This window comes from Lycorma delicatula, chromosome 2 (assembly GCF_047948215.1).
Source record: "Lycorma delicatula isolate Av1 chromosome 2, ASM4794821v1, whole genome shotgun sequence".
Lineage (NCBI taxonomy): Eukaryota > Metazoa > Arthropoda > Insecta > Hemiptera > Fulgoridae > Lycorma > Lycorma delicatula.
The window spans coordinates 2,247,747-2,314,368 of NC_134456.1; the positions used below are offsets into that span (position 1 = coordinate 2,247,747).

The window sequence follows — 66,622 nt, forward strand, 5'->3', positions numbered from 1 at the left end:
AAAATAATTTTTCGAAGCAATGCTTCTTAATGCAGGCTTTAGGGAGTCAACTGAGAAAAAAAACGAGTTTATGTTAAATATTACTAAAAATATATTAAATTGCTATAAAAAAATCTCTATAATCTTTTTTTTTTTATATAAAGCCTGTAGTTTTGTTATTGCTGACTTTGCAGGTATTACTCATTCAGGATATTGTAACAATAAAAATGAGTTGTTAGTTTTGAAGAACCAGTTGAACCAGAAGTAAGTAGTATTTTCAGTCAGAAATACTGTTAAGATGAAGAATCAATTCATATGAAGTAATTCGGCCAAAATATTTTTGGTTGCTTCATCATTTTTTATTTTATTTCTTTTATAAGTTATTCCTGGCCATGCTTGTTTAGCCATACATACTTGTTTTTGGCTGTGCAGACATTAGCATAAACTAATGTTTTTAGACTGGATTATGCCAAAACATTGCAACATATAAACATTTCTTTTTCATCAATTTCTCCTCTTTAATTTGGGTCCTTTATATTAAAACCCCTTAAGTAAAAATGACCACCAAAATTTTATATCAAATAATAATAAATCCTCTTTTACAGTTTAAATTCGCAATGAAGGTTGTGAAATATCGAATTGATTTTTTTTATTATATTAGCTGTCATACTCACCATAGCTAGAGTAAAAACATTGATAAGTGTTCCCTTCTTTTTTTTATAATTTTTTTAAATTCAAACTTTTAAATCTATTGAAAGTTTGAGGTTTTTTATCTCTGGTGGGGGGCTTGGGACAAAAATTTAATTTTACCACGTAATATGATGCATCTACGCAATAGCAAACTACAGTAAAAATTTCAGTATTTGATTCTGAACAGAGTTAATGAATTTTCAAAATATGCATAAATCATGTGCATTTACGCCATTATTAACCGTCAGTTATTTTACAGAGTTAAATCATAGAACACTTTATTTTGTCTACAATATATCTAATTTAACTAATAAAAATGAAAAGTTAATTAACCAAATAAAAACTAAATTTAAATACAGTTATACTTAAATTTAAGTAGTACAGTTTGAAAAAATTAAAACTATTTTTAAAAGTTTGAAAGGAATTAAGAATAAGTACAGCGAAACTACCAGTAAAATACTGGAAAATGTGGACAAGATTTTGGAAATCACCTGTGAATTATCTATTAATTTTGCAATTTGGTTTGGGGTTTACCAAGAAAAAATCTTTAACCAATAACTTGAGCGTGCATCATTCACATGACTGTGAAGTTAGCTCTCAGATACTGCCACCCAAAAGCAGCAATGTGTCAAGAGAAAATGTGCCTGTTCGTTTAATATCATTTGTTCTTTAGACAATTTTTCTTCCAGTTTTGGTTTTTTTTTAGTCAGTCAGGCTAAAGTTAAAAGTTTTACTAAAACCTAAATTAAATTATAAACTGTGTAAAATAAAATACTGTAATTAAAACGTAGGGGTTTTATTTTTAGTTACTTTATCTTAGTATTACTGGTTGTTTGGAGCTTCCAAGTTACCAGTTTGTGCGACTACAAAATACCCATTTTATGGACTGAGCGTTTTAGTTGTTTTAAATAACATGTGAAGTATTATTTGATTTTAAAGAATTTCCAAGCTATTCCACAGTTAATGTTATCGTAAATGTGGTCACTGTAAATTTAAATGAAATTAGGTCAAATGAATATTACATATTTCTTTAAATCATTTTGAGAGCCTTGCAAGAAATTTTATCTTGATATTTGGTAACAAATTATGAGCACATCAAATTGAGAATTTTTTGTTTTTCGAAAGTCTTAAAATAAGAGTATTAAAGTGTTGATATATTTTTTAATATGACAATTAGTCATTATTGTTAGTAAAAGTAGTGATTGTTGGGTTTACGAACTATAATAAATTTAAACAATGTTTTAACACTTATAATTTGATTTTGGTGAAAACTTTCAATGCCAATAATGAGAACGGATTTTGATTGTTTGTGATGTTCTGATATGTGAACGCATTCTTAATAATGTAAGTAAATGGATAAATCTCAGAGAGATGCCAGCTCTCTGAGAATGTCCTTACATTCCCTTACTCGCAGATTTTGTCCCTTCTTTTGATATTGACCTCAATACCTGTCACACTGTTCAACATATTTTCCTCTTCTTGTCTCTTTAATATATGTTGCTGTTTCATCTTGTCCAAAATACTCTAGTTTTAATTTCAGTTTAGTTCAACAAAATATTACAGTAATACCTCCAAAGACCGCATTTACATTACATGTAAATCTCCATTACATTTGCCATCCTTTCCTTACACTTGCACTCTGGTGTACAGTTTATATTCTGCTTTTGAATTCTTAAACGACTTTTGTTCTTCAAAGAGAACAAACCGATATGCTTTACTAGTGTCATCTGGTGTTGATTCAACATATGATATCCTCTGTAAATTTCTTGTCATGCTCTCTCCAATAAAAAGTAAAAAATGCTAGTTTTGAACACCATTCTTCAACATCTCATCATAAATATCATTGTTTTTCTGCTTTTCATGAACCGTGATTGATTTAATGTTTAGCCCCTTTATGGATAGTCCATCATCGATTCCACCATTTTTTCAATCGTTTAAACTTGCAGTCTTCACCATTCTGAACTAACTTATTTTTATTTGCTGGAGGGGGTAGATAGGCATTTTGAATGTCATATGTCAGTTTTATATATTATATTTTAGCTATTACGGTAGAGATAATAATTTTAGTAGCTTACGTCCTTTTTTTTTTTTTATAAAATTAATGTAATTACTACTATTAATTACATTAATCGGTTGCTATTTTAGACACTTATTATTGAATGGGCTGAAAAATTTAAAAAGGATGAAAAAAAGCATTTCTTGAGATTATTTCTTTATGTTACTGCTGGTGCAAAACTATGGAAGTTTATTAAGGATGACAAGAAATTTGCTTCACTTTTATTTGCTCTTGTAGTAAGTACTTGAGGGTTACATACCCTCAAAGGTATTATCTTACTAATTTTAATTTTTAGTTATTTAAAAACATAGAACTTAATTTTTATTTAAATGTGGATAGACCTATAAAAATAAAAACAAGTTTGTGAGAAATGCAAAAATGAGTAAACTTGCAGAGAATTATTTTTCATGTAATTATCAGAATGGATTCAGGATATTTGTTGTTACAATAATTCAGTATTAAGCAATGACAGGGACAATGTATGTAATGAACTATTTCTTTAGATTGTCATGTAGATATTTTTTTTTAACCTCCAGGACCGCTGTTAGGTATTACTTCAGAGATGAGATGAATGACAATTTTTGTAGCTAGGTATTATTAATACAGAGATGAGATGAATGACAATTTTTGTAGCGTTTGAAAATGTCATGCCCTACCAGGATTCGAACCCGGACCTCTGAATGAAGGGCCGAGGCGCTACCACTTGCGCCACAGAAGCTGGCACTTCTTAATTTATCTGAACATAACTGACAAGACCATCAGAGGAAGTTCTTTAAAATAGAATTTAGGTCAGATTGATGAGGAGTATGATGTGAACATACATATTCATATTTTTTTTTTTTACCACTTAGTATCAAAATTATAACAGCTCTTCTTTCTTTGGCTAAACTATAGCAACATATTCATATCGATTTATTAGATTTACAAATAGTAAAATATTTGTACCTACTTTGAACCTACTTGTACCAAATGAAAAGTTTATCTTTTTTAACTAATAAAAGTCTGAAATCAACAAAAAAAACTTGAATGAAGGTAATATTGCAATTAATAATATTGTTGAACGATGCACTTCGAGAAAATAATTACCTTTAAGTACTACAAAGACCTCATTCATTTTGAGAAAATCATTGCTATTCATTAAATATTATCATTGTATCAGTTATTTTTAGTACACAGTTTTTAGAATTATTAGCTAACTCGTATAGAAAAATTGTAGAAAATAATACTACGGCTATTCAAAAATTTGCTGTTCCAACATTTTTTTAAAATAGGATGGATAAATATAAACCGGTTGCCATAATTACATGTTGCATGCGTAGATTGGCCTTTAAGCATCCTTGATTATTACTCAAACCTAGTGGAAGATGCAAATTCAGAAGGTCAAGAGACTGACAGGCAGAACAGGTATAAAAGCCTTTTGATGATATTTTCACGTATAATTGAAGAAAAAAATAAAAATATGTTAAACTATGTTCGTATTTTCTATAGACTAATCCTAAGACTTTGTAGAAAAAAAAAAGTTTATTGGTCTATTATGTTTTTTATTATCCAATGTAGATATAATTTATTAATGTAAAATGCTGCACTGCTTCAGATTGAATATATATCTGAAAATTCTAAAATTACTTGTGCAATTTTTTTTATCACCGATCATTTAATACAATTTGTTACTTTTCATACGTTCTGGATATTGTTATTAAAATGTAACTTCTTAACTAAATACTTAATTTTTAGTTTATCTGTTCTTTAATGTTATCGCTTAAAATTCCTTGTACTTTTGGGTCAAACATAAATAAATGGCACCTGACATTAACGAGCTAAGAATTTCATTTTTTTTTTTGAAATATTTTCTAATTGATTCTACATTATCTACGTTATTTTAATTAATTTTAGTAGTTTTATAATAAATCTTTATTTCATTAGTTACAACATAATAAAGAAATTTATCATCTGCTTATATATCAGTTGACAAATGTTGTGGCTATTTTCATTTACCTTACTTATTTTGTCTTCTTCAGACAATAGTAGAAAAACCTATCTGGCACAAACTTTTTATTACGCAAATTCGTTGTGAAAATTTCATAAATTCTTTGAAAACTGCTGAAATTAACTACATTATTCATATATATAGAGAATCATTCAATATAGAGAATCATTTTATTCCTATGAATTTCATTGACATATTTTTTTCTCTCCGATGACAAGAAAGGGTTACTGGACATTTTTCTTTTCTGAACATCTGATTTCCCTTCATCAAAGGATGAAGGAAAAATTCTTGAATATGATCATTTGTAATCTCACCACCGTATAGTTTCATTATCTGCTTTTAAATTATTACTGGCTGAAAAGTTACCTGAATTTAAAAACTGTATAGCACTTTTAATTTCAGAATTGCATATTGCAATTATAAAACTTAGCGTGGATGAGACTACAGAGAATTAACTTATTGCATTATCGATGATGGAAGATCGACTTTGTGAGTGCTACTTGCATGTATTCTTTATTTTTCTCATGAATATATTACGTGTTAATTAATATATTATGTTAATATATCATACCATCGAAAAATTTGATCAAAGGTTTTTAAATTTTTAGAATTTCGAATCAGCATACAGTACCTTATTGGTAAAAGCTTTTATTTGTTTCATCAGTGGTATGCATTATCAATAATGGATTTATTTTTGTTTTACTCTCTGTTAAGTTTTACCTTCTACTCTTTATCAAATAATTATCTAAGTAGTAAGATAGTTTGAAATCTATTTAAAATAGTTATTTGAGAAGGTAAACTCTTTACTTTCCTTCTTTTTCTCCCTTATTTATTTATAAATTCCAGGTGCTTTAGCTAAAATGAGTCATTCTTTCTCTGTAATTTTTATTACTTTTAAATATATCAGTCAGTCTTGGCCCTTCATCTGAAGGTCCTGGGTTCGAATCCTGGGCAGGCATGGCATTTTCACGCACTACTTCATCATTCATTTCATCCATTCTTTCATTCATCTCATCCTGTAAAACAATACCTAATGGTGGTCTTGGAGGTTAAAAAAAATAAATCGGTCAATTGCTGAGCTGGTTAATTGATCAAAATAATTTGAAAAAATCTTGTTAAATTTGAAGCAGTTCAATAATAATAATGATATAGTAATAATAGTTTTTCTTTTCAATTTCTAATTTTATTATAACATCTTACAATATAACAGAAATATAAATCCATTGATTTTTATTGTAAATGGCTCAACTTTTTTAAACATCAAATTTTAAATATAACCCTGTAAGATATGGTTTAACACATTTTTTATTTGCCATCAACTTAGTGTACAGGTGTTCCAAGAAGGGTTGACAAAATTTACGGGATATCAAAGTAAACAAAAAAGTTAAAAGTAGTAGAGAAATGCCATATCTTGATTATTTTCCCTCTTCTATGCCATTTTGTTTGTTCATAAAAAATGTACATCTTAGAACAGATTAAAATATTTTAATGAAATTTGGTGCACCGTTCAAAAATTTGAATTTTAATCAAATTAAAATTCAAATGATTTTTAATCATTTAAATTTGATTTTTTAATCAAATTATGTATTAAATAAAATGTTAAGCCTTTTATTATGAACAAAATCGCATTTCATTTGTACAAATCGGTTTATAAATGACTGATGTATGGGTAAAATTGTTTAATCTATTAAATCTTGCTGTGAAATACCAAAAATATCTAAAAAAAAAACCAAAATGTCTGAAGAAAAAAATAAATAAAAGTAAATAAAATTAAGTGATAATAAGCTTTGTGCTTTATTAAAATACTTACAAGCAAACAATAATGTGGGTTAATTTTGTTGCAAACTAATCAATTTTATTGTACCACAAGGATTTATCAAATAAATATTATCAAGTGAGACAATAAAGTAATGAGACTGATGTGAAAAAAAAAAATGTTGCTTACCGTTTGTCATGTTTAGTGTTGTCTCCTTCAAAGTAGTTCCCCTCTGATTGCACACACTTATTCCAGCGCTTCTGGCATTGATAGTTACATTTCTGGAACTCATCTTCTGTAATATCCTCCAAGACCCTCGTCACAGCTTTTTGGACATCTTGTGTTAGTATAAAAAAATAGACTGTATACATGGATACTTTGATGTCACTTGTCCAGTGGTTTTGAAAATCAGGCCAAAGTTGGGAAATAAATAGCCAAATATTTGTGCCAAATTTCAACTTTTTTGGTTGGTAGGTTTTCAAGATGAGGTGAAACCTGTATAGAAATAATGTTGAATATCCTCCCACCCTTATATCCGATCGACTTAAAACTTTGAAATTTTTATTAAATAACTTAATAAGTATTCATCATACTAAAGCTTATTCTTTTTATCACTGCCATACAAAAAGTCAAAATGACAAAAACTGCCCCTCCCTTTTTAATTTTGTATGAAAGATAACACTACATCAATTACCCGCATTTATAAATTTTTAGCCAGTTTCAGAGAATTTATGTTGTACCTATTGGAAGAGACATTAAGCATAATACAACCAAACACATACATCTTCCAGAAATTTCTTTTACATGTTCTGTGGTTTTTTTGAAAACTAAGGTTATCTTAAAGATTTTCTTAAATCTCTTATACCCAAAATTAGCAGTAGAGCTATAGCTAGGAAAGTAAAAAGTACCAAAAATATCAATGAATGAGTATGCATTTGCATCCTGGTCAAAAGAAATCACTTTCAACTTGTGTAGTGAAATTAAGGGTGTATGATATGAACATTTTTTTCTAGTTTGTGCTGTACGTTGTAAAAAGAATAGTTAAAGTATACAGTAACAAAATCCAGGTTATGTTCTTTTTGAAATATTCTGCAGAATTTTATAATTAAAATTGAGATATTAAATATGTAACTTAACATAAATAATATATAAATGAGAGAGTCTGTTGATCTGTATGTTTACTAAAACATCACATGTGAATTGACTGATTGCTTTCAAATTTTCAGGATACATTTATAAATTTACATTTACATTTTTAAATTTTCAGGATACCTCAGAGAATGTTTTAAGCCAAAGATTGAGGAGGCTCTAACCCCCGTCAGGATTAAGATATTAAAAATATCTATTAAAGAAACAAAAATGAATCCTTTTACTTAATTTTTATTAGAATTAAAATTTTAGTTAAAAGGATTAATTTTTCTTTAATGAATATTTGTATAATATTTAATATTCTTACAAACATTAGGAAAACAAATGCAGTGCTTCGAGACTATACGATAGTATATATATATATATATATATAAAGAATTTAATTAGGTTAGGTTTATTTGGTAGAAGAAATAGTAGTAAAGTAAATAAAATGATTAGTAAAGAGAAATTGTAATCGGCTAGTGAAGTGTGCATCAGGAAAATTAATTATTTCTGGATTTACATAGCATTGTATGTATAATTTATATGTATGTAGCCCGAAGGTATCTTGAATAGCTGACAGTGTATCCTTATTCATATTCCTTTCTTTTAACCATAGTATATTTCTCTGGTAAAGTTTACGGTTCCCTTTTAAACTTTAGATGACATCCTTCTTTAAAATTTAACAACATTGTCAAGCTCAAGTTTTAATATTACCTTTTACCGTTGTAAGAGAAATGTACTACAAGTTTTGTATGGTACAAGAATCTATGCAAAATTCTAATTACGTACATACAGTTTGTTGATAAAGTTTGATATTACTTTCATTGTAGTTTTTTTAGAATAGCTTTTATTTAAAATTATTCAGAGATTTTACAGATACGCATTTTGTAATTATATTATGGTAAAATTTTATTTCTGTTATTATTATTGTTAATAATAATACATTTGTTTCTAGAGTGTCAAATTTAATTTGTATTCTCTTTAGACATTTACAAAATTCTGCTAGTTCATTGTAATATACAGACTTGTACAATTTAAACAAAATTTTGACTTGAATGAATGTAATGTTCACTCAGTACTCCTTTATGCATTCATATTTATTAACTTAGAATGTATAGTACAATTATTCTTCCTTTTCTAAATAATATTATTCAATCATAATCATCCAGTTTCTCAGTTATTCAACATTTAATTTTATCCTTCTTATAAAATGTAGTTATTTAAATACTGATTTTACTAACTACGACTGAATTCTGTATCTGACCATTATTAATATAGATTGAATATTAGTGTTATTTGAATCACTCAAACTGACTGATAAAAATTTAACTACACTATCAAATGAAAATGAAAATGTCAAGTAATAGTATGGTAAAAGGCAATAATATATAAGGCCAAAGTATGAATTAAGGTAACTTGATTACTAAATGTATATGATGAAACTCATGAGCATTGCCAAAATTGGTCAGAGACATTAGCTATTTAAGATTAACCAATTATATTATTAAAGATGCTTCAACAGCATCTGGCTTTGTAACTTTTACTTTATAACAACTATAAACAGTTCCTATGTAGCTCAATTTATAGCATAGCATGAGCTTAGAGATTGATCAAAATTTGGCCAATTATGGTTTTTGCAAATTGGAATGTTTCAAGATTGTCTTAATCCAAAAAAAAAACAAAAAAAATTTATAGAAATTTCTAGAATATGTGTATCAGTCTGTATTTTGACCAATATCTGCTGAATTGCCGCTCCATATATTCTTTGAAAATGGCTTAAAAATTGTCTTATATGATGAATCAATGTTAATGGCATCAAACATTGGATAAAATGAAAAAAGGGGAAAGGTAGTTTTCATAATTTTTAAATTTTTATATTGTGGTTAAAGAAAATTACACTTTATTATGATGAAAGTAATTTTTAAGTGATTAATTTAAATTCCAAACTTTTAAACTGAACAAATTTACAGATGGAAGGATATTTAAAATTATTTCTAAACAGTTTTTGCCTCATATCTTAAAATCTAATTGACCAAACAAGTTGAAATTTGGCTCAAATATTGGCTCTATACATATATAGAATATATATATATATATCCTAACTTTGGCCTTGATTTTCAACCATATTACACAAAGGGACATCATGATATTCATACTTTTTTTTTAGTAAAATTATAATTTTTAGCCTTGTTGTATAACTTTACACCAAATTGTGCTGACTTATTGAAGTACTTCCATAAATAAATGTTTAAGGCCCAAAAACAACGAAGTTGAACCAGACCAATACTTAAAATATCAATTTTGTTTTTAGCTTAATTTTCAAGTTTGAAAACCCAACTTTATCCAGTATGTACAAAATATGAGAATTTTTTTAAAAAAGGGTTTTCCATGGGACCCAACTTAAGAATAAACTTTTTTTTTATTATTTCCAATATTTTATCTTTTTTTCATATTGTGGCTGTTATTAAAAAATATTATATGAGGTAGTTGTCAAGTAAGGGGTTCAAAAGATTCAACCAAATTTTTTTTTTTTAACATTTTGAACCTTTTTGCAAATTTGAGTCAAATCTTCTTCATGTACCCAACAGCTGAACCAATAAAACACCATTTTCACTAAAATAATAATTATTATAATCATTAATAACTTATATTTAATAATAATATTCACAATTTTTATTTTCACCTATTTTATAAAATTATTAACTACATGGTACTAATAATGTTTGATTTTTTTTCATTCATAAAAGCTAAATAATAATGTTTATAATTTTCATTTAAAATTATTTTACTTAAATTAATTTTATTGTATTATTCCATTTTAAAATTTTATTGAACATAAGGGACCGTGCAAAGAACGTTTTTCAATACTTGTTCAGGTTTTTACAATAATATAAACTGACACGAACATTGCTGTTTTTATTATTTTTTTTATTTTTTTATTTTATTATAAGAAATAATTTTTATAATATTGAATAATTTTTTTCTGGAAACTTATAAGAAATTTTTTTATTACAGGCAAAGATGACAAGAAAGAAAAATCACAATCAGCAAAATCAAGTGGCTCTCAATTCTCTCTGGGAAAACACCAAGGGGTAATAAAGTTTTATGCATCTTTCATGTATATAATAATAAAAAGTTGATTTTAGTTGTTTTGAATATAAAAATGATTGTGCTTGTTCTAAATAATACTCTGAAAACATTCTCATAAGTTAAAAATAATTCAGTACTCATAGTTAACTAAACTATCTTATTAATAATAGTAGTATTAACTACTTACTATAATAATAGTTATTGTAACTTATTTAATTTTCTGTTTAATTTAATACCACCTAGAAATATTAACAGGTTCTTCAAATTCAACAACCATTATGTATTATTTTATGTAAGACATAATAATGCTTAAATTTACTATATTCTCCACTGTATATTTTTAGGTTAGATGGACTTAATTTCAAATTTATGAAAGATTGCATTTGAATTTAAAATCTAAAGATTGTTAAAATTGTTTATATTAACTTTATATAAATTTAAAATAGGATTAAAAACTTTAAATACAACAATTTTGTTATTTATTATTATTATTAATTGATTCAGCCAAATCCTAAAATCTTCAAATATCTAGTGCAGCATTCTTGATTTCAGAGCCAAAGGTCCTTATTTTTGTAACGAGTGTACTTATAGCTCATTATGTCCATGAGTCACAAGGCCAGCATATATTATGTTAATTAGAACCCAAAAACAGACTTTTTGCCAGGGCAGTATTTAGAAGATGTTAATGTAAAAATTTCTGATTTGGCTAGGTCTTAAACTATCAACCTTCCCAATGGAAAGGTGGATAATTGTAAAAATTCAGTAAAAAGAAACAGTTTATTTAGTGTTGTATTAAAACTTTAGATTACTATCTGTATACTTTAAAATTTAATAAAACCAAACTCGTTACTGCTACATATCTATTTCAAATTTTCAAATCATCTTATTATCTGTTGCTAGTATCAAAAGACAGTAAAAATAATTATTAATTTTTTTTTTAATTTTGAGAAGTATTTTTATAAAATGATAGAAAAAGAAGCTTATTAAGAATGGAAATCCTACTGCAAATAAAAATATTTTATTTTGAATTCATTATTTTTCATTTTTATAATTTTAACCTACTTGAAATTATATTTTTTTATAATTTTGAATTGCCTATCTTTATTAAACCAATTGAGAAACAGAGGGCGAAGAAGCCGTGGATGAAAAAGCCCATCCTGCTTTTAGAGGCCAGAGCCCATCCTGCTTAAACCAATGAAAAAACAATCCACCTTCTCCTGAACTCAGGCACAAAAAAGTTATCATCTCAATGTAACTCTCAGCATTAACAGTTACAGTAACACCATTTTGTTCAAAAAAATAAGGACCAATGACGAAATTCTTCCTCTACATGCACCAAATTGTAACTTTTGGGCTGTGCATTGTAGTTTTTGGTGGATTTCTCAGGGATTCTCACCAGACCATCAGTGATAATTCTGTTCATTAACTGCACCATGTAGATGAAAATGAGCTTCATCACTTATCAAGACAGTGTTTTCATTTTCCTCATAAAGTACAACATAGCGCAGCATGTCTCCAAGCAAAACAGCCTCGACTTCGTAACAATGCTGTTCTAAATTTTTTTCTACATTTTCTGGAATGTATTGTATGTGGACACCTGGTGGTTTTTCTTCTTCAATGATTGTCCTGAATGAACATTATTAACCCAGTTTACTATTGTGAGAACAGAGTCATTTCGGTGGATGTTAAATCTGCGTAGAAAATGTCATTGAACCATGGTCATAGAGTCACCACTCTTCACAAAACAGATATATACAAAAGCACAGTGTTCAAACTTCTACAGCTCCATGATGCCGACTAAAAGTGAAATGCCATGATCAAAGGAATGGAATGCCCCCACCTGCGCACTGTTTTCCCACTCCTACTGTCTGAATACTAGTCATTTCAAAACCATCCTATTTCTCTGCTCCAACTGTATATATATATTATAATAATAATAATTTTTCATTTAATTATGTTTTTGTATTTTCAGAGTTACAGACAAAAGAGTGGAAGTAAATTTTTCAGTGCAAGTACTGAAGAAACAAGTTGTAATGATACAATTGAAATTAATAAAACTGGTGGAAAAAGCCGACAGAGATGGAGTGGCCTTTTCAGCAATGCAAAAGTAAAAATAAAATATTCTTTCATTTTACATGCTTTATGCCTTGATTTTATTTTAAAATATTACCTTTATTATTTACATAATATATACGTTATAAAATGTAAAATATTTTATTACTTCATACATACTTTACATAATTTTTTTTTATTATTTGCTGAACTTTTCCACATCTTCCTGATCTCCACTAATCTGTTAGCCATAACATTCTTCTTATATCCTGCACTAACAATCTGTTTATATTAACATTTCTTTTGTTAAATGTTTCTCCTTTACACATATTTCTACAAGAAAATTCATTTACTCTGCATTCCTTAATGGATTTATTATTTTTAAATTGGATATAAATTTAATTTTTTAATTATTTGTAATTAAAATATTTACTAAATTTATACATAATATGTGACTCGGAGGATATAATGTTCTTTAATCATGTGAATTATAATTGACATTAAATAACAATGAAATTTATAATTCTTTATAAAAGAATTTTAATTATCAGCATTACATTAACTAATGGTATACTAAAGAAATATTTAATTAGAAAGAGTACATGACAAAGCAGAAAGCAAAAGATTAGCATACAATATATCTTATAGCAACAAAATTCTATCTGTAGTGGTCACCATATACTGAAAAATTTCCCTAATTTAAAGTTACATAAGATAAAGGTTGAGATCAACTAGTAGCACAATTTTTCACTGAAGGGAGCATTGCACAAAAAAATCAAAAAACATTAAATTTTGAGAACTATTCCCTGAAGGGGAACCATTTTATCTTATTCTCAAATTAAATTAAAATATAAAGTATTTTTATAAAATATGCCCTACTTTGGCAAATGTACATTGCATATCTATAAAATTAGGGATATATGCTTGAAAATGTTACACTTTTCTATTATTAAATATGTGATTCATGTGTTGTACAATAATCATATTATAATAATAATTAATATAACATAATCTTAATTTTTTATTTAGGCCAAAATAAATAGTATCTCTAAAAGAAGAGCAGTAATACCTTGTTATATATTTTAATTACAGGATACAAAAATGGAGGTTCTGGCTGAACAGCTGAACAATTATAGCAAACATGGTATTCCACATCTTCCAGATACTGTTGAAGACTTAGAAGAGGGTGATTAAATTTTAATGTTTCATTAATGAATAACTAATAGTTAGTCAACAATAGCAGAATTTGAGACAGTTGTGTATCTTTTAAAGTGTGAATGTATAAAAATACAGTTTATAAATCTAATTCTTTATATTTTATTTTATAATTCTATTTTGTAACATAATCTTTAATTTTCTGGTTATTATAATACGAATATATTTGTGTAAAAAGTTTCTATTCATTATTATTATTTAAAAATTTATATGACTATATGCTAATTAGGATTTGAAATTCACTACCAGTTTTAATTAAAACTCTTGTATTCATTGTTATACATTTTTGCTTCTCATTATTTCATTCATGTTACTCGATACTATTATGATGTTTTACTATGCATTGCTTATTGAAGTTTTGCTTTATTCAAATATTAATACTCAAACATGTGGAGGTTTATCATTTCTACAGATTAAAGCTACATTTATATATTGCAGTTATATATATATATATATATATACATATATATATATATGTATATATATATATAGCAAAAATTAAGTTTCTGATAAGTAATCATTAAATGATTATTGATTGATTACTCTTGTTAGTAGTTTATTTTAACATTTCACTATATTAATTTTCTTATTTAATTATTAAAACCAGAATTCATGTGTTTTTGTAGGAATTTTTTTATATACAGGCATTTAAATATGTTTGTAATGTTTTTGTAGACGTATTCATATTTTAAATAAAAATTAAAAGAAAGGTTTTTAAATTAAAACTCTTAAAAAGTAAAATAAATATTTAAAAAAATGGAATTGGCTTACAAATAAAATGCATGTAAAGATAAGAGCATAATTCTTTTTTAATTTTGCCTTAAATTTTTACACTTTGAAGTCAGCAAGGAGATTTAACTTTTAATTAGTTATAAATAGTTGCCTTTTAATTTGGTTCTGACTACACATCAAAATTTAAATAACAGTTGCAAAATGATTATTCTTTATCTTTCTAGTGCATTCTTTATGTCACTTTTGTTTCTGTTTTTTAAGTTTATCCTATTATTTTCTGGATTAAACATGATTTAATTCTGTAACTACAGTAATAATAAAATTTTTCTGTTGAAAATTTAGCATGCATGAGGATAAAAAATTTTTTTACTTTTATATTTATTAGAGAATTTATAAATATTGTTCTTTTAAATCTATTTATAGTGTGTCATGTTAATCTTTGAGTTATTACTGAATGAATAAGTTATTTTTTAGCAAATACAGGTAATGCATTCAAGTACCTTGTTTATCTACTGTCAGATACATAATCAATAAACGATGAAACTTGTGAAGAATTTCCAGGATCATTTTTAACCACCACAAAAATGAATAATATTTATTATCCTATGACAATTTCTTATTGCAACATTCAGAACCATGATGCCAAGGCTTTATTCTAAACACCCCTTTCACAAAAACACTGCCAGGAAGCTGAACTCTACATAGAAAAGTATTTTGTTGAAATCATAATAACAAGAGACTACGTGAAAGACAAACCATCTGGTACAGTAGAACAGACTTAGGTAGAATGAAGCGCTACCATCTAGTGGAAAAAATTGAACTAACTGTTTAATAAATTGTATTGTGACTATAAACAGTATGTTGTTTACATTAACATTTATTCTCTATGTATTTGTTTTTATAAAATTTCCAAAAACTTATGTCTACAACAGTTTTTTTTAACAAAATCTAAAAGAATAATCAGTATAATAGTAAATGTTAATGTAAACAATGTACTGTTTATAATACACAATACAGTTTATTATACAGTTGTTAATTCAATTTTTTCCACTAGATGGTAGCGCTTCATTCAAAATAAAAATATGAGAACAAACAAACCAACACACCATGCTTCTTGATATAAGTGATAACCAATTTGATTTAATATAAAATGGATTCAAAGGAACAGTAAGTAATTAAACTCATATGCTAATTTCAGAATAAGAATGACAAACTAATAACTGCTACCTTAAGAAATACATTGAAAAAGTTTCCTGCAAATTTAAAAAAGTGATCTACAGCATTACATATAGAACGTTACAAAAATAAAACAAATAAACCACTTTATAAAACAAAATCTCACATAAATTTAGATTTTCTGCTACAAGTTCTATGTAGGACCAAAAGGATGGTGCGCTTTTCACAACAATATGAAAACTCATAAAACCAATTCACTCCACTTTCGTATGTTACCTCATTGAAACAAGTCGTACAAGCACAAATATCAGTAGTAACATGAAAATCTTACATATAAACAATAAAAGATAAAAACATTTAACACATTTGAGTAACTCAAAAAATACAGGCATATAAAAATAAAATTCTAATAAAAAATATAATTTAAATCTGACATACTAAAATAAAAAAAAATAAAACCCAATTCAGACAACAGCAGCATAATTCTTTGTGATCTCAGTCACAGTATACAACAAAATCTGATAAATGTAACAAATATAATTATTACTTTAAAATGAAGTATACTTAGTCAGCTTAAAATCTATTCTATCATATCATAGATTTCAAAATTTAAACCTTACTGAAGATTAATAAAGCATGTCTTATCATATACAAAATTATTTATGAATTGAATTAATCCAGATACTTAATATCATCCTGATTATAAATGTTATTTATAACTTTTGAATATTTTTAAGGCTGTTATATATGTTAATAAAAATACTTAAAAACAAAAAAGTGAAAATTAATTTACTATTAAATTAAATTTTACAGCACTGTATAATTTAGAAGAAGACTGGAGAGATCTAATGAAAGATGCTAATTTATTACCAGAAAGGGTTCAGCAACAACAAACTGCAATTTGGGAACTGATACAGACTGAACTTGCTTATATTCGTTCACTAAAAGTAGTTAATGATGTAAGTATCTGTTATAAATTTATATATTAGTTATAAATAACTTCATTTATGAGGTGTAAATTTGCCCTTAGTTTAATAAATTTAAAATTGTAACTACTGTAAGCTTTATTACTTAATTTTATGTTGTAAATAATTGTTGTTTACGAAGTTTTGGCATAAATAAACTCCTATGTTATGGTACCATAAATACTGAATAACATAATTACTTGAGAGTTTTGATTACTCCATAACAATCATCTGCTATTTGTTTTTCACTACTTGCGTTTATTATTTATTGTTAAATATATGATTGAATGATATTAAAACTGAAAATTGATTTTTTTTTTTGTTTCAGTCTTATGACTGATTTGATGCATTCTGCTTTTCCTTTCTACTTTTTATTAATCTAAGTCTCAGTTTATCTACTACATTCTCAGTTTTTATTATCTTTTTATCTCTACAGACTAGTTTAGAGAGTAGGATAAGTCAAATCATTCAAAATAGTTTAATTACAAAATTAACTACTGATGATAAGAAAATTAAATTATTAATTTTATTAATTAAATCTAATTCTTTAATTAAGTCCAATTAAATTACTAATAAGAAAATTAAATAACAAATTACAGTTAAAACATCATAAAATAGTTAATAATCAGTGATTTGAAACAGTTCGTCAATAAATAAAATTCTTGTTTAACCAGGCAGTTTCAGCTCTTTTTTAGATTTATCCATATCAGTAACTGTATTAATCACCTGAGGAAGGTGGGAAATCAGTTCAATATTCTTATAGATTAGCTTTTCATTTATAAATAGTCCATGCAAATATTAATTTCACAAGCATATAATTGACACATTTCTTTCATGACAGCATAACCGCATTTCTTTTTTTCCATAACAAAGTCATACAATGCTTTTTCTAGGTCTGTATATTTTGGTTTTAAGCCACGAAAAGCCCTTTATTACCAGTGCCTTTCACCAGAAGTTTTTTCTTCTTACGCCAGTCTGGAATGCAGCTTTCATCTACGTCAAATTTTCTTCCTGCCTATGATTTCCAAGTTTTTCAGCCTCTTCTATAACGCGCAGTTTTTCATTTACTGTAAAAGATCGTAGACGCTGTCCTTTTGTATTCATTTTAATGCCGTAATTAAAATAAATCACCGTATTAAACTTTACAAGATAAACTAAACAGATAAAATGCACATTACCGTTCACATATACAAAAAGTACAATGACTTATGGTGAATAGACAAGATGACGATCGGTAACTGACACTGTAACTGTAGTGTCATTAGAACCGGATGCAGGTTACACAGCATGAGTCAGTTTTACTAAAATACCGTAACTTCGTTCCCATCGATAGAATGAGGAGGATGATAATAATTAAAGATGTATTCTGTATAAGCGACATCTGGTATTGATAAACGATAGCCTAACGTAACTATAATTATGTGATTGAATTTAGATATTTCTAAGAAAAAGTTTATTTTACATAAATAATCGTGGCCAAAGACTCTGTTTCAATTACGCCCTCCAGTTCCAAGAAAAAAAATGTGGGGTACTCGAATAAATACGGTAAATTGGCTAGAGACCATCGTACTGGAACTGGATGAACTGTAGCTTTAGAATTTAGATCAGCTACTGTTATCTGTTCCCCTCTTCTGAAGCTGTTTGCAACAAATGATCTTTTCTCCACAGTTTAAATATTATTTCTAGAAGAAATAATTCATTGTTCATTCTGGTTTTTTTTCATGCTTAAATATTAAACATTAGATATTAAAGTAATCGATACAGATTTTTCTTATCCATTTTTATAATACTTTAAACAGATAATTTTTTTTTTACCAAAACGTTTTATTTATGACAAATTTTACTGCAATATTTTCTGAGTTAGAATTAAATAAGCTTCTCTCTGTTATGATTATGTTTATTGTAATAATTTGCAACACGTTACAGTGGTGTGAAACTCAAAAAGGTTGTAACAGGCTTGGTTTAATGGATATTCTTGTAAAACCAATGCAACGACTAACCAAATATTCACTTCTTTTAAAAGCAATTCAAAAACATACTGAAATTGAAGAACACCGACAAAGCCTAGAATTAATGGTATGTATGTTTATATCTATATGTACTTTGTTTATATTGCAAGATATTTTTACTATCAGATACTTTAATAATTTGTTTTTTTTGTTTTGGCAAGATGAACTATTATTGAAAAAAGAAATCAGAAAATGGCTTCTCTCTCTACGTGAAATTTTGGTTCCATTATACAGAATATTATTTTTAATAACATTCATTGATCAGTATGTAGAGTGCACGTAGTCTATTAAAAAAGTGTTCTAAAACAGAGATTTTCAAAAAATGAAGTAAAAAATAAATTCACTTTATTATAGACTAGCACTCTTTTACATATATTATCAAATATATATTACAATAAATAAAAATACTTGTATAAAGTTTCACTATATAGCTATTTCAATTCCAGTGGAATCATCTTCAGTACTATAACATAAAGAAAATAAGAATTTTTAACATTAATAAACTATCAGTATTTTTGAAATACGGAAAGGAGAACATGTAGATCTTAGATCTACGCAGAAGTTACATGTGTTTTACATAAAGTAAAGTGTAAATTTCTGAAAATTTATACAAATGTTTTTATTTGTTGCAATAACTGGCAAATTAAACTCAAGAAAAAACAAATGTTATATATTACAATGTTTTGCATATTGTAGAAAGTAAAATATTTTGTATATATGTTTTTTTTTTTTTATTCTGAGATTATTACTTTTATTAAATATTATAAAAATCAAATAATTTTATAGCTAATTTCACAAACATGTTATTTTTTTGAATATCAGAGTTATTTGTGTAAATATATGATTTTATAAAGCGTTTTTGATTCCAAAATCAAATCTACTTACAAGAAATGGAAAAGTAAGAAACCATTGTGTCTTATAAGAATAGTTATGCAGAAAAACGTATTAGAAACTTTTAACGGGTGTGAGTAAAGGCAGTAATGAATGTGGGATTATATTTTATTTTTTATCATGTTTTCTACTGATTTTTTGAATTTTTGCATAGAAATACAAAGTCATCTAATAAATAATGAGGCTGTGCTTCTGTATCTCAGTGAAAACAGTGGAACTGATTGAGAGCTCTTTGGCAGAGACTAGGACGTGTCTGAACTTCATTACAAATATCAACACTTTCAGCTGTTCAGTTGATTGTTACTTGTTGTTTAGTGGTGCTATGCTTTCTGTTATATTCTGGAATAATGGCAGATTTAAAAGTGAAGCAACACTCGTTAGTTAAAATATTTTCTAAAATGAACAAAACACCAACAGAATGTTTGGAAATGATTACTTAGGCTTACAGGAAGACTACATGTTTGATGCACATATTTTTAAGCACCACAAAAGATTCAGCAAAGTACATCACAGTATCAAAGATTATAAATGTTCTGGACGATCTTTCACTTCAAGAACTGAAGAAAATATAGAAGAACTTCGCCAGATTGTTTAAGAAAATCACTAACTCAGTGACCAAATGAAAACTGAAACTGTGAAAATTGACAGAGATATTGTGTGGGAAATGTTATGTAAGGATCTCTCAACATAATAAAGATGTATGATGATTCTTACAGCAGACAAATAAGAATACAGCAAGGAAATTTTCTATATTTTTATTGCTCTGTAAATTCTTTGTAAATTTTATTTAAATTATGTTACAATAATTTGATGCTGACCCCGATACTTTTTTCCAAAAAAAAGTTGATTTAATAAAAACTCAAACACATTAATAACTGATTTTAAGTATTTTCTATTTTATACTAAATAAAGTTTTAATTTTTTACAGATTCGGCATGTCGATATGTTTGTAAATAGTGTAAATACAACATTAAAACAAAAACAAGATATGGAACGATTAAGAGGTGTCATTGCTAGGATTGAAGCTTATGATGTTGTGGTGAGTGTCCATTTATTTTAAATGAAATGAAATAGATAGAAGTAATATTAAACAACCGACTAGCATTTTCAATATGGCTTTACATGAATTTATAGGATATGTTACTTAAAATTTGCACCGGAGGTTAAAATTATATTTAATAATTTATAAAGAATGTAATATTATGATGGATGTTCAATAATTAATGAGACAAATTGGTGTACAGAAAAAACTATTTATTCAATGAAAATGTAACTTACACTCCTTTTCAACATAGTCCCCAGCAACATTTAGACACTAAATAAAAAAACCTTACCTTTGTGTGAGGGTTGCTGATTCCCGAAGCGTAGAAGTTACAATAATTTGTTCAGAACCAATTTGTTTGAACCATAACCATTAATTTGTTTGAACCATTTCTGTAGATTTTTTTGACTGCTTCATTGTTGAACTTCTTGCCGCGTAAAAAGTCTTTGAGTCGGCAAATGGAAATCAGACAGGGTGGTGAGGTCTGGGCCATAAAGAGGATGTGGCAACATCTCCCAACCCAACTTCTTGAATGTTTCTTCGGTTCTCTGGGCGATGTGGGGATGCGTGTTGTCATACAAGAGAATCAAACCTTTTGAGAGACTGCCCTGACATTTTCGCCTTATCATGGCTCTCACTTTCTGTTGAAGCATGTTAGAATAGTACTCACTGCTCGTGGTATGCTGTTCTTCTAAATAGTCACTAAAAATTGATCCTTGTGAGTCCCTTTCTTTTTTCCTGTTTAGCCTCCGATAATTTCCGTTCAGATAATACTTAAGAGGATGATATGTATGAGTGTAAATGAAGTGTAGTGTCTCGGTTCGACCATTCCTGAGATGTGTGGTTAATTGAAACTCAATCACCAAAGAATACTGGTATCCACGATCTGGTATTCAAATCCGTGTAAAAATAACTGACTTTACTAGGATTTGAACGCTGGAACTCTCGACTTCCAAATGCGAGTCCCAGAAGACCTTGTGAGTTCCAGTAACTTGTGAGTCCCAGAAAACTTTCAACATCACTTTGACACATGAGTTTGAGTTTTTTTTTTAGTGGGTGAATCCAAATGTTTCCACCAATAATTTTGCCATTTGGATTTGGGCTCGAAATGGTGTATCCATGTTTCACCATAGGTTATTATACGATCTAGAAAGAACCTTTCGCTTCAAAATGTTCTTTGAGCTCAGAACAGATGCGAATCTGGGTGTTTGTCAACTTGAGTCATCTGTCTTGGATGTTTTAATAAATCAGCTTTTTAATCGGTTGCAAAATAATGGCCATATAGTAGAAGAACATCAAATTTATGTTGTGCAGTTTGAGACCAACTGTTATTATTACCAAAACATTGTTGGTCCTCTTGATTTGCAAACTCAATAAATATATTTTCATAGATGTTTCAAGGTTTCATTGTTTCCAGCAAAATTCACATTATACCCCTCCCACCTTCAGATATTTGGTCAACATTGTTGATCTAAAGTTGAACTAAAAAAAACTTTCTTAAATTTTCTTAGGAACATTGAGAATTTATTTCAGCTAAGGAGTGATCTGTCATGTTTTTCCATGTTTTGTATTTTTTCTTTGTCATAATTCATGGTACCTGAGCACAGTCTTTCAATAGGCAAATTGATCAGAACTGTGATCAACTCTTTCTTCTAGAATCCCAACCTTATCATCAGTGCTTTTTGAGTGCTGAGATTGTCTTGTTTATTCAATTCATTGATTTAAATTTGATGTTTTGATTCTTTCATTAAAACTGATGTTCCATTACAGAATTCATTCAATATGTTCACATAAATGGTTCACATTTATAACCTTTCTTTTTTTGATGATTACTTTGTTAATGATTTTCTTGTGAGTTTTAATGCAAGTTTTTTTTTAATGGTTTAAAGTTTAATCACTGATATTATTATTTTGATAATTATTAATTGATATATGAGTCTGTAAATAAAGTAATGAGACTGGTTCAGAAAAAGTTTTATTTATAATCCAATTATACATGGACTCTGTCACCTTTGAAATAGTTCCCTTGGGAAGCCATGCAACGCTTCAGTTTTCCCACTCTTCATAACAATGTTGGAACTCAGAAACTGGAATATCCTACAGATGGTCGGTTACATTTTTTTTTTGTATGTTTTCTACTGTTCCAAAATGGTGTCCTTTGAGATGTTTTTTTTAAAGTCGAGAACAGGAAAAAGTTGCAGGGACTCAGTTCAGGTGAATAAGGTGATTGAGGAACTACAGGGATGTTTTTATTTGCCAAAAACTCATTAATTGAGAGTGGAGTGTTACAATGTGCGCTGTCATGATGCAGCATCCAGTTATCTGTGATTGCTAGTTTTATGTAGGAAACTCTTTTTTGCAGTCTTTCAAGAATTTCTTGGTAAACATACTGATCTACAGTCTGTCCTGTTGGCAGAAACTCCTTATGGACAATGCCATTACTAATAAAGTAACAGATTAATATGGTTTTGATTTGCTCAGTGATTGATTTTTTTAGGACATAGTGAGTTTGAAGTTTGCCACTCCTTAGTCTGGCGTTTTGTTTTTGGGTCATACTCAAATATCCAAGATTCATCACTGCTAATAACATTTTTTAGAAAATCAGGATCAGTTTCAATTTGCCCTAGAAAATTGCGACACACTTCTACCCTGTTGCTTTTCTTTTTAACTTTTGGGACCAATTTTGCACAAACTTTTTTCATGTCCAATTCGTTTGACCAAATTTGATGGACTGTGGTACGGTTCAAATTCAGTTGTTCTGCAGTCAATCTGACAGTTACTCGCTGGTCGTACCGTATCAAGTCTCTGATTCGCTCAACATTGTCTTCACTTTTTAACTGTCTTCCAGAGAATGGATCGTCTACAAATGATTCCTGGACATCTGAAAATGCTTTAAACCATCTAAAAACTTGGGCTCATGACAGAACGTCATCTCTATGTGCCCTTTTCAATTTTGAAAAAGTTTCAGTAGCATTCTCACTGAGTTTAACACAAAACTTGATTGTACAACGTTACTCATAATTAGTATCATTCATTTTTGTAACGCATAACAAAAACTCGTTTCACTAAAAGTTTTTTTTATGTCTCATGTGACAACAATAGACTAAAAATATTAATACCTAATATAAATCAGCTGTTCATATAACCAACCATATGTTTATTAGTAACTTTACAGTGTTGCCACTTTGGCTGCCAAAAAAAAAGTCTCATTACTTTATTTACAGACCTCGTATACTGAATAAATTAAATATCAAAATGTTTGTCTTTTTCTTATAATATACATTGCTATTATGTAATAGATTCTTTTATTCTGTTTAATACTTTTCAAAGTATAATTTTATAAATTGAAATATATGATTGATGTTTTATAGGAATCAAAGGATGAGGATTTGGAACGTCTCGTAAGAAGTTATAATGAACTTGATTTAACTTGTCCTATGCCTGGGTGTTGTAATTCTCAGCGACGTCATTTACTCCTGGAATCTGATCTCCGTTTAAAGGATAGTAATACTTCAAAGGTTTGATACTTATTTCTTCCTATAAAACTTTAATTTAATTTTTATTACATTTCTGTATTTATTATGGATATATAAAAAAAAATAATACGTTTATTTTAATTAATATTTATTATTTCAGTTAGAAATATTATGGAAAAATTTTTCTATGTTAGCAATGATCACCGTCGTTGAAAACAGTAGTAATGCCAGATGTAACATAATTAATTAATGGATTATCCTTTACTAGAAAAATGCTCAAAATTGCCTCAAAGTGCAAATTGTACCTAAAAAATCATGTTTAAAGATTATGAAAGTATTTCAGAAACATGTGTATATATATATGTATATATATATAATTTCTGTAACGTTCAAGAAATCTAGTTCTGAAGGATCTGTTTGGTTTTCCTACATAAATACCATCACAATGATTACATTTAATTTTATAAATTCCACACAGATTTTTTTTTTTTAAATATACATTTAGGTGGTTATTAGGTTTGTTTGCTGGTTTAAATATTTCTATTGTAAGTGGTAGTAATGTTTTCACTAATATTATTAGTGTATAAATATTTTATGTATATGTTTTCACTCTTTTGTGTCTTATTATGTATTGGTTGTAAGGTAGTTAATTTGTTATTGTGTCGGATAGTTGTTTTTTGAATTATTATAATTTTTTTAATAAAGATGATGTAAAATTAAACATATTAGAAAAATATCACATGTATAAATACAAACAAAATTTTAATTTGATAAACCATCAGACAGTGTTAGTGGGAGACGGTTTTATAAAAACTGTAACAGATAAACAACACTCATACAATAAATTAATACACAAAATTTTCATCATTAAGTATTTTTATTATACAATAACAGAATTATTTCAATCATGACTGATAATGCGGGATTCCACAAAAGTACTTTCATGAAAAATTAAGGTAAGACATTTCTTATCAATATTCTGTACCAGCTAGATTATTTTAATAGAATTTTAAATATAATTTAATAGTACAGAGGAGTAATATTAATCTTAAAAAAAAAAGATTAATTTCAGTAAAATAACATATATATATTTTTTTCTTTCTTTCTTTTGAATAATCAAATAATTCATTAACATATTGATCACTGTATTAATAATTATTGTGTTTCGGTGGATTTTATTTCATATAATATATTTAGAGTGTATTACGAAGTTCCTCCGGGACTTTCAACGTATTCTACTTTTAGAAATAATGGAAAAAGTTCATATAAAGATATGTCCTAAAATGCTTCGTTTGTGAGTTACAGCTAGTGAAATATTTTGCTCGGATTTCAGCTACCCTGGTGAAATGAGGTCATACTGAAATCTTTAGAACTTTAATTAAGGAGCAGAATTAGTGATTTATTATAGTTTTTGACCTGAAAAATAAAATACAATATATCTCAGAACCATATCTGCAGTATTTTTTGAGAACTGTGGGGTTAAAGCCAATAGATTGGAGTAAAAACCTTTTTTTTTATTTTTTATGTACAATAATTTTGTTAAATTGGTAATAAATACATAAAACTTTTAAACAAAACTTGTAGAGAATTTAGTGGACAATTAATTCCTCATGAGAATGTATATTTGTTTTGAATACAATATTTTTATCCATCCCCAGATGCAAAAATCTAAAGGTGTTAGATCAAGGAATCTTGGTGGGCAGGAATGTGGACCTCCACGACCGATCCATTTCTCAGGGAAATGATTTAAGTGAGTGCAAATGGCACAAGAGAAGTGGGGAGGCACACCATCATGCTGGAAATATATTTTGAATCTCAGTGCAATTCTTCTTAAAGAAAGTGCAAGTAGGCCTCAGTATTTAAGCAGCCAGGTAATTTGAATGTACTTAACAGCTGATTGTGAAGAAGGCCGCACCATATACTGAGACTAAATCAGTGTTGAAATTTCCCTTCTACCATTTCATGAGGACTTATCTTTTGCCCATGAATGCTCATTGTGTAAGTTATTGATGCCAGATTGAGTTAAATTTGCCTTTGGTAAGCAAAATATACTTATAGAGTTGTCGATTTGTATTCCACCAGTTGCCGAACTCCAAGGGAAGCAGACTATCTCCTGGGTGTTGATGTTGAAGTGGCTGTTTATGATAAGAATAAAACTTATTGTTTAAGTGTCTATAGAAAGTGAAACTCTGATCCGCTTAAAAAGACGTGTACTGATGCCTGGACTGTGCTGAACTGCATCGATAATAATTTCATCAATATTAGCATTGTGTTGGACAATATTAGCATTGTGCTGGTATGAAAGAGGTAGTGAACCTCTTTCCTGAAGATTGTGAAAAGTCATGGTAATTACTTTGTGATCTGGAATCCTGCAATTCAGAAAATGTATTTCATATTCTACTGCAGCAGTTGTAGCATTACCATTATATACACCCAAAATGAATACCATATCAGTGTATTCCTTTGTTGTAAATATGTACAGCTAAAGAAATTTGGGATTTGCATAGAGGAGAGACATAAGCCCTTGTTTACTTATCGCAAGTTCCTCATCATCGGATGAGTATTTATAAGAAGTGTTTTAATGTTTAATCTGGTAGACTAATAAATGAATTTGCGAGCAGATTGATAGTTTGAACATCGGTGATGTTAAAAGATGTAAAGTTTTTTGTAAGAAATTATTAATAAAAAGATATGATGTATCTTAAATGTAAAAACTATGACATTATGGTTGTTAATTTTAGTAATTGCACTCGTATTGTAATTTTGTAAAGCATTTAGTAAACAATTTATTATGGAACATTGTAGGGTTCTTTTTGGGAATCTAACAGCCACTTTTTTTAATTTTTTCTTCCAAATCAGCGGGTATTTGGAGGTATTTGCAGAGAAATTATAAATATAATCTAACCAAACTTAGCCTACGCTCACTAGACTTGACCAGGGAGCAAATGAAGCATAGGTTAAGTCTGGTTAGATTATATTTATAATTTCTCTGCAAATACCTCCAAATACCTATTTATTTAGAAGAAAAGATTGAAAAAAGTGGCTCTCAGATTCTGAAAAAGTGTAGTCATGTTTGCAATATTGGGTTGATTTTAACACAGAGGGGTATTTTGGGTAGTTCTATAGATTGATAAACAGATTTAGTGTTTACTTTTACATACAGGTTATTTTTGAGCAGTCTTTATTTTTTTATATTATATTTAAGTTTAGTTTTAACTTTGTAAGGTAACTATATAATGATTTTGGATTTTTGTTTTAAGAGTCTAGAATTAGATTTGAGGTTGAAAATTTAATTTAAAATTGAAATAAAAAATTTGATTAAATTAGAGAATTTTTCCAAAATAAGCAATCTTTATATTTGTAAGGTAAATTGATAACATGTATTTTTAAGCGATTTTTATTTTTGTATATAATATTTATGTTTGATTTTGACTAAGCAGTTTTATATTTTGTATATTTGTAAATTAACTCATAACAGATGTATATTTTATTTTAAATGTATTTAAACTGGTCAGATGGAAGAGGGAAACGTATAATTTCAATCTTGCCAGTTAATAAATAAATCAGTCTCTTTCTCCCTCTCTCTCAATCTATCTTTACATTCATATCATATAGTAGTTGTTCCTGGTCAGTGAAGATATTTCCTTCATTTAAACTTTTAACTGATTGCTATGTAAAAACTTATAAAACACATCCTTTTTTGGGATATAACCAATAACCTAATGATGCAGTGATTTTTAATATTAGAATTACTTCTTAAATTTAAACTTCACTCATCTGATTGGTCTAGTAGTAAAAATCATTGTTGTAAATCAACAGTTTTATGGCTGATTTTTAATGACAAACTTACTATCAAGGACAAATCCTTGTAAAAGTAAGTTACTTTCATATGGATTTGAATACTAAACGGTAGATACCAGTATACTTTAGTGGTTGGAGTTGATTAACCACACATCTAAGGAATAGTCAGCCTTGAGCCCATACAACTCCATTTATACATCATACATATTGGTAGAATTTAGAGCTAGTGTGGACTTTATTTTTGATGAGATTGTAGATGATGAAATGAAGCAACACTATGTTCTTCTTGAATCGTTATATTTAATTTCTTGTCACCCTAAATTTTTTATTGAATTACAATAGTTACATTAAACTTAAGAATGTATCACACTTTAGTCATAATTGAACTTGAACATTATCAAGAAACTATGAGTCCCCTTAAACTGAAATGAAAACATGACCGCACTGCGCGGGATTCTGACGTAGAATGATCGTACGAGCTTAACTCACCAGTGAGCTCTAGCAGCCACTAGATTGCAGCACTAGATAGCTCGACGTGGAACGGAACATATATTCTCATCTAATTGGGTGATGGAATTGCTTATTGTTCACAAGCTGGACAAATTTCAATGTACGCATTAGGAGTAAAAAAAAAAAATTAACCTAAAAGTATTTTATCAATGTAAATACTAGCGTAACTATACTAACTACTTTTATATTATATGCTTTTATTACTTATTCTTACAATTCCATAAAATTTCACTAATTATAAGTTTTTAACTTATAATTTAACTTAAAGTCAAATTTAACTTTTTTTTCAGATTGATGTACACTGTTTCTTGTTTACCGATATGTTACTCATCTGCAAACCAGCAACACGGAGATCTGAAGGCAAAGTTCGAGTTCTAAGACAACCATTTTTAGTAGAAAGATTGGTAGTACAGGAATTATCAAGAGAACATCCTACTCTAGCCTTGGTTTATTTGACTGAGTACAGAGTACCCTGTGGTGCTTTCCTTTTAATGAGTTCTGATACTAAGTTGATTAAGGTATAAAATTTACTTATTAAGATAACAATGAAATGTAATTTATTCATTTCAGTTATTTTTTAACTGCTATTGAATAAGTTTTTTGAACACGTTTTATAAGATAAAATGTAATATTAAAAGTAAGAAATAACACGTGATATAATTGATCTGAATTCTTTCATCAAGAATCATCCATCCATCCATAAATATAAATATGGTTTTAATGTTGTATGAATCAAAGTTGTATGGATACTACATAACAAAAAAAAAACAATTATTATCTCTGACAAATTGGGGAAACCAATTCAATCTTTTACTCTGGAATTTATGTTAACATAATTTACAGTATGTGTATTTAACCAACACAAACCTATAAACTAAAATAAATTAATTTATTTTCATATTTTTCATATTCAGGCCTCCTCTATGAATCATGAGACCTTGCCGTTGGTGAGGGGGCTTGAGTGGTCAGGAATACAAATTAGCTGGACCGAAGGTGCAACCATATCGGAGAGGTATCTGTTGAGAGCCAGACTAAGGAATGATTCCTGAAAGAGGGCAGCACCTCTTTCAGTAGTTGTTAGTGGCGTGAGTCACAATGACTTAAACGGCCACATCAACATCACTCAGTCCTCTGAGTACTGCGCAGCTGAAAGCAATGGAAAACTACAGCTGCTTTTTTTTTCCAAGAAAATGTGGCTCTCTACATTTTCATATAGCAATGATGAAGACGCCTTCCTTGGTATTCCGGAGGTAAACTAGTCCCCCGTTCGGATCTCCGGGTAGGGACTACTAAGGAAGGGATCACCAGAAAATTAAAAAATAACATTCTACGAGTCGGAGCATGGAATGTTAGAAGCTTAAAAAAGGTTGGTAGGCTAGAAAATTTAAAAAGGGAAATGGATAGGATAAATGTGGATGTAGTAGGAATTAATGAGGTTCGGTGGGAAGAGGAAGGCGACTTTTGGTCAGGTGATTTTAGAGTAATTAACTCAGCTTCAAATAATAGGCAGGTAGGAGTAAGTTTCATAATGAACAAGAAGATAGGGAAGAGAGTAGAGTATTTCAAAACACATAGCGATAGAATCATTATAATAAGGATAAAATCAAAACCTAAACCGACAACGATTATTAACATCTATATGCCTACAAGCGCCCATGATGATGATGAGGTAGAGTGTGTATACGAAGAGATTGATGAAGCAATTAAACACGTAAAAGGAGATGAAAATTTAATAACAGTTGGAGATTGGAATGCAAGCATTGGAAAAGGCAAGGAAGGAAATATAGTGGGTGAATACGGGCTGGGCAAAAGGAATGAAAGAGGGGACCGACTTAGAGAGTTTTGCACAAAGTATAATTTAGTAATTGCCAACACCCAATTTAAAAATCATAATAGAAGAATGTACACTTGGAAAAAGCCAGGCGATACTGCAAGGTATCAGATAGATTATATCATGGTTAAGCAAGATTCAGAAATCAACTTGTTGACTGCAAAACTTACCCTGGAGCAGACATTGATAGCGACCATAATTTGGTGATAATGAAATGTATATTGGGGTTTAAAAACCTGAAGAAAAGGTGTCAGATGAATCGGTGGAATTTAGAGAAGCTTGAGGAAGAGGAGGTAAAGAAGATTTTTGAGAAGGACATCGCAAGAAGTCTGAGTAAAAAAGATAAGGTAGAAAATGTAGAAGAAGAATGGGAGAATGTTAAAAAGGAAATTCTTAAATCAGCAAAAGCAAACTTAGGCGGAATAAAGAGAACTGGTACAAAACCTTAGGTTTCAGACGATATATTGCAGCTGATGGATGAACGTAGAAAATATAAGAATGACAGTGATGCAGAAAGTAAAAGGAACTATCAGCAATTAAGAAATGCTATAAACAGGAAGTGCAAACTGGCGAAAGAAGAGTGGATTAAAGAAAAGTGTTCAGAAGTTGAAAGAGAAATGAACATTGGTAAAATAGACGGAGCATACAGGAAAGTTAAGGAAAATTTTGGGGTACATAAATTAAAATCTAATAATGTGTTAAACAAAGATGGTACACCAATATATAATACGAAAGGTAAAGTCGATAGATGGGTGGAATATATTGAAGAGTTATACGGAGGAAATGAATTAGAAAATGGTGTTATAGAGGAAGAAGAGTAAGTTGAGGAGGATGAAATGGGAGAAACAATACTGAGATCTGAATTTAAGAGAGCATTAAAAGATTTAAATGGCAGGAAGGCTCCTGGAATAGACGGAATACCTGTAGAATTACTGCGCAGTGCAGGTGAGGAAGCGAATAATAGATTATACAAACTGGTGTGTAATATTTATGAAAAAGGGGAATTTCCGTCAGACTTCAAAAAAAGTGTTATAGTAATGATACCAAAGAAAGCAGGGGCAGATAAATGTGAAGAATACAGAACAATTACTTTAACTAGTCATGCATCAAAAATCTTAACTAGAATTCTATACAGAAGAATTGAGAGGAGAGTGGAGGAAGTGTTAGGAGAAGACCAATTTGGTTTCAGGAAAAGTATAGGGACAAGGGAAGCAATTTTAGCCCTCAGATTAATAGTAGAAGGAAGATTAAGGAAAAACAAACCGACATACTTGGCGTTTATAGACCTAGAAAAGGCATTCGATAACGTAGACTGAAATAAAATGTTTCAGCATTTAAAAAAAATTAGGGTTCAAATACAGAGATAGAAGAACAATTGCTAACATGTACAGGAACCAAACAGCAACAGTAACAATTGAAGAACATAAGAAAGAAGCCGTAATAAGAAAGGGAGTCCGACAAGGATGTTCCCTATCTCCGTTATTTTTTAATCTTTACATGGAACTAGCAGTTAATGATGTTAAAGAACAATTTAGATTCGGAGTAACAGTACAAGGTGAAAAGATAAAGATGCTACAATTTGCTGATGATATAGTAATTCTAGCCGAGAGTAAAAAGGATTTAGAAGAAACAATGAACGGCATAGATGAAGTCCTACGCAAGAACTATCGCATGAAAATAAACAAGAACAAAACAAAAGTAATGAAATGTAATAGAAATAACAAAGATGGGCCACTGAATGTGAAAATAGGAGGAGAAAAGATTACGGAGGTAGAAGAATTTTGTTATTTGGGAAGTAGAATTACTAAAGATGGATGAAGCAGGAGCGATATAAAATGCCGAATAGCACAAGCTAAACGAGCCTTCAGTAAGAAATATAATTTGTTTACATCAAAAAATCATATACATGTGAATCTTTATATAAGTTATTGCACCTATAAATGTAATGATAAGTTATTGTATTAATGATTGAAATATTTCTAAAAGATTGTAGTAGACTATTTGGAGGAACTGGAACAGGATTCTTTGAATAGAACTGCAGAATGAACTGAGGAGCTTGTTTATATACTGTATATGGAGCCACTGAATCGTCAGGAGCCGAGTGCATTCGAAAGGAGCTGTATGAACTATGAAGAGCTGCTGAATTGTCAGGAGCTGAGTGCATCCGAAAGGAGCCGAGTGAATCCAACCAAAGCCTTGATCTTTAAATTTAAAAGTCCTATATTAAATGAAAATTAAAGTTCCAACATTTAAACAGGAGCAACAAAAAAGTGAACATTTAAAAAGTATTTAAAAATTAAATAAGTCGTTTAAATAACCCTGAGTCTTAACAGCTGGTTCTAACATGACGATGCAGCATCACACTATGTACATTCAACTTCTGATTTTGTTAACAAATTCTTTGGAGATTGGGTTATTGGTTGTGAATTATGGCCACCAAGATCTTCTACAGATTTGACTGGGCCAGAATTTTTATTTGGAGTTATCTCAAAGAAAAAGCCTTCAGCAACAAACCACAAACACTTGAACAACTGATGGTCAATGTCGAACAAGCTATTTTAAATATCAACCCACAAACTCTGTAAATAGGTGCAAGAAAGACAATGAAAAGGGTGAAAGCATGTATTGATGAAGATGGCGGCCACTTCCACCATTTACTCTAGATTTAAGATATTAGAAAATTTGGAAATAAATTAATAACTTACAAATTCCTTTTTATCTAACTATACCTACTAATGTAGATGGTTTGCATTTTAAATGGAACACTATATAATTAAAAATGGGGAAAGTATTACACTTTTTTGCTTTCAAATTCAGCTTATAATAGTCATCTTTGTTGCTCGCCTTTAAAAAATTGTATTTGTTTATTTTGTTGTTAAGTTTTTATCTACCATTTATTTAGTAAATAATTGTTAAATACTGAGTTTTTAACTTTATTTCATTGTAATATAAAGCTTACCTTTCTTCTTATACATAGTATGTAGTTGCTTATTTATTCAATGTGCTCTGCTGTATGGTTGTGTTGTTTATATTCACTATCATCTCAGAGAATCTACTGTATTCAGTAATTAATGACTTCTTCATTTTTATGACAACTATTTACGTATGCATATATGGGTATGAGATATGGCTGAAATGTAATGCACATTCACTCATAACTTGCAAATGAAAAGAGACAGTGAAATGCAACAATTGTGGAATAAAAGAACTTTTATTTACTATAAAAATTTATGTTTATTTTTCTAGTAGTCACCATTTACAGTTATATATCTCTTCCAGTGGTAAATCAGTTTTTTCATTTTGTCAATGAAGAATGCTAATAGTTTTTCCTTGATTTTCAACCTCCCTTCATCCTTCAGTTCAGCATCCATGGTGAAATGAATATCTTTAATATCCCTCTTTAATTGCAGAAAGAAGTGAAAATCATCAGGGGCCAAATCTGGTGAGTATGAAAGTGAATGGGATATGTGTGGCTTTATCATGTTGTAGAGTTATCGGCTTCATGGAATTTTGGAATGTTGTAGTATGGGATAAAATTACAAGATCACAGCACCTGTCGCTTTGTGTGAGACATCTTGTTCTCCCATTACTTTTCAGTTTGCGTTACATTTCAGCCGCCCTCTTATTTAAAAATGAATAAAAGCTCATACTGTAAGGTTTATTCCTTATGAATTAAACATAAGGATTAAAACTTAAAATCAGTTGGTGATAAAAATTTGACTACTGGTTTACATAAAGAAACATTACAGAAAACTAGAATTTTCTACTGTTAATTATTTTAGCTTAGCATGACAAAATTATCAGTTCAAAAACAGATGGTATTTTTATTTATTTGTAAGTTGTTTGTACAATTTTATATAAATTTTTTACTGTTTTATCTATATTGTAAATATCACTTGTTTCAGGGATGTTTGAAAACAGTTCTTCATCATTACTGGTTCTCAAAAGTTTATTCGCTCTGAAAGGTAATGTAAGGTTGATGAACAACCTTTCAACTTGGTATTTATATTTTTTAAGAAGTATAAATGTAACATTGTGAAGGAAATTGTAAATATGTTAATAATGTTTTTGATATGTAAACCAATTAAATTTATGTATATTATGATAATTTGTTTATTTGTAATTAAATATTTATAAAACTATTAATAATTATTATAGTTTGTAACTAACATTCAATTTGAACATTATAATGTTCCTAGTAATTACATTTGAAATTTTTAATATGTTTAAGAGAATCTAGAAATAAGTATATATTTCAGTACATAATTACTGAAACATATTATTCATTAATGAATTATATCTTAGGAATACATTTATGTAGATATGCATATACAATATGTTTTATTTCATCTAAAATATATCATTTTAGTTCGATAGGAATTGTGAATACTGTTGACTTATTAATGTGAAATATGAATTTTTTTTAATGATTGTGGTATTGGCAGTAGTAAAATCTTGTTCTAGTTTAAAAGTAAGGATTAGTGTCTGGTTTTAATTACTCACTGATCAAATTAATAATAAAATAATTGTGGAATGAAGTAATCCGAACAACTGCGTTTAGAAGTTTTTATTATTTCTTACAATAATAAAAACATTTCTTTATAAATGTAATATGTTATTTTCCTGCAGAATTTTTATCTTAAAGTTAATAGTTAATTATTTTTTGTAGTACCTGCTTAATATAACCTTAAAAATTTAGTATTAGTATATTTTCTTCTTATATTTTTTTACACAAAGCAGTGGTTATTTAATTATTTTTACTTGTATTATCTTGTTATTACACAATTTATTCATTTATATTTTATTTTATATTAATTCATAGAATATTTTACTATTATTAAGATAAATATACTATATATATATATATATATATGTATATAAGTATATTAATATAATACTGACTTCTGAAAAATAAATAGTTTAATTGCATATCTTATGTTGCTGGTATTTTGTTTGTTGTAAATTCCATAAAATTACTTTTTGTACAACAATAAACTCCTTCCTTGTTAATCGTATTATACTTAACAAGTCTATTTAATTTCTTCTTTTTACTGGGGCATATATGTATATATGTATGTGGCATCAGTACAATAATATTCTTCTTATTTAATTAATTATAGTAATCAAATAAAAATCTCAGCATAGAAAACCAGCATGACCGAAAAATGTATATAAATTGTTGAATACTTGAGGAAACATAAGATTTTTAATGATTATTTATTAAATGATTTCCTTTCAAAAAACTGGATTTTTTTCTTCAATAGGTCCTTTGGAATTAATTAAGCAGCACATTGTTGGTATGTTTCTCATCTTAAAAAAGGTTAGGAAACTCCTAAGTATGTAATTAAATCAATATACATTGTCTGTTTTGTTAATTTGTTTATTGTGTATTATTTTCAGATTTGTTAATTTCATATTGTTCAAATAAGTTAAGATCTTAATATTTTTATACATTTGCAAATTTAAATCGTAGGATAATCTATCTGTCTCTGTATTGTACTGTTTCTATAAATAGGTTTACAAAATTTGATTCTATTTTGGTGTGCAGTGTTGTATGTGTTACTTATCTTCACTCACAAACAATGAATTGTGGCACACAAAGCGTAATAAAGATAGCATATTACTGAAGTAATATAATATAGGTTGAATGTACCGTTCAGTTATATTCTTAAGAGGTTTCTTAACCTTTTTAAAATAAGTACCATTTACAGTAGCACTATCAATAACTCAATTGAAATAAGTGAGTTATTAATAGCTCATGCCGTTTTTCAGCTATTAATTAGCTGAAAAAGGTTACTGTAGAAGAAAACGTTTTAGTAATTGGAAAGTGAAGTGATATATAATTTTAAACATCATTTAACTTCTCACAAATTATTCTTTTATACCACAATGATTCCTGGTTCAAGTAAGTTCAATGGCCTTTCGTAATATTTAATTTTGAGAAAAGTTTTAAAGAATATTCCTAATATCAGTTTTTCAGTTAAGGAAATCAATTGCCACAGCACATAACATAGTCATTTGTTTTAACGGTTTATTAAGTTTTTTATTATAATTATTCTTGCAAAATGTAACATATATATGTATTTGTATCATGAACTTCTTTAGCTTAGCTACTAGATGTTACAGAAAAAGAAAAATCATTAACTTTCATAAAATATATTATGAATATTTATTTTTAAAAAATTGTATAGAAGCAATATATAAAATAAACTTAGTTGTAGGAGGTACTAATCTGAAAGAAAAACACTATTAATAATTAATGTTATCTTGCTTTATTATTAAGAATAATTTATATATAATATTCCTGCCTTTCATTTTAAAAAATATACACAAATTTATAATGTCTTCAATGAAATGAAGGATAAATTGCTTTAAGAAACACGACTTGTATGTATTCTCATTACATATATTTATTTCCATTAATCTTCCTATTAGATAACAGTTAAATACAGAAAAATTTAAAAAAACTCTCAGTTCTAAAAGGGTAAAGGATACTATTTTCAGTAAGATGACTAAATGTTAGTAAGATTATGTTGCTTGCAAAAATTTATTCTTTCAGATTTTATTATTTGAATTGGATTCAGATTTGATATATGAATTACATTCTTGAGGTTATATAATATTATATATTTGAGTTATTAACTCAAATATCTCATATGAAAATTCTAAAATACAAAAAAAAATCATACGAACAGGAAAGTTCAGTTTTATTAAAAATTCTCTTAATTGGTTGGTTGCAACCAAATACAGTTCTAGTAAAACACCGATGGATATTGTTTTGAGACTTTGTTAATTTTACATATGACTAATAAAAAATGTGAAGACAATTAGTCATTCATTGAAAAGTTATGTCCAAATGTTTAAAACATACTGTAATGACAAAAAAGGAGAAACTTAATTTAACCCTTGGGTGCCATATTTGGATAAACAGATGTTGACATTATGTTTTAAAGATGCCAAACTCTTTTATACAGGATTATGGTAATTTAAAAAGAGCTACATTCATTTTACTGGTTATAAAAAAAATAATGACAATAATAAAAGAAATACTATTTTCTTTGTATAAAATCATATTTAACCGTACCTACTTTTTTTCAGTATTAATATTATTTGTGAATTGTTAGTATGTTGGAATTTGGCGTAGTAATAAAAAACAGACTTTTCTGCAAGAAAAACAATCAAGTCTTTGCTGAAAAGAGGAAAATTGCTGTGTCTGCAAAGCAATCGGCAAAAAAGTAACAAAATAAAAAAGTTGATTTTTAATGTGCAGCGTGTAAAGAAGTTATACAATATATTCTACACTAAATGTATTTGCAATTTTGAAACAAAATTTATTAATATATGTGCATAATTATCATTGAACAAATCTTATTTAATGTTTATTTGATTTTATTGAGGCTGACTTTTTTCATTTTCATTTTTACATTTGGATAGAAAAATTGCTAAAATATGTCAACTTTGCAGTTTATTTTACTAAATTTTTAAAATTTAGTGTTCAGATATAAAAGTATAGTATTTTTTAAGAGATATACTTTTATGTTAAAAGAATTTTTTGCATATGCAACAAATTTCATTATAGTATGTATTTTAAACAAGTTTATTACAAAATTTTTAAAATGATGGTAAGTGTTTGTGTAAGTTTATGGAGAATTCAATTTTTTTAATGCTACATAACATTTTATAGTATCATTATTTCTGAAATGATCATACTAATTTATACACTTTTCATTTGAAAAAAAGTCAGACATTTATATTTTTTTAATATGGAAAAAAAAGAAATTAAAGGTACAAAAATGACCATACATTTAATAATAATAAAAGGATATGATTTATCACGATTCAATTATTAATATCAGTTTTACTGTGCTAGCCACAAAAATAGAGATTCAGTGATACCAAGGAGTATATTTTATGTAATTTTTTTATAAAATTCTCAGTCAACTTAAAATTACTAGTAACAAAATTTGAATTTTACCCTACATTATATTGAATAATAATGGTATTTTTTTTAACTGAATAAATCAGACATTAAGAAACAGTTTTTCTTTAAGATAACAGTTGATGTAAAGAATAGTTATGAAAAATATTAGAATATTATGCTGATAAGTGTTGTTCTAAATCTTAATTTAACCGACAAAGACATTTTTCCTTCCACACAACATAATTATTCCAAATATTAGAGTGCAATTTTTGGTCTATCTATAATAAATTAATTTGTAGGTTTGGTCATATTAATTTATGTAGTAAACTAGTAGTGTATTCATAATTACATGTGACTTGTGTAATTAGACTGTAAATTATGACTCCAAGATAAGACATTTCTCTGAAAGACGAAACAAATGCGTTCTGGCACCTCAAATTTTAAAAAATAAGCACAAAGTTTCTATTTGTTTTATTATACAGAATAAGTTTATTAAAATTTATAACCAACAAAAATTCCTTCAGTTTATTTAAATAATATAGACTGTAAAAGGAGTGTTTAACATTTGTTGCAAGCAGACTAATTTTATAGAATGAGATTAAACTACTGCATTCTTTGGAAATGTTGCTTCCTGTCTATATAATCATATATAAATATAAATATTTATAAATCAACCACTGAATAAATATATGTAATTGTTAGAACTATACCAAAAACTGTGGAATTTTTTTTATTATAAGTTGTGGATATTTTTCTGTGTGAGACAATCGCATATATTATAGAAAGTTGTTTTTTGCCTTATCTTGTTTGTATTAGGTTATGTACTACTTGTTAAGGTATTAAAGCACTTTCTGTTTGATTTCCTCGTGTAATAAGGTTAAAAAGGATCTCTAAAAATGGTTTTAACACAATATTTAGTTTTATTAAATAGTATATTGCCTAATATTATTGATGTTTAATATTTTTCTGAAAAAAAATATTTGTGTATGTAAACAAAAGTAAATTTATAGATATATTAACTGAAGTATATCTCAGAATTTCATTTCTAATAAAAATTAATTTAAATATCTCTTATTTTATCCATTAAATAATATTTTTATCCTAATTGGATAATAAAAAATGTTTTCTTACTTTATAGACCACTGATTTGCTGTATTATTATTAAATTATCATTGAAGGTTTTTAATAAATTGTCTTCTAAGGAAAAGTGTGCTTTTCTACCTATAAAATCTGGTTGTTATTAATTATATGGAAATTATAATCAATATGAATATTGTAGAAAGGGTATTTCTAACTGAAATTCTCAGAATGTTCCATTTGCCTTTGATTAAACCAAGTATTTAAAAAAAAAATTATTTTACAAATAAATGTAAAATTATTATTTCACAATAATTTAAGGCTCCATTTCTATAAAATATTTAATTCCATTTCTATAAACTAATATATTATAAAAAATCTTGTTATTATATAACTTATTTTACCATAACTCTAGTGGGGTCTGGCAGAACAGTTTATAGTTCAGTTGGGTACTTCTGGGAAGGGCAAGGTTGTTCCTTCAGAAATCTTTTGCATTTTTTCAAATGATTATTTGATTTCTAGAGAAATTGAAGATTTTTACAACAGATTTTTTCTTTTTTTAACCTCTGGGACCACTGTTAGGTATTACTGCAGAGGATGAGATGAATGGCAATTTTTGTAGTGTGTGAAAATGCCATGCCTGACCGGGATTCAAACCTGGAACCTCCAGATGAAAGGCCAAGACATTATCATTTGCGCCACGGAGGCCACCTTTTTTTTTTTTACAATAAATGTTTAACATGTTGAGTGACAACCACCTTTATAAATATCCTTTTTAGAATTGCTAGACATTTATTTTAATCTACTATAAAAATGTCAGCTAATTTAGTATGCTTCCAACACCTACATATTATTTGGTTAATGTAGTAAGCAATCTACGTCTGTAATTAGTTAGTTCTTAGATGATGCCACTGAAATGCTATATTGAAATAAGAAAATAAATATAAAAAAGAATGAATAAATGGACTAATTTAAGAATAAATGGAATTATTTTTACTTAATACCAAAACTATAAATATAATCTAACCAAACTTACCCTATGCTCGCTAGTCAAGATTAATGAGCAAAGTGAGTGTAGGTTAAGTTAGGGTAGATTATATTTATAAGCATAAAATTATAACATGCGCAGGTTAATTTATTTTTTAATTAGTTCATTTATTATTTTTTTTTTTTTTTTTGTATTTATTTTCTTATTTCAGTACTGTGTTTCAGTGGTGCCATCTAAGAACTGACTACAGAGATAGTTCGCCTACTACATTAATACCTTTTATGTAATGATTAAAACATAAATTTCATTTTAAATTAATTGAAACTTTAAATTGTTTCATTTTATCCCATACATCATTTGTATTTGAATAATAGATTTTTTATTTAAAAAAATGATATTAACATTCACTTTTTCATTTAAAAAAAATATGTTAATATTTTATAAAAGCTTACATAACAAATTTTAAAATATTTATGCAACATAAAAGCATTTCATTACAAATTCGTTAATGTATTTTATCAACTAAAAATACACTAAATATTATCCTTTGTTTTTGAATGACATAAAAGCCATATAGTTTTTAAAAACAGCTTGGAATCAAAACTAAATCACTCTTATTTTATTGCATTAATATATTTTATAATTTTTAATATTTGAGGGTTAACATTTTTTTTATTTTGATAAGACCCTTAATGATACTCAAAGTCTTAAGCAAATCAATACAAAATAATTGATCTTTGAGTTGCTCAGAATTACCTCTCTCAGGTGCCTGCCACTTGAGGCTTTGTTTGAGCTTTCCTATGAACGGTTGTTAGTCTTATATTGGGATTCCTCTGAGATTAGATCACCCTTTTTCATGTCCATCCATTTTCCTTATCTTTGATCCCTTCTTCCTCATCTTCATTTCTGTGAGAATGGGAAGGTCCTATCTTCATAGTGAGCGTTCCAGGACCTATAAAACCATATTGTGATCAGGTAAAATGTCTTGCGATGATCAACCAGGCAACTCTATTTCTGTTTAGTAGTTAGACAGCAAGCCTAATGGCTGATGTGACTATTGGATATAAAGCCAGATCTCATAATTTTTACTCTTTTATAAAATAAGAATATTTTTATTTAAAGTATGGTTTTATGGATAAAATAAGTTAGCCAGAATTTAAAACTAATACTTTAAAATCAAGAAATTTCTGGACTTCAAATCTAGATTTCAGTATCTATGATTGTTATGTTTTTTATTCAATTATGAACAATAAATTGACAGGTGCCTTCCTTTAGAAAATGTTGGGATCCAAACATAATCTTACTTTTTGTACATTCTGTATATACTCTACTTTTATCATCAGCAACCACTTGATTACATGAAACTTTTTTTGTGTGAAGCAGGTGAAAACATATAAAAAAAAGAAAAGTTCATCTTCAAAGTGAAATTCTTCCTCCAGCATAATAAGTACTTGTAGAGAGTGTAACACAATAATCTCTTAAGCTGAATGAATATCTTCTTTAATAAGTTTGTCCACATTTTATACTCAAAATTTTCAGACTGTTAATTCAATTAAATGTGGTTGTTGGTCATGTCCAGATTGAATATGGCTAGTTTCAGCGGCTCAACCACTAAAAAGTATACCATTTATTTTACATTCAATTAAAAATATCACTGCAAAACTGTAGTGATAAACTTCGTTACAGCACATATCATGAAAAAGAAAATCTTGCCTTTAATATTTTATTTTATAAACCTAGATCCATACTGGCTTTGTTCTTTATACCTTGATCTTTATTTTATTAATATTTTAATTTTTCATTAAATTCACCTGCTACATACAGAAAATTTATTTAATTTGGTGAAACAAAATTGTTGTACCCTATTTTATATACTACCTATTAATAAACTTTAACCGATATAATATATTACTTAATAACGTTAATTTAACCATAAAAGGCCTAACTAGTCTATTGCATGTGCTTGTATTAATTAATTATTAAGTTAATATAGTATTGGACCAAAGAAATTAATATTTTATCTTGCAATATAATTATATACATATGTATCTTGTAGCATTAACGTATAAGCTTACCAGTGTATTAGCAATATTCAATTTTCTTCTTACTGTTAAGTAATGATTTAATAAATATTAAATATGTTATTCTTTATAAAATATTCCATTTACTATCTAGTAATTAAGAAAAATTTTATCAAATTTTGATTTTAATTTAAAAATAAAAATTTAATTTTCTAATAAAAACATTTTTAAAAGAAATTATAATATAGATGTAGTTGTTTTCACTAAAAGTAATGATGTTAATTATATAATCAATCCCTGTTATGTACAGAGTGAAGATCACTTATAAAGCTAAAAATCTCCTACATTTTGATGGGTTTGCTTTGGTGATGTATGGTAGTATGTTTGGTTCAATGAATAAAGTAACTGATGAATGTTTGTTTAGTAGTTGTAGAATGTATGTGGAAAATCATGTAAATAAAATTAAAGTGACCAACTGACGTACAGTCGCTTACAGTTTTGTGCAAAACATAATAATGTATGGTATATGGATACTGGATACAGGAATGTTGATTTCATTTATTATATTCTTCTATTGCCGTTGGTTGTTTTTCAGCCCAGGAAACAAGAAAGATGATTTTTGACTGTTTTATCAAGAATAGCTTTTTTTATTGCACTTTTGTGACAAGTTTTATATTACATAATTTAAACTGATAATTAATTATAAGCAATATTATGAAATTCATCATTTTTTGTGTTATCTTTTTAAAACAAAATTGATTTATTTAATGATGAATTTTGAACTTTTGTGAATTTAAATTGTAAGAAAAGGATTTAATAATTTTTTTAGTAATTTGGCCTATAATATAAAATATAGTAAAGTTTGGGACCACACATTTATTATTTTATTTTTTTTAGTCAAGACAGTATATATGTGTATATATATATACACATACACACACATGTAAACTGATATTTATAACACTAAGATAGCTGAAGACATCAAATATTTTAAGACATAAACAGAAGAAAGAAAAATTTTTTTTTAATTCTATCATATATAAATTTTGTTAATCTTAACCCTAGGCACACCCAGCTCTATAAAGATTTGCATGTCCACCAAGAGAGGGACATTTTGTGTCCACCTACCAATTTAATGATGACATTGATATTATCTTTTGATACTTATTTTTAACAATAAAAAGAAAGCAAAATTAACAAGAAACACTTACTTTAATATCAGAGAACTTTTGTGCTTATAAATATTGCAAACAAAAATTGAAAAAAACAGTTAATCAGATTCATCACTTTCTAGTTCACAAGTTATACATTTTACAGTTTTCTCACTGTGTTTACCACAAACTTATTTATTTCTGAGAGAGCAAATTATAGTTGTCTTCGCTAATTTGTGTGTCTTTTCCCTTTTAGTATTACATTTGTTACAAAAAAGATGACAGCACCCTCTTCCGCTGGCAGTTCTTTCTTCTTGTTATTTTGAGGTTATAAATTTTATTCCTGATGTGAGCTCTATTGCATGTAACACATGTTTCTGAAGATCTGCTTTGTTCTTTCCTCTCTCTTCAATATTTGGTTGAATGATGTTGAGGCTGAGTTCGAGGAACAATCTTTGACGATTTTTCTTTTTGCACTGTCATTCAGGGTCATTTAGAATAAAAATTGTGTATGCATTGATACACATTATGTCAAGTAACGTAAAGAATGCTGACAATGGCCAACGACGAGTGCCTCGTTTTGTAGAATATTCCCTTGCCATCTGGTTGATTGTATCTATGCTTCCTTTAGTCATATTGTATTTACATCAGGCTTTCTTTTATTGTTTTCTGAAATTTTCTTGTCACTATGTTTGATAGATAGCACGAGAAGCACAAACCTTTTTGGTTTTCTCTGGATACATATGACACTAATGTCACTGGTGCACTGTTTGGAGAAGATTCGGTAAAGGCAAACACAATTGCTATTTTCTCTCTGTCATTTCAATTTATAATTGATAATTTCTTTTAATTCATCCAGAATATGTTTATGATTTGGATGCAATGCGCCAATTACTGTCAGTCTCCAGTTTTTATGCCGTTCCTCCACCAGATCTACTAAAGTGAAGTACCTATCATTTGTGAAAATGCACCCTATGCATTTGATCGGTAAAAGCAGCCATTTTACAACTTCAGTAATTCCTTAGTTTACTCCTTCCTTCTTTTCAGCATACACTACATATTATACACATATCGGTCTGAACAATCTGCCAGTATTCTAATTAATATCCCACATTTACCTGGTTTGTTTTTTATGAAAACTTTGAAAGAACAGCTACCACGGAATAAATGTAGCATTTTGTTTATAACAACATTGTTACCTGAATTATAATAACTTGGGAACGTGTCATCTACCACTTCAAAAACTTCACGTAATGCTGTAAATTTATCATTCTCCCTTCGCTCCTCTCTTGTTGTTTTGTCATCAAATCTTATAATTTCAAGCAGATTGTAAAATCTAGTCCTACTCATACTAGAAATATATGCTGCATGTCTAGTTTTTTCGACCACAAACCACAAATATCAATGAAGTTGTCATTGAATGCTCAAATAAAAATCAATTCTCCAATAAATTCTTGTTTGTTAGCTCTCAACCTCTTCTGCAGGCTTCTTCATTGGTACAACTGTAGATTGTTCTCTGTGAAATATGTAGAAATTCTGCTGTAAGAATTCTAATGGTAAAGTCTTCTCAAATTTTTATTGTTTACTTGTTCAATTAGATCATCTTTTTGAACACTAGGTCTTCCACTTTTCTTTTCATCAAAGACATTTGTACAACCTTCATTAAACTCACAACACCATTGCCTTACCATTCCTTCACTCATTCCTGTAAAACCATGAATTTCACATCATTCATGATGAATTTTTGAAGCATTACTATAAATGAATGAAGTATTATTTACTTTATTAGCTATTCTCTATTTTTAAGAGAGTGAAGGATTCACTTTTAGACCTAAATAATATTTCCATTTTCATCCACAAAACGTCTGATAAGAATTACAGATAATTAATTTGAATTCCCAGTAAAAAATGTGTAACATATAATTCCGTATCTTTGAATTGACGATGATTTATAAATTGTGCAACATCTATAATGTGCTTATTAATTATATAAAAATACAATAAATATTTATGTAAATAAAAGATAAATCAGATAAGTTACTATTTTGAAAATAAATTTCTAAAAAACTTTTAGGTAATTATCGTCTAAACTTAAAAATAATATCTCACTCTTTAATTAATATTATGACATAAACTCTATTTATAAGTTATTGTGGCTTACAAGTAGCTTTTTCTTGCTCAGTAGTCCTAATCTTACAACTCAGTAAAGGTGAACAATAAAGGGGGTAACAACCCCCTTTATTTTTGCCACCCATTCCTTTGTTTTTAATTTTCTGTTTTGCCTACTGATTTTGAAATTCAATATTTTTTAAATTTTTTCTGTGTGAAACATGAAGTGGTAGGACTGAAATAAGTTCCAGGACGGATAATTATCTAAGAACAATAGACGAATGATTGAACTACAGAAATAAAATTAAGTTAATGTTAAATATTACTTTTTTTTATACTTAAATAATTTTTTAATTTTTGGTTATTCAGTTTTGTCTCAGTCCCCCACCTGAAATTATTGAAACGCAACTGTTGTTCATTGTCATTACCAACTTTAATTTTTTATTCTTTCCATTTTCCAACAAACAAAATCAAAGTTAATTTTTGTTTGCTACTAATTACATATGTTTTAGTCATTAAAATGGAATGGCTTGACTATTACTGGATACATAGTTTATCACAAAAAAAGATATGAGAATTTTGATAACTATTTTTACATAAATTAAATAATTTATGTAAAATATAAATTTTATATGAACTGCACCAAAATACCAAATTATAAGATTACAGAAATCAATTATTTGGTTTATATAAACTGAATTATTCTAAACTGGAAACATACATAAAACTATATAACAAAGTAGTGTGATAGTTTAGAAAAATTACTATTTACTTTTGAAAGTAAATTTAACTAATATAATATTTTTAATAGCATACTCCATAATATTAGACACTCTTGTGGCCATCATCAGTAATGGTGCTGTTGTTATCATTCTGGTCAAATAATATAAATCTGACAATATTTTTTTGAGTTAGAGTTAGACATATATGTATTTCGAATATGGTTTAAATTTATGTTTTGTTATGATCAAAATAAGATACATTTTGGAACAGAATGAAATGAATATTTCTAAAGCTGTGGGTAAAAGCATAGTCAATATTTGCCTACTATCTCAGATACAAATTTATTTATGTTAACAACAATCTATTTTTATATATATAAAAAAGAATTAAATCTTAACAATATGAAATTTATAAACATAAAAATTATATACTAAATAAACTGTCACAATTGAAATTCAGCATATTTTTTAACAACATTCTAAATGTACATCTTTTCAAATAAAAAAAAAAGCCAGCAAATTATATTAAATGACAACAGGATGAGAAAAACATTACCCCCACTGTGTTGGTCTAGTGGTGAACTCATCACAAATCAGCTGATTTTGAAGTTGAGAATTCTAAGTAAAGGGAACTACTAGATCATGGATACCAGTGTTCTTTGGTGGTTGGGTTTCAGTTAACCACACATCTTAGCAATGGTTGATCTGAGACTGTAGAAGACTACACTTCATTTACATTCATACATATCATCCTCTGAAGTAATACCCTCTGGTGGTTCCAGAGGCTAAAAACAGAAAAAGATAGAGAACAGCAGTACTAAACACTAAAGACAGCTGAAAATTTGACTGAAAATATTTTGGAATAAATTATTAAAAAAGTTGCATTTAAAGATTTATTGTAAATCAGTTTAAAAGTTTATGTTTTAAATAATTTCCATTATCAATCTTCGCAGACAAAGATATAGCAAAATGTATAAACAATACAGCCTTTAGCACTTTTAATGTGAAATGTAGGTTATCATGAAGTATTATCACTCAGAGAAGCAGGCCATGTTCACATATTAAATAAATAAATATATATATATATTTTATAGATGGAGCAATTTTGAAGGAGTGAGTTTACTGTAAATTTATGGTACCCAATATTAGTTCAATCTTTGTCGCCCAAATTCCAAAAATAATTGGAATGAATCGTTTTATATAAAACTGAAAATTTAAATAATGGTTTGTTTTAAGCAATAAAAGATTTTTTCTACGTTGAGTACTATTTACCTTTCTTAGCTTCATTCTTTTATAACATGTTGTCGCGTTTTGGAACCACTTCATTACTCAACATAGAAACTATAGTGATCTTAGCAGAAAAGATAATAGTAATAATTATTTTAATAAAATAATAAAAACATTATTAATTAAGAAACAGAAAATCTTTATTGGAAAAAAAAATTTTTATTTAAAAAAAATTTTAATTAATATTTAAAAAAAAACCTATATTTCCCAATTTAAGTTTATTTAATATTTAAAGAATTTAATCATTTTCAATACTTACGATGTAAATTAAAATAATATGTAATAAGTTGCCAAAAAAAAGTAATGTGATGTACTCATATAACAATTTTTAAGACTACTGGTATCTATCTTAATGCAGCTATGTTGATTGGATAGGAGATTATAACTAGTTTGCATTCTTTTTTCATGTACTAAGTGTACCAGTAAGTTTTTATACCTCTGGAACATCAAGCCACGTATAATTAAGTTGGCCAGGTCTCAAACTATTCCACTCGACACAAGAAAGTAAATACTACCTTTCTGCACCATTTTGAAACATAGTAATGCTGTAGTATATTTTCTGTACTAATCTTATTTACAATTAGTGTATATTTATGATGTATTTGTTTTGTATTTCCCATATAGCGTATGAATGAAGATAATATTGTTAATGAAAAGAAAATTTGAGCATCTGTAGCCTTGCTTTCAGAATTCACTTGTATGTAGTATTTAATTTAGATTATTCTTTCAATTTTTTGTTGTTTTGTTTGAATAACCTATGTTTTCATTAAACCAAATTTAGGTGACTGCAGAGTGCATTGTAATTACATATTTCCAAATTATTATTTTACATACTGATAGCATATCAGTAATGTGGTTGTGTGGTGGCCTGGTGTGTGTGTATATGTGTGTGTTTGAGTGTTAGTTTAGCCTTGTATTAATTTAGATTTTTTTGTTTAATTTAATCTTTTGTTATATTTATATAAATGTTATTATTTTAAAGATATTAGAAATTATATGGAAAAATTATAAATATGAATTTGTTAATAAAAATGCATAATCTATTTGTAATATTTATGGTTGTATATACATAAAAATCATACGTTTAGTAAGAAAGATAGTTTAACTTAAGTATTAGCTTTTTTTAATTTATCAGCTAGTCTCTTTATACATTCAAATTTTAAGATAAGATATGGCCTAATTTATTAATTATTGTCTTATCCTTAGGTGAATAATTATTGTAAACTTAATTATTGTTAACTTATTACAATGATTATATTTTAACGTATTGTAAAATTAGTTTTAAATGTATTTAATGAATTAATCTATATAGATTTTGAAAGTAATGCCTCTAATTAAATTAAATTTTTATTTATTATTTTTTATTATAAAATAATAATTAATACTCACTTTTTGAATACCTGGAAATATATTTGCATAAGATTTTATTTTAGTAGTATAATCTGAAGTTTTATTTACGGTGTTAATAAAAATGTATTAATAATTTATAAATATTATAATTAATAAATTTTTATTAATAATACTTGTCTAAAAAGCTTAAGTTTAATAACCACTTAAAGAATAAGTTTCATTAACACAATCTGCCAATTAATAAATTGTAGTTCTGAATAGATCTTCTGGAAGTACATTTCCAGAATGTTTTCATATTGATATTTGTTTTTAGAGTAAACTATTAAATTGCATCATATATTTCACCCTTTTTCTCTTGTAATATCCTTCCCATGATGCTTTTTTCTTTATTGAATCCAGCAATAGTTTTCTTTGAATTATTTTTAATTAGTTAATTTTATTAAAACTTTTTCTTTGTAATTAATTTATCATAAAACAACAATTGACTTTCAATAATGCATATAGCATTAATGATATTTTGAAAAATTAATTGGGAGTTTTATGTACTATTATCTCCACTCCTACAGTTTGTATAACTAGTTTTTCATCTTAGCTATAATTATTGTGTTGAATAAGTACATTTGTGGTTAGGAAATGTATTTATTTTTTAGTAGAAAGTACCATTTGTTCTATTCTATACCTGCTGAAAACTTTAGTTACTTAAATTCATCTTATACTTTCACATACATATGGCAAAACCAATCTCATAAAAATAATATTACAAACATTTTTAAAAGCTTGCTTTATACTTTTGTCATACTTTAATAGAATTATTATCATGCACTGCATAAGTTTAATTAGTAGGTTAATTTGGATTTCAAAAGATAACATCATGTATTGAAATTTCTAATATATTTATAAAATATCAAACAAATTTTTAATCAAACGGTTACTATACAAAGTAACGAAATAGTAGAGTTTTTGCATAGTGAAGTTTTTATTTCATTTACTTAATTAACTATTACAATTTTCGCCAGGGGCTATGGAACTTAAAAAAATATCACATCTTAAGGAAACATCATACATAAGGAACTATCACAGAGCTGAGTGAATCATCAGGAGCTGTGTCTCAACATCAACATACTGCCTGCCAAAAATCATCTGTATGTGTATATATATATATGATGATGATGATAAAATGTCAAATTCAAAAGTACAAAAACTCCTGTACCAAGTTTTTGTCATTTTTTTAATGTCAAACAGCTATCGGATTTGTCATCTGCGACCCCAAAAACAGCACATAGCCATTTTTTAGATTTTGTAATTTTTTACACCTGCACCCTTAATTTATCCTCTTACAGGTGGATGTTTGTAAAAGTAATGGTGGAATATTCTATTGTCACCCGACCGACCTTAGTAACTGTGCAAAATTTCATCTATAGGCAATGCCTGACATTGGCTATAGATGAAATTAAGTATGTTAAGTTAAGAATGCAAAATCTGAGGACAAACATGAAAAATACCGTTGCAAGTTAAAGAAAAGCAACTAATTTATATGACAACGTTACAACAGATTTAAGATAACATTGTCATAACACAAAAAAAAATCTGTATCGGAAGAAATGTTAAAAACTAGACAATCTTATTTAACTCATAAATTTGTATAATTAAAGGTTTCACATGCATGTTTGTAGATTGATTATTACAAGAAATCAAAGTAATTGAACAAAATATTTTAACAGTTTGCTATTGTAATTTCAGGTAAAATCAATGAAAATAAATAATGTATGAATGGTATTTTTATAGATAAAACTATTTTTGAGTTCAATGAATGTATTGTGTTATAAGTAATAGATACAATTCATGAATGTAGGAAACTGAAAATGCATACAATACCTAGACACACATTTTGAGGAAATGCAGTATCTAAAATTGTTTGGTATAGTTTAATGAAAAATTATGTATTTGGACCTTTTTGCGTAATTGAAAAAAAAATGTATAGAAATATTGATCTTAACATGTTTTAAATAAGATAAAAATAAAACTTTTCATATAATTTAACCACTGATATAATATTAAATATCATTGGCCCAAACTACTCTCTGAAAAAAGTTCTCTTAGATTATCAAATTTAAAAAAATACTTTGCATTTTTTAATAAATAATGGTCGTACAGTTGATGCCAACTGAAATGAAAAAATTAAAAACTCAATGAACTAATAAGTAAAATATCATTTATTTATATTTAATTTTTTGGGGGTTTTCAATATCATTGTAATTCCATATCTGAACCTCCAAAATGTCCTTCCTTGTTATTTTGTAATTTTTGTTTGATCAGAAAGTTCACTTATATCCAGACTTGTAATTTTACTCAAGTTTGAAAAGATCTGGTAATGCGTTTAAAGACTTTATCACAAAAACAAAAAACAGAGTATTTCAATTTATGGGTTCCTTCATATTGCACTATACAATACTAATGTAGTATATATTATAAAAAAGAAAGAAATAATGTTAAGTGATACAAACAAAAAAATTTAATAAAACAGAATATTATTTTTCCATCTTGGCAACAACTAACTAGTTAATAATCAGTCTAAATGAGATGAATTTTATAACCTGTGAAAAATGCTAAGATTGTCCAGATTTATACAGAATCATGCATAAGTGAGATTTTTTATAACAATATCAAAGATGTACTTCTTCAACATGGAAATCAACAAGCACAAATATAATATTAATACAAATAATAAAAAGAAAAATGAAGTGGGAAAACAAATATTATTAACTTGACAATGCATAAGGAATGGTAATTTACTCCAACTGATTGATTGTATGACAAAGAAATAATCAGAACAATAATCGCTCACTAAAAGTTATTAACCACATCAGAATGAAGAAAGTCATAAAAAAGAGAATTTAGGGAAAGTAAGTTCTATTCATACTAACCACTAAGACAGAATATACTTGATTGGGGACAGAGCACTCAGACATGAGTTGCTATACTCGGGTCCTTTATATTGCTCAATGGACCAATGCTCTCCATTGGTCCATCAATCCTAATCACTTAATTTATTTATGTATTCATTTAACACAAATTCTAAATAATTTCTTTTATAAATAACAGTTTATAATATAAATAAATAAATAATGAAATATTATAAAAAGAGTTGGTCTACTTATGTGAATTGAAAATTTTTAGTGATGCATAACTATATATCTTGCAGCAAGTAATTTAAAACAATATTCTTGTTAGTTACTGATATTTCAATAATACTAAAATAATAGACTAGTTGAAAGATAGGGTATGTAGGTTTCATTCTATCTACCTGTAATCAGTACTTTGCTTTTTTTATTCATCAAAAAAAGTAAATTTTATTATTCAAGCTATTTCATTGAGTGATGAAAGTTTTGGAATTCCATTCTTTTAAATTTATTTTTAGTTTCAGGAAATTTTAATGGATTTTTTCATGCTTTTTTTTATTATTTTCAATTAATATTAGATTATTTTTTAAATTAAAAGAATTTCTTAGAAAATGTTCAAATATTTCAGAAAATGGTTGGAAATAGTAAAGATAATCTTGAGCTAATAATAAATTTATTTTTTCCAAGAAAAAAAACGTAAACCTTTGGTATAGTTAAGAAGAATTAAGCATGTAGAGCATGACAATTTAGAAATTGATGAAGTGTTTATTTGATTTATTTCAGGTATTGATGAATATTCAGATTCTGCCTCAATTGATTACTCTGAAAAGTACTTTATTCTGACAATGATAATGATGCATGACTAAAAAAAAAAATTAAAGGTTTAAAAAAATTTTAAAGGTTTTTGTGTTACTTTTTAACAAGTAAAGTTAAAACTTAGAGCCATGAATGGCATTCAACTCTCAGAAAAATAGATATTTGATTAAATTTTCATAGGAATTCAGTATAAAACTCTTATGATGTTATAATAGATTTGAATTTCATACGAGTTCAATTGAGTTTAATGCCAAAGATATTTCAATGTTTCAGTCTGAAAATGCTTAAACATTTCCTGTAATTCAAGAAATTTGGAAAGAATTTGTAATAATTCTTATAAATATGAAATAATGATTCATCCATTAATTTTGAATCATGTGACCGAAAAAGAAAAATGTTATTATTAGATAATATTAATATGTTATCATTGGAATTGTTTCATCTAATGTATAAGACAAAACTAATCTTTTTTTAAAAAATGAAACTCAAAAAGCTAATGTAATTACTGTCACAGTGACAAATTTACAGCTTCAATGTGTCTTAAACAAATCTAACCTCCCAGTTTTTATTTATTTATTTTTTTAACAGTCTAGTATTTTGCAGGTATTACTTTCAATTAATCCCTGTTTCATTAATGTAGCATATATATTAATAAGAAAGTATGTTCTAAAAAGATTTAGTTTGTAATAATTTATCTGCTATTAAAATTATTTTTATCGTTATTTTATTTGTATTTCATTAATCATCCCAGGCGATTTTCCTGTAAACTATGTACAATACAAAAAAATGACCTAAACAAAAGTTACTCAGATCAGAGGGGGGACACCTCATGGTGACCTTAAACTTGACCATGACCGTTATTCCAAGGTCAACACCCTTTTTTGAATAGAATGATGTATTTTTGACCCCACCAATGAAAAGAGCAGAAAATTTTACATTAAAGTATGTAGTCTCACATGTATGACCGGCTAACCAGCTAACCATCAAAGATAGTTAAGCAATAGTGTAAAGTCATTTTTATGCCCTTTTCCATAGTTTGCGAGATAAATGGCCTGGAATATATTCTAGTAATATTTTATGACCTGCAAAAATGTGTAACTCTAATTAACATTATCTCCATATAACACTATCACCTATATTTTTCTTTTTATATATATATAGATATATAATTTAAATACTCTATGTTCATGTTCATATATTGTTTTACATTAAAGATTTTGTAACCTATGTCTAATATTTACTTTTGATCTTTATTTTTACTGTTGTTTAATATTCATTTACTTATAATTCAAAGAAATTATTTTATTAATTTATTCTAATACAATGTGCAACCTTACAAAAAAAAATAGCTGTTGTACAGTTTAAAAAATAAAATGTAGAGATTTGTTGTTTTAAACAATTTGTTTTTTAATTACTCATAACATTTTTGTAATTTAGCTGCTAACTTATTGTGTTTATAATTTGTCTATAATTTTATTGTAATTTGTGGGCTGACAGAAGATTGATTGATAATATATAAAAAATATTTACGTAATAATTTAATTCTTAAAATTTTATTGGCACTGTTTGTTCATCTATGGAGCAATGGAATAAAATGTTGTTGCCATTTATGTAAAAATCTTGTATCTGAGATTATTAAAAGTGATAATACTTTTTTTTTAAATGATAAATACTACTTGTCAATTTATCTTCTGTCTGCATCAGAATTTTTAAATTAATTATTGCACTGGCAGTAATAATGATAACATAAAGGTGACAATGTCTTAATTATCAGTAGACTCTATCTAACATAATCTGTTTAGTAGATAATATATTATAGTGTAATGTGTTGATTAAAGACTTTAATTGTGTAAAATAATTTTTATTGTTATTATTATTGTCATACATTGTATTTTATATTCTTCATGGAAAATTAAATGTTATTTTAGCCTAATCTTGTCTTATTTACTTCCCTTGTTGTGTTCTCTGAAAGTATGTATACATTAAAATCTGCATACATTTTTATAACTTTATACATGACAATTTCACAGATGTTAGTGTTTTTGCGGAATAGTATTGGTGATTTAGGTTTATAAAGAAATTATTTTTATATTAAAAAAAAGTATATAATTTTTTTTTAATAACAGCCTTCAGTAAATGTTTTGATTAGTTGGAGTTTTTTTGATATAATTGATTTGATATGGTGAAAACAATTGACAAGTGTTGAAGATGGTATAGTTGGTATCTTATATTTTCAATAACTTTGCTACTGTTCAGAGTTAATAAATTTATGAATAAGTGAATGCTTATGTTACTTATCTGTTAAAACAATTTTTTTTTAATCAGTAACAAGAAATTTACGAGGTTTGTTAAAAATATATGTAGACTAACATCATAAAACAAAATGTACTTTATTTAGAGGTTACTTGTCTGGGTCCACTTCAAAGTACTCTCTTCCCCGATGCACACACTTATCCCAATGGTGTTTTTAATTTTGGAAACAGTCCTGGAACCAGGACTGTTTCCAAAACACCAAAATTAAAAACTGAAGAACATCACAAAAGAAGTGTTTCTTTTGTGATGTTCTTCAGTTCCTTCGTCGCATTTGCCTCAATCTCGGGAATCGTCTCAGATCTTCTTCCTTTCAAAGGTCTTTTGAGTTTGGGGGAACAAGAAGAAGTCACAAGGAGCAAGTTCAGGTGAGTAAGTAGGATGAGTGGGAAAGAATAGTGATCGAGTATTTGGCCAAAAACTCATGAGTTCTGAGGGCTGAATGGGTTGGAGCGTTGTCGTGATGAAAACACCAGTCACCACTCTCGTAAAATGATCTCGAAATCTCATAACATGATCCAACTGATATCCCCACACTCTTCAGCAAGCTCTCTGATGGTCATATGTCAAAAGATAAGCTGCAAATCTGTCTGTTGCAGGTCTACTACCATAATTTAAGTCAGGGGTTTATTTAAGAGTAAGCTGAGTTCATAAGGTAACTAGGACTAAATTCCATTGTTGCGATCAACATGTTTGGTGGTGTGTTGTTTTATTTGCCTTGAATTTCGAGACATTCACGTAATTGGCTCATAAGTAGAACAAGGCGCAGGGTTTGCGCTTCCGCGAGCTCGATTAGCTAGTTCAGAGGGATACGATGTAGGACATTCAAGATGTCCGGACGAGGCCTACAGCGAAGGCAATAAGCTGAGTTATTAAATCACTAATGCAAATGTCTACCAAGGCATTTACATTGGTGGCATTCCAACGAGGCCAGGCTTATTACTATGAGACGTAAGAAGTCGAGGGCGTTAGACGACTCCTGTTAAAGCCCAACAGGGCATGGAAAGAGGGGGATAGTGTGGTGACCGGAATGTGACTAGGCGGGTGTCTTTCCCTATGGGTTGGGATGTTGCAGATCTACTCAGATGAGGCCTACAGCAAAGGCAAAAGCTAAGTTATTAAATCACCTATGCAAATGTCTACCGAGGCATTTACATCAGTGGCATCCCAACGAGGCCAGGCTTATTACTATGAGATGTAAAAAATCAGAGGGCAATAGAAGACTCCTGTTAAAGTCCATCAGGGCTAGGAACCAGGGAAACAGGGTGACGACCAGATCGTCACTAGGTGTCTTCCCCTACGGGGTTGAGATGTTGCAGATCTACTAATATCTGGCAATACATTTTTTTACATCTACAGTCATAAAGATTCTATGCTTTCTAAGTCTAATCACAATAGAAATTAAATCGTCTTGATCTACTGGACTGACACTTAGACAGTCATTGAGTGATATATTTGTATCAGTTTTGCAGAATGCATCAAATACCATGTGAAGTTTTGTTGTTGTACTGTCATTTTTTGTAACTGAGTGGTTGGAATGAAATATGAAGGATTTTATTTTTGCCAATTCTTTCCATATGGCCAAGTCTTATGTATTCTTCCATAAAGTCTACGTATTGATCCTTGAGCGTTACATTCTTCTGCAATCTTTTTTCAAGTTGATAAAATCGTCTGATTGCTCTGTCTCTTGAATTTCCCAGATCACTAATGTTAGATTTTACTGGTAAAGTTGTAAGAAAACGTCCTTCTTGATTTCTCGTCACAGTCTTGGAGTAGTGTTCATCATATAAGCCATCTTCACCCATTAAGAGTGTTTCCTTATCTTTATGATGGTTTATTTCTTAAATTTCCCAAAATGATTGTAATTGTTTGTCAATGTTTTCAACAGCAGCAATACAACATTGTGCCTTTGTATTATTTTTTGTTAGACTTGGTGTGGTACCAGAGGTCACCCAACCAAAAATCATTTTCTGAAGTACTGGAGAACTGTGTATCAAGCAAAACTGGCCTACACACAATAAGTTGTAAAATATTTCTAAAATTAGCACATTAATTCGTTGAGGTTCATAGAATAAAGGATCTGCTAGAAAAATATTTTTTGGTTCGTTGCAATGCGAGATGTTTATTTTTGTCATTGGCAATGATTGTGTAATTTTTGGTACACTATGGAAATCCATTTGAGCCTTAAAATTTGAGTAGCGAGATTTCATCACTGTTGTGACACAATGACTTGCATTTGCATTTACTGAATCAATGCCACTGATTGGCATTCCATTTTTAAATTAATTTTGGGTCATTGTATGAGATGACTACAGTTTCATTTAAATAGTGTGGTTTAGAGTTTACTACTTCCGTATTACCAGACATTTTCTCTGAATCTGCTCCAGAGCTGATGACAAATGCAACAGAGAATTGCGAGTTTGACCACAAGCTTTGAACTTGCCTAGTACCTTGCAATCCTTTTTCAAGTGTCCAGGACGAAAACAATTGATGCATAAGTAGTTGCTTAACTTGTTCCTTTCTTACATCTGTGCTCATTTTAATGAAGGTGGGACAATTGAACATCTTGTGTTCTAATCTCCAAATTACACATTTAATGTTAGAGGAATGTGATTGTTTCTCAGAGATGACATAAGTATATTTATTGTTTGGTTTGGGAAAATTATGATTTTTGTTCTGATTTGACGTAAGAAAGCGATTTAATGATTTTGCACTGGTAAAAGATGGGCCCTGAACCAGCTACTCTTGCTACTAGCCACTGACATCTCTTACTTAGGAAGTCAGAGAATTCCTTATATGTTGGTACCTTATTTGGTTCTGCTTTTAATTACCATTCCTTATTAGTGCTGTAATCTAATTTCAATGACTATAATACATTTAATAATGTATCCTAACTTTCTACTGGTTGTTTTAAAATGGATAGTGCTTTCAAATGCGCTGTTGTATCATTGAGAAGATGTTGAAATGAAACGCTGGAATCCTTTTCAATATTGGTTGATTAAAAATTGCCTTTTCGTGTTGATCCACTATGACCCTTTTGTTTTGGTAACTGCCAAGCCTCGGTGACATTAAGATTTTGAGACATCAAAAAAACTGCATCAATGATTTTAGCCACATCACCACCCTTCAATGACTGACACAGGTTTATGTACCTCATTTAGCCCACTGTTTTTGCCAATAGTAGCAGAAAACATTTCCTTGAATAACAACCATACAAACCAGAAAAGGTTGGAATGCTCATTTTAGGAAGCCTTATTTCATAGCTGTTTGGTTAAAGTGATCAAGTAGCTCCTTTGATTTATTTAATCGTAAATTTATTTCAGTCAATGATGTAGAGTTTACTAAGTATTTGTTCAAAAATGTTTGTAATCTTGTTAGATTTCCCTTAATTCGACCCCTTTGGGCAACCAGTGTGTCTAATTTAGTCATTTTAATTAGTAATTCAAAAAAACAAACAAAACTTAAAATGAAATAATGATATTGTTTATACACGTAAAGATTAATGCGAAATATGTACACAGTTTTATTAGAATAAATTGTTTAATAGACAAACTTTTTTTTTTGTCTTCAGTCATTTGACTGGTTTGATGCAGCTCTCCAAGATTCCCTATCTAGTGCTAGTCGTTTCATTTCAGTATACCCTCTACATCCTACATCCCCAACAATTTGTTTTACATACTCCAAACGTGGACTGCCTACACAATTTTTCCCTTCTACCTGTCCTTCCAATATTAAAGCGACTATTCCAGGATGTCTTAGTACGTGGCCTATAAGTCTGTCTCTTCTTTTAACTATATTTTTCCAAATGCTACTTTCTTCATCTATTTGCCGCAATACCTCTTCATTTGTCACTTTATCCACCCATCTGATTTTTAACATTCTTCTATAGCACCGCATTTCAAAAGCTTCTAATCTTTTCTTCTCAGATACTCCGATCGTCCAAGTTTCACTTCCATATAAAGCGACACTCCAAACATACACTTTCAAAAATCTTTTCCTGACATTTAAATTCATTTTTGATGTAAACAAATTATATTTCTTACTGAAGGCTCGTTTAGCTTGTGCTATTCGGCATTTTATATCGCTCCTGCTTCGTCCATCTTTAGTAATTTTACTTCCCAAATAACAAAATTCTTCTACCTCCATAATCTTTTCTCCTCCTATTTTCACATTCAGCGGTCCATCTTTGTTATTTCTACTACATTTCATTACTTTTGTTTTGTTCTTGTTTATTTTCACGCGATAGTTTTTGCGTAGGACTTCATCTATGCCGTTCATTGTTTCTTCTAAATCCTTTTTACTCTCGGCTAGAATTACTATATCATCAGCAAATCGTAGCATCTTTATCTTTTCACCTTGTACTGTTACTCCGAATCTAAATTGTTCTTTAACATCATTAACCGCTAGTTCCATGTAAAGATTAAAAAGTAACGGAGATAGGGAACATCTTTGTCAAACTTCCTTTCTTATTACGGCTTCTTTCTTATGTTCTTCAATTGTTATTGTTGCTGTTTGGTTCCTGTACATGTTAGCAATTGTTCTTCTATCTCTGTATTTGAACCCTAATTTTTTTAAAATGCTGAACATTTTATTCCAGTCTACGTTATCGAAAGCCTTTTCTAGGTTTATAAACGCCAAGTATGTCGGTTTGTTTTTCTTTAATCTTCCTTCTACTATTAATCTGAGGCCTAAAATTGCTTCCCTTGTCCCTATACTTTTCCTGAAACCAAATTGGTCTTCTCCTAACACTTCTTCCACTCTCCTCTCAATTCTTCTGTATAAAATTCTAGTTAAGATTTTTGATGCATGACTAGTTAAACTAATTGTTCTGTATTCTTCACATTTATCTGCCCCTGCTTTCTTTGGTATCATAACTATAACACTTTTTTTGAAGTCTGATGGAAATTCCCCATTTTCATAATTATTACACACCAGTTTGTATAATCTATCAATCGCTTCCTGACCTGCACTGCGCAGTAATTCTACAGGTATTCCGTCTATTCCAGGAGCCTTTCTGCCATTTAAATCTTTTAATGCTCTCTTGAATTCAGATCTCAGTATTGTTTCTCCCATTTCATCCTCCTCAACTTCCTCTTCTTCCTCTATAACACCATTTTCTAATTCATTTCCTCCGTATAACTCTTCAATATATTCCACCCATCTATCGACTTTACCTTTCGTATTATATATTGGTGTACCATCTTTGTTTAACACATTATTAAATTTTAATTTATGTACCCCAAAATTTTCCTTAACTTTCCTGTATGCTCCGTCTATTTTACCAATGTTCATTTCTCTTTCCACTTCTGAACACTTTTCTTTAATCCACTCTTCTTTCGCCAGTTTGCACTTCCTGTTTATAGCATTTCTTAATTGCCGATAGTTCCTTTTACTTTCTGCATCACTGTCATTCTTATATTTTCTACGTTCATCCATCAGCTGCAATATATCGTCTGAAACCCAAGGTTTTCTACCAGTTCTCTTTATTCCGCCTAAGTTTGCTTCTGCTGATTTAAGAATTTCCTTTTTAACATTCTCCCATTCTTCTTCTACATTTTCTACCTTATCATTTTTACTCAGACCTCTTGCGATGTCCTCCTCAAAAATCTTCTTTACCTCCTCTTCCTCAAGCTTTTCTAAATTCCACCGATTCATCTGACACCTTTTCTTCAGGTTTTTAAACCCCAATCTACATTTCATCACCAAATTATGGTCGCTATCAATGTCTGCTCCAGGGTAAGTTTTGCAGTCGACGAGTTGATTTCTAAATCTTTGCTTAACCATGATATAATCTATCTGATACCTTGCAGTATCGCCTGGCTTTTTCCAAGTGTATATTCTTCTATTATGATTTTTAAATTGTGTGTTTGCAATTACTAAATTATACTTCGTGCAAAACTCTATAAGTCGGTCCCCTCTTTCATTCCTTTTGCCCAGCCCGTATTCACCCACTATATTTCCTTCCTTGCCTTCTCCAATGCTTGCATTCCAATCTCCAACTATTATTAAATTTTCATCTCCTTTTAAGTGTTTAATTGCTTCATCAATCTCTTCGTATACACACTCTACCTCATTATCATCATGGGCGCTTGTAGGCATATAGACGTTAACAATTGTTGTCGGTTTAGGTTTTGATTTTATCCTTATTACAATGATTCTATCGCTATGCGTTTTGAAATACTCCACTCTCCTCCCTATCTTCTTGTTCATCACGAAACCTACTCCTGCCTGCCCATTATTTGATGCTGAGTTAATTACTCTAAAATCACCTGACCAAAAGTCGCCTTCCTCTTCCCATCGAACCTCACTAATTCCTACTATATCCACATTTGTCCTACCCATTTCCTTTTTTAAATTTTCTAGCCTACCAACCTTTTTTAAGCTTCTAACATTCCACGCTCCGACTCGTAGAATGTTATTTTTTAATTTTCTGGTGACCCCTTTCTTAGTAGTCCCCACCCGGAGATCCTAACGGGGGACTATTTTACCTCCGGAATATTTTACCAAGGAAGGCGCCTCCATTATTGCTATGTGAAAATGCAGAGAGCCACATTTTCTTGGAAAAAAAGCAGCTGTAGTTTTCCATTGCTTTCAGCTGCGCAGTACTCAGAGGACTGAGTGATGTTGATACGGCCGTTTAAGTTGTCCTGACTCACGCCCCTAACAACTACTGAAAGAGCTGCTGCCCTCTTTCAGGAATCATTCCTTAGTCTGGCTCTCAACAGATACCTCTCCGATATGGTTGCACCTTCGGTCCAGCTACTCTGTATCTCTGAGCATTCAAGCCCCCTCACCAACGGCAAGGTCTCATGATTCATAGAGGAGGAATAGACAAACAAATTGAAATTAATATTGATAACATTTTAATTTTATAGAGAAAAGTATAATCAATTATGATTCATGTACTTTAATATTCAGGTTCGAGAATAATTATGCATCTTATAAGGATTAATCCTTATCTGTTTTATGGTTGAGGTTTAAATGCGATAAGAAAATATAAATGTTACACGTAAGTGTATACATTATCTTCATTTGGCTTCACAGTATTAAATGACTTTAGCACTGTGATGAAGCACTAATAGCTGAAAATGAAATATTTATCTCTTTCTTGGAAAATCTTATAATGTAAATTCCAATAATATATATGCTTCAATTGAAAATTACATAAAGAATTACATAAGAATAGAATAAAAGTTGCATGGAAATGTGTAACATAAATTTATAAAAAGGATAAAATTCTGAATAAAATGAAATAATTGAACAGAAGAGAGAATGAATAAGTTTATAAGGTACAACAATTGGAAATAAAATATAAACAATTTATGGAAAGGTTGGAAACATGTTTTAGGAATATATAGGTAAGTAAGAAATGGTAGTATATGAAAGCTGGGTATTTCAATGTACAGAGTTATCATAAAAGAATGGTGTGGTTTCAGTAATTCATAGGAAAATTTCAAGATGTTATATTGGTATCCCTGAAAGCCTCCAACCCAAAAGTTTGTTTATCAGCAGTTGTAACCACGACGTCAGTTCTTGTATTGTTGTTGCGGTGAGTTTAGTGAGTTACTATGTTCTCGGATAAGGACAAAGCAAAGTGTGTTTTATTGATAGCTGAATTAAAATCCGTAATTTTAGTTCAACGTGAACTCGGAAAAAATCCACCAAACAAAAATAACATAACACGGTTCAAAATTTGAAGAAACTGGATCAGTTAAGAAACAGAAATCAACCGGTAGACCAAGTGCACCAGACGAAACGGTTGAACTAATTAGACAATCGGCAATTAGAATTTCTAAATTTAGAAATTAGTTAATTTCTAAATTTTATAGGTAGTTTTTTAATGTCCTGAAAAATGAGCATTTTAAAGATATGTGTCACATCTTCATATCACAACAATGAAGCCTTTGTTAGGTCGCAGGTTAACCTTCTGCTACCCAAATTTCATCATGGCTATAGAAAAAAAATTAGTTTATTCACCAGCATTCTCAACTGCAAATCAAAACCTAGCGCATACTCACCTTGTCCACTTGATAGGTATGGACATCAGCTCTCTTTTTAGTAACTGAAAGTAACAAATTTTTGTAGTAAGTGGACCATAAGTTGTAGACAAACTCACTGCATGAGATAGAACAATTCCACCAATGGGTAACCCAATCTCAGGGATCTGGCCTAATCTGGGACCTCACAATTTCAGTTTGAGATACAAGACAGAGCAGAGCCTCCTTGTAGTTTGTAAATACAATAGCAGTAAATACTGCTTCCTCTTAAAATCAGAGCTATCATTACTTGCATTACTCTAAAGCTCATGTTACAAAAATTGAGGGTGAATTTATTTTATTATCCTATGGCAAAAATAATATGGCCTGTTTTGTGAACTATACATCTTTATATATATATATTTCTTCTGTGCGTGTGTATGTCACTGAACTTCTCCTAAATGGCTGGACTGATTTTGTTGAAATTTTGTGTGTGTGATTAAGTTGATTCGAGAATGATTTAGATTCACAATTTGATCCGATAGAAAATGTTTTTTTAATTAATTCATTTATTTATGTGTTGTTGTTGAGGTTAAGGTGGTTGATGGTTAAGGTTCACAATTAAATCTGGTAGGCAGCGCTGCGATCGTGTTTTAGAATATGTTTTTAATTTTTGGCATATCAGTCAGAACCGGTAGTTGGTGGTGCGATCGGATTCTAGGAATTTTTTTTATTTTGTTGCTTTTTCGCATATCGGTTACTTGCATCGTAGCTTAATGTTGTTATTACATTAAAATTTGTATTTTTAACGGTCTACTGTGTTTAGAGAGTAGTTTGAATTAAATCCGATAGGTAGTGCTGTTGTTTTGCCATTTGGATTTATTTACCTTCTGACTTTTATAAAGTGAAAGGTTAAATTTTGTGAAGTTCCTAATGTTCATTGTTTTTAAGGTTTTATGAAACTTTCAATTGTGTTCATTTAATTTGTATGTATACTCAAATCTAGCAATAGCGAAGCATTGCTGAGTCTGCTAGAATTGCGCGCTTATTGAGAATATTGTTTATTTAAATAACGTTTTAAAGTGTAATTAAAAAATATACATTGTGCAAATTTGTAAGATGCAGTATTGACGTGAGTATTTTCATTTAAAATGAATTTTAATGATGTATACACGTGCATTCAATAACAATCAACTTAACCTACAAATTTAAATTGTCAGTTCTCATTTGAGTCTATGCAACTTATGAAGTATTGAACGTCTCTTTGAAAATAAAAATGTCAGTTTGTAAAATAAATTATAACATTTATAAAATTAAAATATAATTTACGTATAATAATTATAGTTTAAAGTATATTTAAAAAATTGAAGTTATAATTTTTGTAGCCGATTATTAATTTTATAAAAAAATTTTCAAAAATTGTTTTTAATTTACAATTATTTAAAATTTGGTAAAATAGATGTTAAAATAAACAATGAGAAAAATTTCTACTAAAATTTTAACAACGTTGCTTTTTTTACAATGCTTTAATTTTTTATTAATTGATTAATTAAGCTATCACATGGTTATGAAACTTCAACATTATTAAATTTAAAAAAAATGCAGGAGGTACTTTTTTAAAATGATCTTGAGTGAAAATTAGAAGTAACGTGGATGAAAATTTAGGCACTTACTTATTAACGCCACCGCAGCTACAGCTTTATTTAAAAACAAAGTAGTCAATTGGATTTCGGTGGAAAATGAACAGTCTCTTTATTAATTTTAATAAATGGTTATTTATATTTATTTATTTTATAAATATCATTTAACCAAACTTAACCTACGCTCGCTAACCTTGACTAATTAATACCGTAATTTTTTGAGTATTTATTTAATAAATTGAGTAATTATTGCAATTATTTATTATTTAAATAATCAAAACACTCCTGTTAATTAGTCAAGGTTAGCGAGCGAAGCGAACGTAGGTTAAGTTTGGTTAAATTATATTTATAAAACAAATAAATATAAATAACCATTATTAAAGTTAATAAAGAGACTGTTTTGAATCTATGTTAAACGCTATATCGGCCCAATTTCCATGGAAATCTGATGGAAATTGGGCCGACTTTGTTTTTAAATAAAGCTGTAGCTGCAGTGGCGTTAATACGTAAGTACCAAAATTGATTAATTACACTAATTATTATTTTTACGACGTTTCGATTTTCGTCAGATATCTCAATATTTAGTGAAAATAAATATTAACCATACTACAAATAATTAATCAATAAAACCAATACAATAGTACAACAATCACAAACTGATAATAGTCATATTAATGAAATTTCGTCCACATTCCTGCTAATTTTAACTTAAATAAGTTACTTATATTTATGTGTTGTGCATTTATTACAGAACAATGCCACGTCAGGACAACTTCTGTCGGGTCCGCTAGTATATACCTTAAATTGAATACATACTCCTTAATAACTAATCTTTCTCGTTACCTTTGCAATGAAAAACATTACAAAAGTTCCATGTTTTGTCATTTTACTCATGCAATTGTTTGTTGAGCTTGCTTATTTCAAACATGAATGAATAATTGGTTCAAAGTGTTTTAAAAACAAACAACTGTCAGTCAATTATAACATCCTGGTCATTCTTTGACCAAAAATGCAACTAAAATTGTATCAAAAATGTATGATTGCATCCTGCAAGAATAAAGGAAACAGACTAATATTTATAACCCTGGAGAGCTGTCATAAAATCTTTGACAATGAATTCTGTCTTGAAAGCTGAACATGCAGCACATTGTAGCAAAATCTGTTTCAATGTAGCTCAGCACTGAATAAAAACACAGAATGAAAAATCATATTGCAAATATCCCAAACTTCAACTCCAGCATCATTACTAGTGTGATAAATTATGGATGTATGGCTAAAACTCTGAAACAAAACGTGCCATTCCAATATAAGAATTCAACATTACCATAGTCAAAGGCAAGGTAGGTTTGAAGCAAGCAAGTCAATGATGACATGAGAATAGTGCATTTATAATTTGACTGAGGCAAATTGCGAAAGTACAATTGTTACTTTGATGTTCTGAGACAACTCAGAAAGGATATCTGATGCTAACAACATGACTACTAAAGAAATTTTTTTCTTATCGCAGGAATAAAAATCTTGGTTCCTGAAGCATGACAATATCATTGTTTGTAAAAAACATGTGAGTGGATTTTTACCTAGTCATATAACTTCTTCCTGTTTCCAAAGATGAAGTTAAACCTTAACCTTTACCATACTGTAAATTCTAGTTCATGCTCAGACTAGGTTATTTTATTAAAGTTATGCGGTCATTCTCTTAACACTTTACAATCAGTAGGAATGAATATTATTTTAGTTCATTTAAAAGTTTTTTTTGTAAACATAAACAAAGTTAAGTCTGCCTTTGAACAAAACTAAGGACTACTATGAAAAAGGTAAAACACATTTGAGAAATGTTTTTTCAATTTATTTAATAATTCTTGAACTTTGAAAAATCTAAAGGTTGATCTTTATTACTGGCAAAATGAAGCATACTAAGAATGTTCAAATATCTTACAATTTTTCTTATTTCATGGCATAAGTATG

The 66,622-nt window shown here is 28.5% G+C and overlaps 2 protein-coding genes across 3 annotated transcripts in view; both read left to right on the plus strand.

The window, feature by feature from the left end:
- The window catches only part of LOC142320415 (uncharacterized), a 21,898-nt gene extending 21,652 nt beyond the window's left edge, over positions 1–246 (plus strand). Inside the window, exon 7 of the mRNA XM_075358127.1 lies at positions 174–246. Within this exon, the coding sequence (XP_075214242.1) occupies positions 174–218 (45 nt within the window). The 3' untranslated portion in view covers positions 219–246. The remainder of the gene's footprint in view (positions 1–173) is intronic.
- A 2,574-nt stretch (positions 247–2,820) lies between these two features.
- LOC142320414 (pleckstrin homology domain-containing family G member 5-like) lies at positions 2,821–54,664 on the plus strand. 2 transcript variants are annotated; one of them, XM_075358125.1, is made up of 11 exons: positions 2,821–2,961; positions 10,615–10,691; positions 12,662–12,796; positions 13,834–13,927; positions 16,678–16,823; positions 18,756–18,905; positions 20,658–20,768; positions 24,143–24,289; positions 28,849–29,076; positions 34,295–34,354; positions 52,699–54,664. In XM_075358125.1, exons 4-10 carry the CDS (start codon positions 13,843–13,845, stop codon positions 34,349–34,351), a joined length of 924 nt encoding a protein of 307 aa, XP_075214240.1. In that variant the 5' UTR covers positions 2,821–2,961; positions 10,615–10,691; positions 12,662–12,796; positions 13,834–13,842; the 3' UTR covers positions 34,352–34,354; positions 52,699–54,664. The 2 variants fall into 2 exon arrangements, with proteins under 2 accessions (XP_075214240.1, XP_075214241.1); XM_075358126.1 differs by lacking the exon at positions 18,756–18,905.
- Positions 54,665–66,622: the final 11,958 nt, after the last annotated feature.

Coding starts and splice junctions, on each gene's coding strand:
- LOC142320414 (XM_075358125.1), top strand. CDS start 13,843: ATGGAGGTTCTGGCTGAACAGCTGAACAATTATAGCAAACATGGTATT. Junction 13,928..16,677: donor TGTTGAAGACTTAGAAGAGG/GTGATTAAATTT, acceptor TAAATTTTACAG/CACTGTATAATTTAGAAGAA. Junction 16,824..18,755: donor CACTAAAAGTAGTTAATGAT/GTAAGTATCTGT, acceptor AACACGTTACAG/TGGTGTGAAACTCAAAAAGG.